We start from the raw sequence: 68,456 nt of genomic DNA on the forward strand, positions 1-68,456 counted from the left end.
TTCCGGGTGTACAGAACACCCCCCTGCACCAAGACCGGAAGTCTCCCTCTAAATCTGAGCAGCGGCAGCCACAGATGCACAGCTGCCGCCTGCTCATATCTGTGTGCGGCGAGAAGGACTCTGACTAGAGCGAGGGGCCCAGGGATGCGGGAGCCGGCTTTATTCCTCGCTCCCTCCCTCCCTCTGAATTCCCCTCACCTGCGGTGATTGTGTGCCCGGCTCCCCCATGAGTGTGTGCGCAGCGGAGCGGTAGGTCCTCTTACCGCAGATCAGGCGCACCGGCAACTAGCTTCCTGTGACGTCATGGTAAACAGGAAGCAGGAGACTCCAGTTGCCGATGCGCCTGATCTGCGGTAAGAGGACCTACCGCTCCGCTGCGCACACACTCATGGGGGAGCCGGGCACACAATCACCGCAGGTGAGGGGAATTCAGAGGGAGGGAGGGAGCGAGGAATAAAGCCGGCTCCCGCATCCCTTATTGGCGCCGCCACAATTTTTTTCTCTCTTCTCTTCCCAGGGCAATCTTCTCCCCACACAGGGGCACCTTCCTCCACCTATCTAGTCTATACTGGGGGCATATACCTATCTAACCTATACTGGGGGGCATATACCTATCTAATCTATACTGGGGGGCATATACCTATCTAATCTATACTGGGGGGCATTTACCTGTCTAATCTATACTGGGGGGCATATACCTGTCTAATCTATACTGGGGGGCATATATCTGTCTAATCTATACTGGGGGGCATATACCTGTCTAACCTATACTGGGGGGCATATACCTATCTAACCTATACTGGGGGGCATATACCTATCTAACCTATACTGGGGGCATATACCTATCTAACCTATACTGGGGGGCATATACCTGTCTAATCAATACTGGGGGGCATATACCTATCTAACCTATACTGGGGAGCATATACCTATCTAACCTATACTGGGGGGCATATACCTATCTAACCTATACTGGGGGGCATATACCTATCTAACCTATACTGGGGGGCATATACCTATCTAATCTATACTGGGGGGCATATACCTGTCTAATCTATACTGGGGGGCATATACCTATCTAACCTATACTGGGGGCATATACCTATCTAACCTATACTGGGGGGCATATACCTATCTAACCTATACTGGGGGGCATATACCTATCTAACCTATACTGGGGGGCATATACCTATCTAACCTATACTGGGGGGCATATACCTATCTAATCTATACTGGGGGGCATATACCTGTCTAATCTATACTGGGGGGCATATACCTATCTAACCTATACTGGGGGCATATACCTATCTAACCTATACTGGGGGGCATATACCTATCTAACCTATACTGGGGGGCATATACCTATCTAACCTATACTGGGGGGCATATACCTATCTAACCTATACTGGGGGCATATACCTATCTAACCTATACTGGGGGGCATATACCTATCTAACCTATACTGGGGGCATATACCTATCTAACCTATACTGGGGGCAACTATATGGGCTACCTATACTGGGGGGGGGACCTATAGCTGGCTACCTATACTGCGGGCACCTATACCTGTCTAAACGTTGGGGGCGCATTTTACGCCCTCACCCTGGGTGCAATTTAGCCTAGAAACTGCTAGTATTTGGCTCCACCCACACCATGTTTTGGCCACGCCCACACACCGCTTTCAGGAACCCCCCCCTTGGAAATCCTGGATTTGCCCCTGGCTAGAGTTGTTACTGGCAAGATGAGTATAGTAAGTAATGAAAGATCAAAGGACTACTGAATCTGTAATATGGAGGCGGCTTAGAGTGACAGAGCGGCCCCATAGGGAAGAAATGCCCATATTCTGGGCACAGTGAAGGTCAGTTCAATTACTTTACCCACTTAAAGTGAATGGGATGCGAAATCTAAATAAAAAATTCAGATACTCACCTAAGGAGACGGAGGCTCTGGGTCCCATAGAGCATTCCCTCTCCTCTCCCGGTCCCCGCTGTTGCGCTGGCTCCCTTGTAGCGGTATTTGACCAATTTGGTCAAATACCCAGGGATGAGCAGAAACTACGCCAGCGCGAATTTATGCATCGTAGTTCGCATCTACGCATTGTAGTTCGTAGGTGCCGTTTCAAATCTTCTTACGAATTTACGCGTAGCGAAATACCGCTATGCGTAGCATACGCCCACTATGCGTAGTTAAAATGTGCATTGCGTAGTGAACTACGAATGCGTTACTTGAGTCTAATTTTCCGCATGCGATTGTATGCTTACAAATTTACGCATTGGAAAGGGGAATGTACGCAAAGAAGAGTTCCCAAATTAATGCGTAAAATGTTCTGCATACGGGCATAAGCAACTGCATACAATTCGTTTCACACTACGCGTGCAATTATTTTAATACGTAGTTTACGAAATGCATACGAACCGAATATTTGATTTCAAAGCCGTAGGTTGGCGAAGCGTAATTGCGTAACACTACGCGTAGTTCCAGCGTAGCAAAGTTGGCTGACTATGACCATCCCTGCAAATACCGCTGTTTCCCCGCAGAAGGGAGGCTTCGGAAATGCTTTGGTGGCCCGAGTGCTCCCGAAGACAGGCCGCTCTACACTGCGCACGTGCGAGCGCCCTCTATGAGGCAATCGCACGTGCACAGTATTGATCCTCCTGTCTTCGGGAGGACTCGGCTCCCGAAGACTTCCGAAGTCCCTGCGGCGGCGGATGTGAACGAGGGAGCCAGCGCAGCACCGAGGGCACTGGGAGAGGAGAGGGATGGCTCATCAGGACTCGAGCCTTCCCTCTCCTTAGGTGAGTATCTGACTTTTTTATTTAGGTGTGGATTCCCAATGGCTTTAAAGTGTATCTGAGACAATGGGGATAAAATAATTTATACTTACCTGGAACTTCCTCAAGCCCCATGAACTCCGTGGGCTCTCTCGCCGTCATCCTAAGTGGCTCTGTTCATCTGCAATCCTTCCCATTAGTAATGCTTCAGTCATGTGCCGTGCATGGCCCCTCTTCGCGCTCCTGTCCCCAGGAGCATTTTGTGCCTGCACAGATAGTACTGAGCAGAAGCAGAATGCTCCCAGCAATGGAAGCGCAATGTGGACACGCACACGGGCAGGCCACGCATGTGCAGTGCAGCCCAACGGACTCGACTGAAGCCTTACTAATGGAAACCATTGCAGATGAAAGGAGCCTCTCTGGAGGAACAATGTAAGTATCATAACAAACTCTTGCTCTGTGTGCACTCGCCTTGCCTGCTCATCCTGACATTAGCACCCTGATAGCATCGGCACCCCCGTCCACCCCAATATAGATAGCCTGGTATAGGTGCTCCAAGGATAGGTAGTCAGGTGTAGGTGCCTTCAGTATAGCTAGCTAAGTATAGTTAGCCTGGTATAGGTGCTCCCAGTATAGGTAGCCAGGTATAGGTTCCTCCAGTATAGCTAGCAAGGTATAAGTGCCCCCAGTATAGGTAGCCTGGTATAGGTGCCCCAAGTTTACGTTACCAGGCAAAGGTGCTCCCAGTATAGCTAGCCAAGTATAGGTGCTCCCAGTATAGCTAGCCAAGTATAGGTGCTACCAGTATAGCTAGCCAAGTATAGGTGCCCCCAATATAAGTAGCCAGGTATAGGTGCCATAATATAGGTAGCCAGGAATATGTGCTCCCAGTATAGGCAGGGCTGCCATCAGAAATTTCTGGGCCCTATACTAGGCAAACCTACTGGACCCCCCTCACTCCTCTCCTCCCATATTTAAGGCGAAGCTCTTAAATTTAAGGTGATCATCGGCAATCGGCAAAGAGCCGAGACACATGTAATCCTATGGGATTACTCTAACTGCAGTGCTTGAGCAGCGCATGCAACATGCAAAAATCGCAGATGCGCTGCATGCAGCATTTTTTCAGTGGTTGTGATGTGATTCTCACTCACTGAAATGAGCTTAAGCATGGCAAATCACAAAAGATTGCAATTCAAAATTGGCCAGCCAAAACAAACACTGCCAGACTCACTGACAGTCTGTACATTCTGTGACAGACTTGCAGCTGGGGCCCGTATTTGTGGCATAGTTCGCTGGGCACCTAACTCACTCTTGCCCTCTACTGTAGTCCCACCTGTGATGCCCTGAAGGCGGCCTGTAGCCGGGTACAGGTGCCTCCAGTATAAGTAGCCAGGTGGGGGGGCACAAGCAGAGCGTGTTAAAATACTTACATTGCCAGGATCCATGCACAACATGTACTTACATCCTGGTCTTTTGGTACAGGGGGTGCCTTGGGGGGGGGGGGGGGGCTTTACTATGAGATGAAACGCAGGACCAGGAAATAAGTGCATGCAACGCTGGATCGTAACAAGCTCTTGCTCCATCCTCATATTAGCACTCTGATAGCAGCGGCACCACCGCCCACTAATGAAGCTTTTGGGGGTGCTAAAGCCCTAGCAAGCTTCCCACTGGTGCCACCACTGGCTTAAAATATATATCCATTTGCCATATATGGGGCAAACTCCATGTCGTGGCTACCAGGTTGGACAACCCACATAATCTGGAAAGCCAGTTTATGTACTGATTCCCTTCCAATTAAAATAAGCATGTGGCCTCTCTATATGGATCAGGGATGGTCGTAGTCAGCCAACTTCGCTACGCTGGAACTACGCGTATTTTTACGCAAATACGCTTCGCAATCTATGGCTGCAAAATCAGCTACTTCGCTACGTTAGCACACCGTAGACTACGCATTAAAATATGCAAGCTTCACGTAGTGCGTAGCGTAGTTGATGCGACCGCTTATGCCCTTATGCGGAAAAATGTCCGCAATAATCTGCTAACTATGTGCATATATAAACTAATATAAGCGTACATTCAATCATCCAATGCGGAATTGTATGCGTATAAAGGGCAATAAAATTTCTGCGCATGCGCAATGATCCATATAGATGCAGTTACCGCACGCGTAGTTGACTTCGCAATACATACGTCAACTATGCGTAGCGGGCGAAGCTTCGCATGGCGGGACTACGACTACGCGGAAATGCGTACGTGTAGTTCCTAAACTTCGCCTACGAACTACGATGCGTAGTTGCGTACTACGATGCGTAGATTTGCGCTGGCACAGTTTACGCGCAACCCTGATATGGATAGGCCATTTATTTTATTTTGGTGGAATTTTTACTATTATACTACCGCAGAACTTCAACAAAAGCAGGGGCGTAGCAATAGAGGTCGCAGCGGTCGCATGCGCGACTGGGCCCGGCTCCTGAAGAGGCGGGGGAGGGGCCCGGGGGGGCCCATGTCTTTTTGTAGTGGCCAGGACTGAGTGCGGCCCGTGCGCCGTGAGCGCTATTGGGAGGGGGGGGGGAGCCGCAGCCGTGGGGAGGGCAGCCCGACCTCTCCCTCCCTTCCTCTCCCCGGGCCCCCCCCTTCAGATGCAGAGTGACGCGCACGGAAGCGCTGTAGGCTGAAACTCACCTCCGTCCCTGCGTTTCAAGCGCCGCTGATCTCCTCTCGCTGTATAGATGTTGTTACACACTGCTTCCGGCTAAACAGGAAGCAGTGTGTAACAACATCTATACAGAGCGGGAGGAGACCAGCGGCGCAGGGACGGAGGTGAGTTCTGTCTACAGCGCTTCCGTGCGCCGCGCACTCTGCATCTGAAGGGGGGGGGGCCCGGGGAGAGGAAGGGAGGGAGAGGTCGGGCTGCTCTCCCCGCAGCTGCGGCTCCCCCCTTCATTATGGTGGGGGGGGGACCTACCTACCTACCTACCTACCTAATCCTGGGGGGCAGCTACCTACCTATCCTGGGGGGGGGCAGCTACCTAATCTAACCTATCCTGGGGGGTAGCTACCTACCTAACCTATCCTGGGGGGGCAGCTACCTACCTAACCTGTCCTGGGGGGGGCAGCTACCTACCTAACCTATCCTGGGGGGGCAGCTACCTACCTAACCTATCCTGGGGGGGCAGCTACCTACCTAACCTATCCTGGGGGGGCAGCTACCTACCTAACCTATCCTGGGGGGGCAGCTACCTACCTAACCTATCTGGGGGGGGGGCAGCTACCTAATCTAACCTATCCTGGGGGGCAGCTACCTAATCTAACCTATCCTGGGGGGCAGCTACCTAATCTATCCTGGGGGGCAGCTACCTACTCTAACCTATCCTGGCGGGCAGCTACCTACTCTAACCTATCCTGGGGGCAGCTACCTAATCTAACCTATCCTGGGGAAAGCTACCTAATCTATCCTGGGGGGCAGCTACCTAACCTATACTGGGGGGCACCTGCCTCATCTAACCTATACTGGGGGGCAGCTACCTAATCTAACCTATACTGGGGGGCACCTACCTATCTAACCTGGGGGCACTTACTTGTCTAACCTGTATTCGGGGCACCTAGCTAGCCTATACAGGTGGCAACTATACTTGCTACCTATATTGGAGGCACCTACCTAACTAACCTATACTGGGGGCACCTACCTATCTAACCTATGCTGGGGACAACTATTCTGGCTACCTATATTAGAGGCACCCACCTAGCTAACCTGTACTGGGGGCACCTATCTATCTAACCTATACCGGCGGCGCCTGCCTATCTAACCTATACTGGGGGCAACTATACTGGCTACTTATGCTGGAGGCACCTACCTGGCTAACCTATACCGGGGGCAACTATACTGGCTTACCTATGCCTGGCTACCTATACTGGGGGGACCTATAGCTGGCTATAGGGATTTGGATATGTGTGTGCGTCGGGTGTTGCCGGGGGAGGGGGGCTGTTGTTGCCGTGGGGGGGGGGGGGGCCCACATCCAGATTCCGCATCGGGGCCCAGAGGTTTGTAGCTACGCCACTGAACAAAAGTATTATAAAGCTTAAAAATGCAGCGTTCTCTGAAAAGCCATATATAAGTTTTGCTGCGCCTTGTAATGCATACTATACTACAAACTAGTAGCCACATGTTTCGGGTGTTGGTTTATTCAGAAGAAGTAGACATAATCCTTTTTAGTTTGCATTTCTACAATACTGTTTATTGATATGAAATCTGGTTAGCACAAGCCCTTTTTGGAATACATTTCTTGTGTAAACTGAGAACCCCTTGTATCTGGATATAATGATCGCTAGTGTATCACAATGGCGTATTCTATTTCCTCTGAACTTTTCGACTGTTGCACCACTTGTCCCATTGATGGAAACTCAACTTGTGTGTATACGATGCCATCTGACTTCTCAGTCTGGTTTTCCTAGAATGAACAAAAAAACGGTAAAACATCCTCATATTGATAACTTTGGGTAGCAGCCATTTACAGTTATAGGGTAGCCACGAGTGGAAACATTTGATTTGTACAAAAATGTTTTATTTTTTCTGGGAGAAACAATGACAATTATGTTGATTGGCAGTTTGGCACAGTTTGTACGCGGCTTTAGAAGTTGTGCTCAACATTCCGATTTTGTAAATTTCTGAATTTCAGTTTCCGTTTTAAATCGTTCGAAATATCAAATTTTATGTTAAGATTATTTTGGATTTATACAGCAGTATCAACTTCCGTGGCTCTGACAGTAAACATATAAAACACATAAAAAAGAGAAAGATCAAAAGGGTTCTCCCCTCCCAAGCACTTTTAAAGGATACCCGAGGTGACATGTGGCATAAAGAGCTAGACATGCGTATGTACAGTGCCAAGCACACAAATAACTGTGCTGTGTTCCTTTTTTTTTTATTTATCTGCCTGAAATAGTTAAACATCAGGTATGTAAGTGGCTTTTCCTGTCTGAGTCAGGACTAGGTCAGACTACAGTGAGACCCTCACTGATAAGGAATTACAACTATAAAACACTTTCCTAGGAAAAAATGGCTTCTGAGAGCAAGAAAAAATAAAAAGGGTCAATAGTTCATAGATTTTAGTTCATAGATCATAGATTATTTAGTTCATAGATTATAGTTCATAGATTTTAGATTACCAGTTACTTGATATATAGACCCAAGCAATTTTTGGCGCCACCAGGGGAGTGGTTAGTTTTGTGTGAGAGTAGGTCGGGTTAAGCTGTATTGTTGAATTACATAATGTATTTATTGTTAACCAAATTTGACAACGATATTTATCGTTATTAAGATTTTGTTATCCAGCAGTGCCATTTCGTTATCCATCCGGGCCCTTTGTTCCTCCTGGCGCCCTTTTTTCATGCACGCCTTTTAACACCACATAAATGTGCAATCATAATAATAGAAATAGGGTACAATTTACGTGAATATTTAGCCTTTACATTTAGTTTAAAAATACTTTTACTAGAAGAACATCACATCAGGTGGGCTTACCTTGATTTTGCTTTGTTCTACATTTGTATTATCATAAATAGGATAGGACTCTCTGTAATACATAAAGATAAAAAGGGCACTGAGTACACTGTATTATTCAAACTATAGATATGTGACAAAATGTAACCTTTGTTTAAACAACTTCTTTTTAGGAGAATATAATATGCATTGCTGTAAATTTTCTCTCTATAAAGTTGACAGTGATGTCTGAATGTTCGATCCAGCTTTATCCCTTCATTGTAAACAAACGTCTGCAAGGGGAGCTTGAGAGGCAGCGATTGCTCTTTGGTGTTTTCAGAAGCTGCCACACTATCAGCTGTGCAGCAGGTAGGTCAATTTCTACAACTGGCAGAAAAAAAAGATGACAACCACAAAAGATGACAGTTTCTGTAGCAAAAAAAAAAAAGAAAGAAATTATGAACTAGAGGGGAAAAAAGTTATTTAGGTATTATTTAGGTATGTAGAGAAAAGTTAAGCAAAAAGTTTTAACTAACCACCCAGTTGTGTAAATTATTGATGATTAGTAATTTTAGAGCTGTGCACATAGTTCAGTGCAGCAACAGAGTAGTCACTGGCCTCTTCCATCTTTCTGGATGCTTGAGCAGATATTTACTGTGGTGTTCATACTTCTGGCCTGTAGATGGCACTGTGATCCTGTATGACTGCATAAGATTGTCTGTACTGCTTTGGGTTGTTGGTTCCTGTCTTCTGCTAGCTAGGAACACGCTATGAAAATGCTGCTTTATTTAGAGAGCAGGTGAAACCTCTAAATAAACCTAGTTTCAGTTATCAGTAAATACTGAACGCAAGTTTATCTGTTACAAAAGCAGCCCATACACTGGCTTATTATGGAAAAATAGGTGCAAATGAATACTGATAGTAGAATATAGGTAATGTTATCAATATTCTACAATCCTCAGTAATATAACCCTCTGTACCCTAATTCTCACACATTTCCTTCCCTAAATACTCCTAACCCTAAAAGCTCGTACACATGCCTGACTTAAAGAGGAACTCCAGTGAAAGTAATGTAATAAAATAGTGCTTCATTTTTACATTTTGTATAAATGATTTAATCAGTGTTGGCTCATTGTGAAATCTTTCCTCTCCCTGATTTACATTCTGGTATTTATCACATGGCAACATTTTTACTGCTGGCAGGTGATGTCAGTGGAAGTAGCTGCTGCTTGCTTTTTTGGCAGTTGGAAACAGCTGTAAACAGCTGTTATTTCCCACAATGCAGCAAGGCTCCCACAGTGTGATTTCAGCACCATGGTCCTGACATCACACTGTGGAAGGGGTTTCACCACAATATCATACAGAGCCCCCTGATGATTCGTTTGTGAAAATGAAAAGATTTCTCATGGGAAAGGGGGTATCAGCTACTGATTGGGATGAAGTTCAATCCTTGGTTACAGTTTCTCTTTAAGACAGCTGAGGTAATCATTATCAAAGTGTGTATGGCAGCCAGCAACCTCCGACCCTCAACCCGCGCAAGATCCACCTGGGCGTATCCACTCACTCCCAGCAATACAGATCCACCGCCGAGCCCATTGATCACACTGATACCCCGCCCACCATGTGACCTCATGGCCCAATGGGCTGCTTGTTGCTTCTCAGTCATCCCCCCCCCCCTCACCCCACATAAGCAATACAGCACATCATCGGCTACACGCGTGTGAGCAGCCGGAGACAGTGATGTCACCTGAGGCTATCAAGTCCTCGATGGGCGACATCAGTTGGTAGTATGTACACAGATTAACCTCGCTAGAGTGTACTGCTACATACAATGTTTCACCCCACATAAGACGGGGTGATACCATATATTAAATTTTGCTCCAAAACATGTATTGGGGCTTATTTTCAGGGGGTGTCTTATTTTTTCCATGAACAACAATCTATGTGTATTCTTGAACAGGAAAAAAAAATATATTTATTTATTTAAATATAGTCATTTTATCACATTTTAGATCAGCAAAACTCCACAGCTACTATTTTGCTGTATGCAGTAATTAAAGTAGTATGCAACGCAGCATTTCTTCAGCATTTCCAACAAATCCGCCTGATTGTTAGAGATAGGGTTAGGGTGATGTGCATGAGCGTAACGTCACTCGCACATGCGCAGAAAGTGCCCGGCAACAGGAGCGTGATCTAGGACACGCACTGCCGGGCCAGCACAGGTGTACTACTCCGGGTCATAGCGACCCGGAAGTAGTACAAGGCCCACAGATTCTGAGATGTTCGCCGGCGAACGGTTCGGGAACCGTTCACAACATCTCTACTGATTGTCATCTGACATTGGTCTGTTGGACGACCATCAGGCATGTGTACCCATGTCAAACGACTAGACAACCAACCGATAAAAGGCAGTTTGCCAATTCAACCCGCAAATCAACTAACACGACTGTTGGGCTGATATTGTGTAGTTGGCCAGGTGTGTATAAGTCGTTTGAACGACATGCGCTTGTTTTGAATGCAGCCATATCGTGCAGTCTATCATTTCCACCAGCAGCAGCAGCCCGCAGCTCCGGCAGTGGCAGAGCAGGGCTACGGTAAAATGGCGTTCGAAGCCCTGCTCTGGAGACTTCAAGTCTGCACTGCAGGGCTTTGGGCACCATTTTCCCATAGCCCTGCTCTCAGCACGAGAGTTTCAGTTCAGGAAGTTGGGTTTGTTGCTGGCTGACTGCAGAGGATCGTGGGAGCTGCGCGCCGGATGGATGCTGGGAAAGGAGGTCTTCTGCAGGTGTGTAAATTATGTTTTTTTTTATTTATTAACAGTTGTATTTTCTAGGCAAATTTGCCACATGATTGAAGTGTTTTCTGTTCAAGTCTGCCACATGATTGAAGTGTTTTCTGGGCAAATCTGCCACATGATTAAACATATTTTCTGGTCAAATCTGCCGACGAGATTGAATGTGTTTCTGGGCAAATCTGCCACGATTGCACATATTTTCTGGTCAAATCTGCCACATGATTGAATGTGTTTTCTGGCCAAATCTGCCACATGATTGAACGTTTTTTATGGGCAAATCTGCTCACATTACGTGTATTTTCTTGAGAAAACCTGCACAATTATGTGAATTTTCTGGGGAAAGGGTCACCAAAACTTGGGCCCACTGTCTTTGCGTTGCACTTTTAAATTACAGTTAGCTCCACCCTCATCCGGTCATGACCACGCCCATTGTTTGCCATGCACAGGTTATAGGCACGCCCACTTTTTGCACACCGCAGGTCATCAGCTACCCCATAAGTTGGTCCAGCACCTGCATAGCACCCCCCCCCCAAAAAAAAAAAAATCCAAGAGCTGCCACTGCTTACAGGTGCTTAGATTAACTGAAAACAATGAACTCTACCTTGTGCTCTAATTGATTGTTATCTCTCTAGTCAATATGTGTAGCCACTGAGCACAAACTGTTCAGGTATTAATAGTAAGAACTCACGGTGGTCTGGAGGACTTTTCTCTCATTTCATTCCTGTGGCTTGGATCCACATTCCCGTACAAGTGATCCATCGCTATGTGTTCCTGAATCAACAGCAGAAAGACATCGCTTAGCATTACAGTATACGGTTCACATTTCTAAACACTACGAAACATCCTTACAGAAACAAAAGGGCCCTAATTCAATAACCACTCTCACAGGAGATGATTTTCTTCTTATCTACAAGCATCTTCTCAGAGGAAAAAGAACTAAAATGTAGGCAAGAAAGTAAATATCAGACTAAAGCCAATTTGGAACAGCTTGTCTTGAGGAGCAGAACAGAAATAACAGCATGGAATACAAACATCATAACCCATTGTTCATGCAAAAAGGAAGTTGCGCCTAACGGCCTATAACTAGGCATATAGCACTATGTAGCATTCCAGCCTAAATATATGACATAAGTAAGCATCGCCCAACTTCGAGACAAAGTCAGGACAATAGTAGTGATCTAGAGATGACCTAGAGAGATAGGCAAAGAGAAATAGAAAAAACAGAAAGATAAGGGGAAACAGAGAAAGTGAATAAAACAAAACAGAAAAGGAAAGAGAGAGAGAGAAAAAGAAGGGGACGGGGGCATTTTCCTGAGCCAAGTCATCATGCCAAAAAGATGAATACAGAACAACTACTCAATCAGACAGTATAGACCTTGATCCATTCATCCCAAATCTTGTTGAATTTAGCAGGACAGTTCCTGTTGAGGTACATAATTTTATATAATAGCAAGGCTTTATTGACCATGTATACACCACTGGTAACGCGTGCATGCCCTGTGTTGAGATAATGTAGTCCATTGGATTGCATTGGATCGGATGCACTTTAAATGTTGACTTACTATTGCAGTTTGACTTTCTGTGTTATAATGTCCCTGTTATGTTGCACCGCTATGCCCCACTGTGAAAGAGGCCCAACACTTCCCCCCCTGTGTTGGACTTAAATAAACTTCTACGGAATCGAATTTGTTAGTATGCTTACTGTACATTGAGTAGCCAAAGAATTAGAGACACCCCTTATTTGAAATTAAACGAGTCCAACAGTGACGCAGAGTGATGTAAAAACACAGAGCTGCTTATATAAGGAACACTCCGCTTCGGGCAACGTAATTATCACAGAAGTTAATGTCAAAATGGGTAAGAGGAAAGATTTAAGCGACGTTTATTGAGGGATGATCGTTGGTGCAAGAAAAGCTGGCATCCCGGAAATGGTGACTCTTTTAGGATTTTCTTGCCCAGCAGTATCTCGGGTGTTTAAAAAGTGGCAGTTGAGTAGAAAAAAACTTCAAGCTATTAGGACTACTAGCCGACCTGCGGCGTAGCATACGCCGCATAAGGGGGTGGAGGGCAGGAAGGGGGTATTGGGCACAGCGGCGGTCCCCCATGTGCGCTCCCCCTCCAGCTTAAGCTCAGCAGCACTCCCCCTGCAGCTTAAGCTCAGCAGAACCCCCCCTCACCTGGATCCCCCATGTGCACTCCACCTGCAGCTTAAGCTCAGCAGGACCCCCCCTTCATCACCTGGGTCCCCCATGTGCACTCCCCCTGCAGCTTAAGCTCAGCAGAACCCCCCCTCACCTGGGTCCCCCATGTGCACTCCCCCTGCAGCTTAAGCTCAGCAGGACCCCCCCTTCCTCATCTGGGTCCCCCATGTGCACTCCCCACTCCTGCTTAAGCTCAGCAGCAGCCGACACTATTAGTAAGAGACAGCGGGCGGGGATGACTCACCTCTTCCCCATTCCACTGTCATCACTTCCTGCAATGCCGCCACTGTATTGGTGTAATTTGCCTTCTTAAAACAGAAGGAAATCTGCAATAATTCAGCTATAAGTGAACATTTGTGGTTGCCCACAATGCACTGCTACTGAATATGCAAATTACCCCTTTTCACCCTTAGTAAGCCAAACATGGCAAAGATTGATACAGCTGTATGAGATAGGGCTTGGACCAGTACAACAGAGTAACCAAGCAGCTCAGGGTGACCCAAACCACTCGGAATGTATAGGGGGATAAAAGGGACCAAAAAGCCCTCCTACTAAAAAAAGCAAAGCTTGGTGTAATTTGCCTTCTTAAAAGAGAAGGAAATCTACAATAATTCAGCTATAAGTGAACATTTGTGGTTACCCACCATGCACTGCTACTGAATATGCAAATTACCCCTTTTCACCCTTAGTAAGCCAAGCAAGCATTCAGAACCACTAGTGTATAGCAAGCCTATAGCTTTAAATTTTACACAGTCATATCAAACCCACATGTGATAGCCTGTTTTGGACTTTTGGTCCTCATCAGTACATGGCAAGGATTGATATGGCTGTATGAGATAGGGCTTGGACCAGTACAACAGAGTAACCAAGCAGCTCAGGGTGACCCAAACTACTAAGAATGTATAGGGTGAAAAAAGGGACCAAAGAGCCCTCCTACTAAAAAAAGCAAAGCTTGGTGTAATTTGCCTTCTTAAAACAGAAGCAAATGTGCAATAATTCAACTATAATAAGTGAACATTTGTGGTTACCTACAATGCACTGCTACTGAATATGCAAATTATCCCTCGTCGCCCTTGGTTTGATATGGCACTACAACTTCTTCTTGCTTGGACCGGCCCTAGGGGCAGGGCGCTACTTCTTCTTGCTTGAAGGTTGAGGCACTTACTCTATCTATATATATAAAATCGGATGTGTGTGTGTGTGTGTGTGTGTGTGTGTATGTATGTGCCGCGATCACGCGAAAACGCCTTGGCCGATTTGAACAAAACTTGGTATACAGATCCCTTACTACCTGGGATGATATGTTCTGGGGGTCTCACGTCCCCCCTGCATACGTGGGTGGAGCTACAAACAGCAAATCAGATTTCACCGATTCAAGTCAATGGAAAAAATGTAAAAGGCTGCCATTCTCACAGTAATCAAGCCAGAGTCCCCACACATGGCACAGTTGGTCACTTGGTGACCGAGGTTACGAATCCAGGAAAAGTGGGAGGAGCATAACACAGCCAGTCAAATTTCAGCCATTCATTTTAAATGGGAAAATGTAAACTGCAGCCTATTAATCGCAGGGGTCTCAAACTTGGCACACTTGGTCACTGGGTGAATGCGATTAAGATTCAAGAAAGTAGGTGTAGCCTACAACAGCCAATCAAAATTCACCTATTGATTTTCAAGGGGAATATTTAAACTGCTGCCATTCTTACACTGTTAATGGCAGAGGCTTCAAACTTGCTACGGTTGGTCATTGGGTGACTGGGGTCCAAATTCATTAAAGGGGCGGGGCCACCTACAGCCAATCAGATTTCCTTGGTGGATAAACTGCTTCCATTCACACATTTTTGATGCCAGGAACCTGAAAGCTCACACACTTGGTCACTGGGTGACTGTGTGTCAAGGTTACAAAAAGTGGGCAGAGCTAAAAACAAATTTCACTGTAAAATATAAACTGCAGCCATTCTTACACTGTTAATGGCAGGGTTCTTAAACTTTGCACAGTTGGTCACTGGGTGAATGAGATTAAGATTTTGGAAGGTGGGTGGAGCCTACAACAGCCAATAAAAATTCACCTTTTGATTTTCAAAGGGAATATTTAAGCTGCTACCATTCTTATACTGTTAATAGCAAATGCCTCAACCTGATACAGTCAGTCATTGGGTGATTAGGGTTCTAATTCAGAAAGGGGCCGGAGCCACAAACAGCCATATTTGTTTATTTTTCAATGGGAATATACAAAGTATTGATACCAAGGACCCCAAAGCTGATAAACGTGATAACTGAGTGACTGTATGTCAAGGTTACAAAAAGTGGCCGGTGCCAACTACTAAATTTTTAACATGGCAGGGTTCCCAAACTTTACACAATTAGCCACTGGGTGACTGGGATGAATATTCAGAAATGTGGGTGGAGCCTACAACAGCCAATCAAAATTGACCTATTGATTTTCAAGGGGAATATTTACATTGCTACCATTCTTACACTGTTAATGGCAGAGGCCTCAAACCTGATACAGTCAGTCATTAGGTGACTGGGGTCCAAATTCACTAAAGGGGTGGAGACACAAACAGCTAATCAAATCTGTTAGGTTGATTTCAACCGTTCTCTTATTGGCAGGGTTCTCAAACGTGACACAGTTGGCCACTGGGTGACTGGGACTAATATTCAGGAAAGTGGGTGGAGCCTACAGCTCACCTTTTGATTTTCAAAGGGAATATTTACATTGCTGACATTCATACACTCTGGCAGAGGCCTCAAATATGGTACAGTCAGCCACTGGGAGACTGGGGTTTAAATTCTGAAGGGAGCGGGCCAAATACAGCCAATCAGATTTGTTTAATTTCAATGGTAAAATGCAACTTATTTATGCCAAGGACCCCAAAGCTCATAAACTTGGTCATTGAGTGACTGTACGTTAAGGTTAGAAATAGTGGGCGGAGCCAAAAACAACTTATTTTTTACATTGGAAAATATAAACTGCAGATTTTCTTACGCTGTTAATGGCAGGGTTCTCAAACTTCACACAGTTGGTCACTGGGTGACTGGGATTAATATTCAGAAAAGTAGGTGGAGACTTCAAGAGCCAATCAAAATTCGCCTATTGATTTTCAAGGGGAATATTGAAACTGCAGCCATTCTTACACTGCTAATGGCAGAGGCCTCAAACCTGCTACAGTCAGTCGTTAAGTGTCTGGGGTTCAAATTCAGTAAAGGGGCGGAGCCAAACACAGCCAATCAGATTTCTTTGCTGGATAAACTGCTTCCATTAGCAGAATTTTGATGCCACGAACCCAAAAGCTCACAAACTTGATCATTGATTGACTGTGTGTCAAGGTTACTAAAACTGGGTGAAGTCAAAAACAGATTTTTCTGGGAAATTGTAAACTGCAGCCTTTCTTCCCGGTTAATGGCAGGGTTCTAAAACTTTGCACAGCTGGTTACTGGGTGACTGAGATTAATATTCAGAAAAGTGGGTGGAGCCTAAAAATGCCAATCAAAAATCACATATCGCTTTTCAAGGAGAATATTAAAATAGCTGCCATTCTTGCACTGTTAATGGCACAAGCCTCAAACCTGGTACAGTTGGTCATTGGGTCACTGGGGTTCAATCAGATTTGTTTCATGTCATGGGAAAGTACAAATTATCGATGCCAAGGACCCCAAAGCTCACAAAATTGGTCATTGGGTGACTGTGTGTCCAGGTTACAAAAAGTAGGCGGAACCAAAACCACATTTCACTGGGAAAATATAAACTGCAGCCATTCTTACACTGTTAATGGCAGGGTTCTCAAACTTTGCCCAGATGGTTACTGGGTGACTGAGATTAATATTCAGGGAAGTGGGTGGAGCCAATAATAGCCAATCAAAATTCACCTGTTGATTTTCAAGGGGAATATTTAAATTGCTGCCATTTTTACACTGCTAATAGCAGATGCTTCAAACCTGCTGCAGTTGATCATTGGGTGACTGGGGTTCAAATGCTGGAGAGGGGGTGAAGCCACAAACAGCCAATCTGATTTGTTTCATTTCATGGGAATATACAAATGATTGATGCCAAGAACAACAAAGCTCACAAACTTGGTCATTGAGTGTTTGTGCGTTAGGGTTAGAAAGTGGGCGGAGCCAACACCAGTCAAATACATACACAGGCAACACCGGGTCATCAGTGGGTGGAGACAAATACAAATGGGAAAATGCAAACTGCAGCCATTCTTACACTGTTAATGGCAGGGTTCTCAAACTTTGCACAGTTAGTCACTGGGTGAATGGGATTAAGATTTTGGAAGGTGGGTGGAGCCTATAACAGCCAATCAAAGTTCACTTTTTGATTTTCAAAGGGAATATTTAAGCTGCTACCATTCTCTTATAAGATAGAAGAAAGTGGAACACCACTCAACTGCACAGTGTAGAGCAGTGCTGGACCAAAGGCAGCCAGGCCCGGATACTGAAGCAAGATTAGAAAAGATGTGGTCCGCAACAAGTTCTCTCCACAGTTACCGTAGTTTATTTAGGACGTATCCTTGCAGCAAATATAAAGTACATAAGCTATGAATGAGATTAAGATTTTGGAAGGTGGGTGGAGCCTATAACAGCCAATCAAAGTTTACCTTTTGATTTTCAAAGGGAATATTTAAGCTGCTACCATTCTCTTATACTGCTAATAGCAGATGCCTCAAACCTGGTACAATTGGTCACTGGGTGACTGGGGTTCAAATTCAGAAAGGGGGCGGAGCCACAAACAGCCAGATTTGTTTATTTTTCAATGGGAATATACAAAGTATTGATACCAAGGACCCCAAAGCTGATAAACTTGATAATCGAGTGACTGTATGTCAAGGTTACAAAAAGTGGGCAGTGCCAACAACTACATTTTTAACATGGCAGGGTTCCCAAACTGAATATTCAGAAATGTATGTGGAGCCTACAACAGCCAATCAAAATGTACCTATTGATTGTCAAGGGGAATATTTACATTGCTACCATCCTTACACTGTTAATGGCAGAGGCCTCAAACCTGATACAGTCAGTCATTAGGTGACTGGGGTCCAAATTCACTAAAGGGGTGGAGACACAAACAGCTAATCAAATCTGTTAGGTTGATTTCAGCCATTCTGTTATTGGCAGGGTTCTCAAACTGGGTGAGTGGGTGACCGCAAAACTCACATACTTGGTCATTGAATGTTTGTGTGTTAGGGCTAGAAAAAATTGGCGGAGCCAACACCAGCCAAATACATACCCGGGCAACGCCGGGCAATCAGCTAGTTATATATATAGATTCCGGTCGAAAAAGAGTGGTGAACGAGAGCGGTGAAAGGAGAGTTAGAGCTTAAGTCATCAAGCTGCACTGCTAAAGCAACACAGCTTAACCACTTAAGTACCAGCGGTCTCTGCCCTCTTAAAGACCAGAGACCGCTGGTACAGAAACGGCGCACATACACGCCGCAACCGCCGTCACCGCCGCATGTCGGGAACCTGGGCCACCCACTCTGCTGTCTCTTTGACGGTGGAGTTCCTGTGAGCCGGTCAGGAGCCGCTTTCATTGGCTCCTTACCCTGCCTATCAATGTAAGCCAATGGGAGCTGCTCACGTTGATAGACAGCGTCAGGAGCCAATGAAATCGGCTCCTGACCCACTCACAGGGCTCTGCTGTCATAGAGACAGGCAGAGAGAGTGAGCTGTGGTGAGAGACGGTGGGGATTCAGCAGGGAGATTGGCTGGAGCGACGTAAATGGCAATTGCGTTGCCAGTTGAAATCTACGCCCTGGCAGCCAGATAGCCATTAAAGCAGGGTGTAGATTTCAACTATTAAGGTCCTTAAAGGGAAGGTCCAAGCAAAATAAAAAAATGAGTTTCACTTACCTGGGGCTTCTACCAGCCCCATGCAGCCATCCTGTGCCCTCGTAGTCACTCACTGCTGCTCCAGTCCCCCGCTGGCAGCTTGCCGAGCTCGGAGGTCGGCGGGCTGCATTGCGTACATTTTTACGCATTCCCGCTAGTGCAGGAACATTACTACAAACATTTTACGCATTACTGGTTCAATGCGTAATTTTTACGCATTGAACCAGTAATGCGTAAAAATGTATGTGTTATTGTTCCTGCACTAGCGGGAATGCGTAAAAATGTATGCAATGCGGCCCGCCGACCTCCGAGGTCGGCAAGCTGCCAGCGGGGGACTGGAGCAGCAGTGAGTGACTAGGAGGGCACAGGATGGCTGCATGGGGCTGGTAGAAGCCCCAGGTAAGTGAAACTCATTTTTTTTATTTTGCTTAGACCTTCCCTTTAAGTAGTTAATGAGGGGAGCATGCTATGCTGCGGTAGTCCAGTGCAGCATGCACTGGTAACTTACATGCGCTCATTGTAACTAACTGCCACTCCGCTCATCTCGCCCGGGCCAGTAGCTGTATAGGATGTGGTCCCCGCACGTGATTGGCTCAATCGGCTGCCAGTCAATTGACAGGCAGCCTATTGGGCCAATCAAAGCACCAGGATCACATACTAGAAATTCACTTGACCAGCCGGGGCTCAGGGCGGGACGAGTAAAGCAGCCGTTAGTTACCAGCGCATGCTACGCTGCACAACCGCAGCATAGCGTGCGCTGAGCCTGCTCTCCTCTCATTAAGCTGCACTGCTTTAGCAGCGCAGCTTGATAAATCAAACCCATGGTCAGGCAGCAACAGAAGGGCGACAACACAACAAATTACAGCTGAAGTTAATGCTTGTGCATCACAAGGCAAATCCCAATGCACAACAAGACGAACTTTGCAAAGGATGGACTTTAGCAGCAGGAGACCATCAAGTGTGCCTTTGGCATCACAGAAAAATAGAAAATGATTCCTGTTGTGGGCCCTTCCCACCATGCTCAATCAGTCTCAAATTGGTTTGAGGAACATCAATCAGAGTTTCACCTGCTTCCATGGCCAGCTCAGTCCCTGTCCTCAATCCTATTGAGCATTTGTGGAATGAAGTCAAAAGATGACTTCAAAGCTTGGAAATGCCACCATCTAATCTGATCCAATTTACAGCTGCCATTATGTCAGCATGGGCCAACATTCCACGGCAATGGTTGAGTCTATGCCAAGAAGAATATTGGCTGTGATTAGAGATAAATCTTGACCAACTCATTATTAGAGGGTGTTTCTAATTTTTTGGCCACGTGTATATTTAAAATGTCTTATAATGGGGCTCTGCCAGTAATATCATATGCTTGCTGCTTGCATTACATATTTTACCCTCTTATGAGGTGTGGACATGCCCCATCTGTTGGCTACAGTACTATATAAACCTGTTACGCTGCCCTTATACTGTTAGCAAATTATGCAGTCATTTCTAAACTCTATGACAGTAAGTAACATGCTTTGAAACCTTTCCCACGGTTTCTACATTTAAAAAATTGTTCTCACACTCATCATCAGCCCTGTTCTAAATGATAATTATACCTTCAAAAATAGTACAGACTAGCATCTATAATGTAAAGAAACAGCAGTGACACCGCATTCTAGAAAGTCCACTAAGTTTAAATAAATACCTGTTCAGTCTGCTCAACACGTGTTTCTTCAAACAAAGTTGTCTTCGTTTTCCTTCTAGAGTAAAAATAGGTAATAGTGTATTATTTATTCATTTTTATTTTACTTATATTTTTTTCTTCATCATTCATGTTTTTTTGCCACTTGGCAAAATTTACCAACAGCACCACTTGCTGGTCAATGACAGTACTGCAGAGCACTAAACTACATGAAACTGGCTAAAGTGGAGTCCTTTGGTAAAACGTGGATACATTATTTACTTTTGGACAACTCTGGATGTAGAACTATAGTATAAGCTATGTTCTATGAAAATTGTGACTGCAGAATCTTGCTTTTCACAACACAATTTGGTTTGAAGAAAATACTCAATCACACCTACCGCTCAGTTATGAATTGAATAAGTATGTGTACGTTTCCATTTACAGTGTATTTGTTTTTGAACAGTATTTTATTTATTTTATTTAGATTTGAAGAGGCCTTTCATTTGAGTTTGATTAGCGTTCCATGTGCATAACATTTTGTTTTGACCTCCGACTGAATTAAAAACAATCAGAAAAAAAAAGAGTTCAATTGCAGAACAATAGGACATTCTGTGATTGGAAAACCGGTCCCCAATGCAAAGCAAATCAAACACAATTCAAATACAGGTTGTGGGCATTGAAAAATGAAAAAAATAAATAAATTAATTCCTGCTTCTCATCATTACGTACCTCTTAAATAAGTAGAAAATAATAATAAGTCCAGTTAAAATCACAAGTCCAACTGCAACTCCAATTATAATATTCAGGAGTGTGTCTTTGTTGTCAGCTGTAATTAATTGTGAAAAAGGCAGGTTAGTGAAGCAACTTATACAGACACTGAACATTTTAATATAAATAGGAAATCATATAAGGAATGTTTTGAATAGACTGATATAAGACAAATAAATCACTGATCATGAATGTTTTATCACTAGTTCTGAGTCTGACAACCCTGGTAGTCTGGGACATGCCCTCCTCTTAAGCTCATCACACACTATACAATCTTGGTTGTACAGATTTACCAAATCTATGTAGTATAAGGGCCGGCAGATTGAAAATACCTTGAATGATTGATTGGGTAAGCTCTTATACTACATGAAAGTGGTAAGATTGAACAACCAAGATTGTGTGGTGTGTGTTGAACATATTGCTGGGTACACATGGAGCGTTCACACACTCGATTCCCCGCTCGATTCCCGTTGTTTCCTGGCCGCTCGATTATTTCCGACATGTCCGATTCCCGTTTCGATGTATCATTAGGTCGATTTGACATGCTTTACATGTGACTCGACCTAACAATCATCGAAATCGCTTGGAAATGCTTGGAAATAATCGAGCGGCCGGGAATCGAGTGGGGTATCGAGTGCGGGAACGCACCGTGTGTACCCAGCATAAGACTCTACCAGGGACATATGGTGCTTTCCCACATTGTCAAAAGGGAAAAGGAAGAGTATCACTGCAATTGTGGGACTACTTGATAATTTTTTAATATGACATTCCAATCACTTTATTAAAGAAAAACTATCTTTAAGAATGAAACAAATCAGATACTTACCTTGGGAGGGGGAAGCCCGTGGATCCTAATGAGGCTCCCCCTGTCCTCCTTTGCCATCTCGTTCCAGCACTGGCACCCTGAGAAAAAGATACACAATAACAAGTGCAGCAGCTGGTCGGCGCATGCTCACTAGCGGCTCTCTCCTTGGGCTCTGGCGGAAATAGCTGAGTCCAATCTGGTCCACTATACTGTGCACTGTGCGGATACAGTATGAGGCATCTGCGCCTGTGCAATAGAGCTGATCCAATCAGGATTTGCTATTTCCGCTGGAGACTGAGTGTGAGAAACTGCTACTGCACCTGTGTAAGGGGGGCACTGCTACTGTGCCTGCGCAAGGCTCCAGATAAGCGCTGACATGAGGACTTTTGGGGGTCCCAACACAGGTAAATGGCTTAACAGAAGGAGAGGGAAGCCTCTTAAGGATCCAGAGGCTTCCTCCTCCCGAGGTGAGTACCTCCGAGGGGCACTGCAGAAGCTCTTCTAAGGTTGGTCAGTGTTCCCAAGAATATTAGGATAAATATAAGGACTACTGTAGGGGGGGTCGGGGGAAAAAGATTTGAACTTTCGAATGGTCTCCCGCAGACATCCTGTGCCCGCGCAGCCACTCACCGATGCTCCGGGCCCCGCCTGCAGTTCACTTCTGGAATTTCAAACTTTAAAGTCAGAAAACCACTGCGCCTGTGCGGCCGCGTCCTTGCTCCCGCTGACATCACCAGGAGTGTATTGTGCAGGCCCAGTATGGTCTGTGTCTGCGCAGTAGCTCCTAGTGACATCAGCGGGAGCGAGGACACAGCCATGCAGGCACAGTGGTTTTCCGACTTTAAAGTCTGAAATTCCAGAAGTGAACCGGAGGCGGGGCCGGAGCATTGGGGAGTGGCTGCGCTGGCACAGGATGTCTGCTGGGGAAAATTAGAAGCCCCGGGTAAGTTCAACTCATTTTCCCCCGACCCCTTTACAGTATACCTTTAAAGTGTACCAGAGCTGATAAAATATAAAGGTTTCAAACATACCTGGGGCTTCCTCCAGCCCCATGCGCATGGATCACTCCCACGCCGACATCCTCAGTCTTCTGCCTCTTCGGTCCCGGGTCCCGTAACTTCAACCAGTCATGGCCAGTCTGCGCAAAAGAAGTGCCCCTCTACGTATCTCTCTAGCTGCATGGGGCTGGAGGGAGCCCCAGTTATGTATAAAACTTTTAAGAAGTGAACCGGAGGCGGGGCCGGAGTATCGGTGAGTGGCTGCGCGGCCACAGGGCGTCTGCGGGGGACCATTAGAAGCCCCGGGTAAGTTAAACTCATTTTGCCCCAACCCCCCTACAGTAGTCCTTTAAAGGACAACTGAAGCAAGAGGGATATGGAGGCTGCCATATTTATTTCCATCTAAACACTACCAGTTGCTTGGCTGTCCTGCTGCTCCTCTGCCTCTAATACTTTTAACCATAGACCCTGAACAAGCATGCAGCAGATCAGGTGTTTCTGACATTAATGTCAGATCTGGCCAGTATAGCTGCATGCTTGTTTCTGGTGTTATTCAGACTCTACTGCAGCGAAATAGACCAGCAGGGCTGCCAGGCAACTGATATTGATTAAAAGGAAATAAATATGGCAGCCTCCGTATACCTCTCACTTCAGTTCCCCTTTAAGAAAAATTTTAGAGATAGGGAACAGCTAAACAACTCAACCTACACATCAAGTCTGAGTGTTGGCAGCTATGATAAGAAGTGGTATATATCTATTTGCACTATGCACTATGGGTAGCGGGGCTGCTGAGGTAATACGACTGTGAGTTATGCAGGCCTACTGCTAATTTGATGTACAGTGTTTCACTTTAGGCTGGATTTAAGCCCTTTATCAGTGCAAAGTCTGAAGGTGAATATTGAGCTTGAGAGCTGCCTTAGCTTCTTCCTGACTGAGCTCATTTCTGACAACTGGCATTCATACAATTGTCAAATAACAAAGATGCTATCCGGAATACATCAGTCAATACTAATAACTTTTAAGGTGGCCACTAACTGTCTAATTTAAAGCAAAAAATTGTTTGAGCGATCAGAAATTCTGATCGGATTGGTTGTAAATAATCTCCATTGATGGGCACAATCGATTACAAATGATTATAAAAATAGTTGTCTGATTGGATTTTCATCAAATCAAAATTGGGATTTTCTTGTTGGTTGTGATAGGAAGTAAAGATTGGTTCGTCGATGGGTGTAGTGAACGATTTTTCTTCCGATCAGAATTTTCTGATCGCTCAAACGATTTATCACTAGAAATTGGATCGTTAGTGCCCATCTTTAGTATTTTTAGCACTTCTGAGATCATCTGCAACCAACAGTAAAGCACACCTGAACTGAAAGGGGTATGGAGGCTACCATTATATTTATTTCCTTTTAAACAATACCAGTTGCCTGGCTGCCCTGCTGATCATGTGCCTCTAATACTTTTAGCCATAGACCCTGAACAAGCAAGCAGATCAGATGTTTCTGGCTGAAGTCTGATTGGATTAGCTGCACGTTTGTTTCTGGTGTGATTCAAACACTACTGCAGCAAAAGAGACCAGCAGGACTTCTAGACAACTGGTATTGTTTAAAAAGAAATACATAAGACAGCCTCCATATCCCTCTCAGTTCAGAGGTGTCTTTTAAGCTCAGGCAGGATATAGATCTTTCTGCTTCACACTCGGAGAAGGTTTGGAAAGACAATACAATTACATAACAAAACAAATGGCCATTTTAGGGATGTGAGATGTCAACATTAGATCAATTTCCAAGTAGACATTCGGATTACTACAGTATATTGTACAAGCTTATTCTGAAACTATGGTTCACTTTAACCAGTTCACCCCCAAGGGTTTTTACCCTAACAGACCAGAGCAATTGTCACCTGTCAGCGTTCCTCCCTTTTATTCCCTAATAACTTTATTACTACTTATCACAAGAAAATGATCTATACCTCGGTTTTTTTCACCACCAATTAGGCTTTCTGTGGGTAGTACATTTTGCTAAGAATTTTTTTATTCTAAATGCGTTTTAATGGGAAAAATACAAAAATAATGGAAAAAAATCATTATTTCTCAGTTTTCATCCATTATAGTTTTAATGAAACATTCTCCCTTGGATAAAACCAACACATTTTATTTGCCCAGTTGTCCCGATTATTAAACATTTTGAATTATGTCCCTATCACAATGTTTGGCAACAATATATTATTTTGAAATATAGGTGTTATTTTTCTGGGTTTTTTTGTTCTGGCCATAATTACAAGCCCCTACGTAATAAATTAAAATTCATTTTCCCTTATAAAATATAGATTAAAAAAGCTGAGTCCCTAAGGCAACTATTTATTTATTTATTTTAAGCTGATTTTTTACAAGTGTTTTTTTTTTTTTTTTGGTGGGGGGAAGGTTGGAAGTGTAATTGTATTAATTTTTATTAATAATGTGTATGTACTTGTATATGTATGTGTTTGAATGTGTAATATACTTTTTGCCCACAAGATGGCGCTAGTGAACACTCTCTGTAGCAGGTGTTCACTTTTTTTTTTTTTTTACGCTTTATTGAACTGTAACAGTTTTCTGTTTTATGAATGGAGGAGGCCGCTGTTCGCGGTCACGTCCATTCACTTCAGGCAGTGCGATTGGGTAGAGGACCGCTCGGTCCTCTTCCCCAATCAGTTAGCAAGGGATCCCGACGGTAATAGCGGCGGCGTGCGGAGCGGCGGCGGGAACGCGCAACGTATTAAAACGTCATGTTGCCATTAATAGGCTAAAGCATGATGTTTTAATACGTTACAATGTCATTAAATGGTTAAAGGATATCCGAGGTGAAAATAAACTGATGAGTTAAACAATTGTATCTATTCTCCATCTCCTAAAAATGACTTTTTTAGATATCCTACAGTTTTATATTTAAATCTGTTTTTTAAGTTTTAACTGTTTCATTGTCTCTGCTCAATGACACCTTCATTGTAGTATGCCAGAACACAAATCTATGAACTAATGACCTTTCTTATCTCTTTTCTGCTCTCAGAAGTCATTTACTGACAGGGAAGTGTTTTATGGCTGCAGTTACTTTAACTCTTTCAAGCAGAGAAAGAAAAAAATGAACACGGCATTGTAAATACACATCTATCTTATCATGTCATATGTCACCTCGGTTGTCCTTTAAGAATACAGAATGCATTATCAACAAAAATACATTTCTAGTTCATCCTAAAGTACTTGCTGCTTGCATTATTTATATACTGTTATATTTTGTATTATATTATAATATATATATATTTTACTTTTACAGGACTATTGATGGATTATTCATTGCTTCTAGCCTTTATAGGGGTTACTTAGGCTCTATGCAGTGCCATTAATATGTGCTTTAAGCAATAATGAATAACCACACAGGAGACAGCTCTTATTCCTTATATAGTTGTGTGGTTGAATATCCTTCCTGCAGGATTCCATCAGTGGCTTCAACTCTTTTTCCTGCTTGCTGACCCATCCCTAAGCAACACAAATAGAATTCTGCAAGTAATGGGCTCAGCTATGATGCAGGTGTTTCATAGGCAGAATTACTGGTAGGTATTTGAGTGTGTGGTGACTTTAATCCGAGTTTTTTATTATTATTAATCTTTATTTAATACGTGCTAACATATTATGCAGGGCTCTGCAATTCAATTTCGAACAATATAACATGTGGAATTACAGTGTTAAACAATGGTACACAGGTTGCAAGGTAGGGATAAATACCAGTCACTGAGTCCATATGGGGAGGGAGAAGAGCATGTGGGAAAGAGGGCTCTGCCAAATAGGCTTACAATCTAGGGGTGAAAGGACACATTAAAGGAGTTATCAGGGAAAAAACGAAAAATTAGCTTTACTCACCTGGGGCTTTCTCCAGCCCCTTGCAGCCGACTGTCTCACACTGTCACCTCTGCTCCCGATGTCCCGCTCTCGTTGATCAGTATTCAGGCCTTACTGCAGCTCCGCTGTCAATCATGGCCACGTGGGCCACGCCGAACTGCGCAGGTGGTAGTAGTTCTGCGCCTGCGCAGCTCGCCGCGGCCCACGTGGCCATGATTGACAGCAGCGCTTCACGCAGCAGCAGTAAGGCCGACCCTGTGGCCAGCCTGAATACCGATCAACGAGAGCGGGACAGCGGAGGTGACAGCATGGGACAGTTGGCTGCAAGGGGCTGGAAAAAGCCCCAGGTGAGTAAAGCTAATTTTTCATTTTTTCCCTGATAACTCCTTTAAGGGAAGAGGAGTGTCAATTCTATCGGGTGATTGGGGCTATGAAGACAGATGAGTGTTTAAGGCCTGTTTAAATGGTGGGGGCAAGCCTAATGGGGGAAGGGGGTGAGTTCCATATAGTAGGGACTGCTCTGGAGAACTCCTGGAGCCTTGCAAGTGAGCAAGAAATGAGAGTGGTGGACATACGTAGAGTGATGGAAGAATGGAGAGAATTGGTTAAGGAAACTAGTGCACAAAAGAAGGGCAACACTTCTTTTGCGCAGACTGGCTGCAACTGACTGAAGTTACGGGACCCGGTACCGAAGAGGAAGAAGACTGAGGATGGCTGCGTGGGAGTGATCCGTGCACATGAGGCTGGAGGAAGCCCCAAGTATATTTAAAACTTTTATATTTTATCAGCTCTGATACACTTTAAGCTGTATTTAATTCATGTTTTCTCCTAGGAGATAATTTTCAATCTTCTGTTTAAAATAACCTTTTAGCACCCTGGTGGCTTGAAATGCATTTAAAGGGCCATTATGGCCATTATGGTGAAAAATTTTAAAATTTAAAATATGTGCAAACATAAACAAATAAGAGCAGAGCAGAGGGCTGATTTTTTTTTTAAGCCTTTAGAAAAAAACCCTAGCAGTTTTGTCAAAGGTGTGTGTGTGTTGGGGGGGGGGGGGGGGGGTAACTATTGATACAGTAGAGTCCTAGTTATCTGGAACTCAACTAGCCAGCAATCTCAACCATCCAACCAGCACAGATTGATGGCAGTACTCACGATGGTGAAGGTCAACTTCTTATGCTGTTTGTCAGCTCTGCTGTGCTTAAAGAGACTCCGTAACAGAAATTGCATCCTGTTTTTTATCATCCTACAAGTTCCAAAAGCTATTCTAATGTGTTCTGGCTTACTGCAGCACTTTCTGCTATCACTATCTCTGTAATAAATCAACTTATCTCTCTCTTGTCAGACTTGTCAGCCTGTGTCTGGAAGGCTGCCAAGTTCTTCAGTGTTGTGGTTCTGGTATGCACTCCCCCCTTCAAGCCCCTCTCTGCACACTGCCTGTGTATTATTTAGATTAGGGCAGCTTCTCTCTTCTCTCTTATCTTTTACAAGCTGGATAAATCCTCCTCTGAGCTGGCTGGGCTTTCACATACTAAGGAATTACATACAGGCAGAGCTGTCTGCACTCTGCAGGAAGAAACAGCCTGACACTTCAGTGGAAGATAGCTGCAGGGGGAAAGAAACACACAAATGATCTCTTGAGATTCAAAAGGAAGGGTGTATACAGCCTGCTTGTGTATGAATGTATTTTCTATGTGTGGACATACTGTACATCAACCTACTTCCTGTTTTGGTGGCCATTTTGTTTGTTTATAAACAAACTTTTTAAAACTGTTTTTAACCACTTTTAATGCGGCGAGGAGCGGCGAAATTGTGACAGAGGGTAATAGGAGATGTCCCCTAACGCACTGGTATGTTTACTTTTGTGCGATTTTAACAATACAGATTCTCTTTAAAGTGGATCCGAGGTAAACTTTTACTCATTGCATAATTGTGTTCCTTTCATATAGTTCATACTCTAATTCCCTATAAACTAAACAAGCCTCACCCACAGCTCCTTTTGTGCCTTGGCGAGGTAGCAAGGGCTTATGGGAGCTCAGTCTGGGCAGGAGGAGGCGAAGGTTACTAGCCATTGATTTCAGAGGCAGAGGGGAGGAGGGAGGAGGAGAGGGGACTGAATTTACACACAGGCAAGCTGATAGCATCTCCAGCCCTCAGCCTGTGACAATGTGACAAACAGAACATTTTTTTTTAATAAATGTGTCTGTTTTTTTTTTTTTTTAATCTAATCCCTCCCCCCCCACCCCCCATCCTCTATGAGGGCCAATCACTCTTGTGCCTCCCCAGGGGACAGCCAAGTGACATGGCTGTCCCCAGTACAGCACACTGCTGTAGATCGCAGCGCTGTACAATGTCAATAGATGGAGGTTTCGTCTGCTAGCAGCGATCATGGCGCTCTATCATTCAAGTAGGGATGTGCGCGCATCGGCGTGCGCGATCCTCTGCAAACCAGGCTCGTTGGACTTAACGCCAATTGGTGTTACGCGGTCCTGGGGGAGCCACCGTGTTCACACCAATAGGCGTGACGCGGTCGTTAGGTAGTGCAAGCATGCAAGAAAATACCGAAAATAATTTTGATAGTACTTTTTATTTACTTTTCTGTACTTTTTCAGTTGAAAAGTGCTGGAAAGTTATTTTAAATAGAAGATAATAAATGATCTACCAGGAGAAAACTCAGGAGAAAAAGTGAATAGCATATGGGCATGGGTCTCAAGCAACCAGAAAGCACACACCAGTTGATGTGCATCAGTTGATACCCCGGTGCAGGATAACTGAGACTCAGTTTTTCAAAATGTTACAATACAAACTTAGCATTTGTGGTCAGAGCCGGGACAAGGTCCTCCAGCACACAAGGCTGAGACTCCAAAATGCGCCCCTCCATCCCTCCCGCCTCAGCCATCACACACTGATTGCTATTAGACTAAGAATCACCCCAGGGCCCCCAACACCTTACTCTCTAGTTATCTGGCTTGCAGTCACTGCCATGTATCCCCTTTTCTTATTTCTCTTTGCTTCAAACATAACAGGGGAATGATAGCTGAGTGAGTTGTGCGCCCCCTCCTACACTGCGCCCTGAGGCTGGAGCCTATTTCACCTCTGCCTCGGCCCAGACCCGTTTGTGGTTGCGCACACCTCAGGTCCTCTTTTAATACCTTAAAACTGAAATAAGGTGTGCTTTCTTTTTCTGATTGTATAATTTGACTTATAATTATTTTTCCAGAAAAGAGAGTTTTTCCGCCGTACACACTTCCTCCCCAAGCAATACTACACAAGATTAACATTTTGATAGTACTCACGTTGCTCAGTGAACTGAAACATGGCCGAGCTCCCAGATCCTATCAGGTTTGCTACAGTACAGACATACTTCTCTGTAGTCACATTCTTCACAGTGATGGTGTCTCCATGCTCTTCTAATAGTTGCCTTTCTTGGCCAATCTTGTACCAGCTGTACTGAGTTACCGGAGGATTGGCTAGAGCAAGACAGCGTAATGTGACCTCCTCCTCTCCATCTTCTGTCTGCTTATTGCCAACTACTGAAATGGTTGTGTTCTTTGGTCTGTCTGTAAAAATTACAAATAGTAGTTAATAATTAGAGATGGCCCGAACCTCCGATTTTTCACTACCATGAGTGAGTGTAATAGCCAGCGCTGCCTGCCTTTTATAAGAGGGGGAGTGGCTCCAGGAGAGAGTGTAGGCTGATTGGCTACAATGTGCCTGCTGACTGTGATGTAGAGGGTCAAAGTTGACCCTAATGGTGCACTATGGGGGCAAACCAAACTTCCGGAAAAGTTTGCGTTCCATGGCGAACGCGAACCACCGGAAGTTTGCCTGGAACCGTTCGCTGGCGAACCGTTTGGGCCATCTCTATTAATAATGAACGATAGATGGATAGATAGATAGATAGATAGATAGATAGATAGAGTGCAGAACATCACTAGGGTTTGTGTCAACCGGTTTGGAAACTCATAGTATCACCCCTCTCTTACCCTATGAACCTCCAATCTCACCAGGCAAAACAAAACCAATAATACTTTTTATTGTAATAAATAAGGTCTATATTTACATTACTTCACTCTTCCTTAGCCTGGAACTTGGCCGGTGGTGACACTTGGCACTAGCTGATGCTAAGAGCAGCAATTAGTAATGTTACCTAACTAATATTTGCTTGCCTTACACTAGTGCTTTTCTCCCATATGACCCAAAGTGCATCTGATGATCAGTGATCTTGGGTGGAATATATGCAGCAGCATTAGAGATGGTCAGTGAGGTGCTTATCATTTAGGCTTGTGTTTATATTTCATACAAAATGGTACGAAGCTTAAAACTTAGCCAATCAGGTTCCTTAGCTGGAAACAATGTGGGTGCAATCTTGCACTATCGGGGCGAACCAGGCCTGTGCATGATCTCCTGCAACTCTCCCAACCTGGCTGTCATGCTACCTTTTGTGTGAAGAGAGGAAGAACAGAAGAGACGGCAGTTGTGGAACACAGTGACTTTCATTCTTCAATGCAAACAACCATTGCATTTATTTAATAAAAAATCTTTAAAAGCATATCATGTGACCTGATGAAGGCGTGAACACGCTGAAATGCGTTGTGACGACACTGGCATGCTAGAAACTGCGTGTCAGCCTGCTGCCCTCCTCCAGTAGGGACCAGAGTGACCACACCAGGCATTGTTCTTGACGTTTTGGGCACAGCCCTAGATATGCTTTTAAAGAATTTTTACCAAGTAAGTTCAATGGTTGTTTACATTGTAAAATAAAAGTATTTCATAATTGGAGCTTTCTCTCTTCACAATCAGGTGTCTTCCCTGCCAATTCTGATTGGCAATTTTCACTTTTAAAGGGATACTCTAGGGGGTCAGGGGAAAATGAGTTGAACTTACCTGGGGCTTCTAATGGTCCCCCGCAGACATCCTGCGCCCGCGCAGCCACTCACCAATGCTCCGGCCCCGCCTCCGGCTCGCATCTGGAATTTCAGACTTTAAAGTCTGAAAACCACTGCGCCTGCGTTGCCGTGTCCTCGCTCCCGCTGACGTCACCAGGAGTGTACTGCGCAGGCACAGACCATACTGGGCTTGTGCTATACACTCCTGGTGACATCAGCAGGAGCGAGGACACGGCAACGCAGGCACAGTGGTTTTCAGGCTTTAAAGTCTGAAATTCCAGAAGTGAACTGGAGGCGGAGCCGGAGCATCGATGAGTGGCTGCGTGGGTACAGGATGTCTGCGGGGGGCCATTAGAAGCCCCAGGTAAGTTCAACTCATTTTCCCCTGACCCCCCTACAGTATCCCTTTAAGTATACTGTATAACAACTTCTCAATTGTCAGCAGCACTGCTTCTGGATATACAGCTCCCCCCTTCACCGGGTTTCTTCCGTAGGAGAAGACTTCTAACAGTCAATGCTTCAAAGCAATGCTAACAGGTAAGCAGCAGTGTGCAGAGATGTAATGGGTATTAAAAGCGTCCTCCTCAGGTGAAAAAGCACAAGAAAGCTATGTGAAGAGGGAAGGACTTTTCTGTGCTAGATCAAGAAGTTTTAAATCAGGATGATACCATTTATAGGCTAACTAAAAAGAATAAGAATAAGCGAGCTTTCGGCTTTGCAGCCTTGGTCGGGCCTAACTCCTGTTTTTAAGCCCGACGAAGGCTTCAAAGCCGAAAGCTTGCTTATTCTTATTCTTTTTAGTTAGCCAATAAAGGGTATCATCATGATTTAAAACTTCTTGCTTTTACTGATGGCTAACACGGTACAATACCCTTCTGCTACGTCTCTGCTAGATGATAGATAAGATAGATAGACCTTTCCCTTCCTCCTGATACATGAGATCTCATCAGATTTAAGCGTTAATTTATACTATGGTGTTTGTGAAATCACTTTTTACCCTGGAGGAACCCTGAAAATAACTTTTGGATCTCAAGGAACTCCTGCAAACAATTTTTTGAACTTGAGGAACCCCTGCATTTATTTTGCAGTAGGCATGGTCTTAAAAAGAGATGAGGTTGTTTATTTCACTACTCCTTATTACTCTGCCTCTTATTATACTGTCTATTAATGCTTTTTTTTAATGTGCTCATTATTATTCTGACCCCCAATTTAGTATTTCTTTTTACAGTACCCCCTATTACAATGTGCTCTGTTATCCTTCCACCACGATGGGGGAAAATGCCACGGAACCCCTTACTTACTCAAGGAACACCGAGGTTCCAGGTAAACCCTGGTTGAGAAAGCCTGTTCTAGGTGGAGGTGTCTGTGCGTTTATGTGAGCTGTCGATCATTTTAGTTTCTACACCTAAAGAAGGAAGTTAGTCCATAATTTGTGCCCCCGCCCCATGCATTAAACGCCGGTGCATCCGTGCAGTTGTGGGAGGTGGTGCAGTAGTGGGTGGTGGCTTAGTGCAGCGTCACTGTGTGTTGGATTACTGTGGTTTACTGAGGGCAGCTTAGTGTGGGCAGAGCAGGCTTTCATGTGGGCGGAGTGAGCTTTGGCTTAGTGCGGCGTCACTGTGCGATGACGTTCACATTGTGGGCGGTGGTTGTGGGTGGCGGCTTAGTGCAGCAGTTGTGTGTGCATGCAGGTACAGCTGTGTCAGTTGTGCGCATATACTAACAAAATTGATGTTTACTTACATTTTATATTGAGCAGTACATTTTCAGCAGATGTTTTCTTATTTGGAAAAACAGCGCTACATGTCACTGTTGTGTTATGGTCCGTGTAATGAGGAGTGTATGACATCATTATGGATTCCATATGTAATTTTCCTTTATACCCAGCTTTGCTCCTCTCCGTAGTCAGATGACCGGGAATGTTCCATGTAATAGTCGGGGGGCTGGAGGCACAAGTGTGACTTATAGCACAGGTGATAGTGACGCTCTTCCCTTCTTCCAGATCTCCTACTCCTGATATTGATGGCTTTGGTGGCTCATCCAAGGCTAGAAATATAAACATTTAGTTACAGAAAATAGCAATGTAATAATTGTGCTATAGTAAGGATTTCATATTTAACAGCAATTACACCAACATCTTCCGCTCAGCCTTCTGTAGATGTGATCTGTGCCTCCACTTTGGGCTAAAATTACGTGAGTTGTAGTAATGCATTATTTCTTTAGAAATCCGATTTCCATTTTCTTGTTTTTTGCATTCTCTGATTGGCCAAATACTTCCTAGTTGACTCTGCCTTCTCTGATTGGTCCCAATGCTTCCCAGTTCGGTGATTAATGGGCTGAAAATTACCAAGTTGCGGTAATGCGGTATTGCCGTAGAAATCTCATTTCCAATTGGAAATGCAAAAATTTAATTTCCACGGAATCCAAATTGCATCCCTATTAGGAAGTCTTGGCTAAGGTCCCCTTACTGAATAGACGCTGGCTTACTGATTAGGAAGATTTGATACCCTAGTCTCCTGTGTCAAAGATAGATTTCTAAAAGAAAACCTGTATTAAAAAAGTGCCCCTGCGGGTACTTACCTCGGGAGGATTTATTCAGGGATTTATTTATTTTCAAAAGCACTTAGTGAATGGCAATTGCTCTGTCCAACTGCCAAAAAGCTGTGTAGCGAGCAGGGAAGCTGGGCAGCATCATTTTTTAAATACTTTTTTAGGGAATATCTTTATAAAGAATAAAAGCCTTGCTGAGAATCCCCTTATCACGCTGGTGTGTGACGAGACAACGTACAGATAATTACACAATTATAGTACAATGTGTAGTCTAGACCGGTAAGAACTTGTGCACAAGTTTTAGTGATATCGAGGTACAAAGTCGTTAAGGTAAATTGTAGTCAATTCGAGCAGGGTCATACACGTGTATCAGATGTCAGTCGTATTGCAAGGATCAGACAGTAACAGAGACAGGGACAGGCCGAGTCGGTAACGTAAATCAGATGGCAGCGGTACAGAAGGACTAGACTAGAGCGAGGTCAGGAAACAAGCAAGAGGTCGTTACACAGGTAAATATATACAATAAGATGTTACTTCAATAATATCAGGAGGATATTATGAATGAATTACAATAATAATAATCAATACAAATATAACAAACGACTGACTAACTGAAGTACATATATATTGTGCGTCTACCCAATATATTAATGTAGCTCAGAATAGCTAGCTAGGCCAAGAACCAGCGAACTTATTAGTATTAAGGCCAACGATAGACTGAAAGCTCTGGCCTTATATACGAAATCCCAATTCCCCAGAACCACTCCCGAGTGATGTCACCTATTGACATCACTGCTGATGTCAGCTAGACCCTCCTTCTAAGCCTATAAAGACAGCTCTGAGCTGCGCGCGTCCTGCCAGAAACAACCAGCTGACCCACATCTGTATGGGAGCCGGGGATGCCAACATTCTGACTCTAGTCTACAGGGAAGCCGGGGATGCCTTTGATCGAAGAGGAAGCTGCCTCCAGCTGCTCCAAACTATTAGAGCAGCCTGCAGAGACACCCCACCCCCCCAAGGGGTGGACTCTGGACACTCCCCACCTGGCTTACCAGGATGTTGACAATGGAATTCCTGAAATAATTCATTGGCACCCAGAATCTTTCCTCAGAGCCATATCCCTTCCAATCCACCAAATACTGTAAAGAACCAAAAACTTTTCTAGAGTCCAGAATTCTCTCAATTTTCTCCCATTTTACTGAAGCGGTCGACTACGACCCAAATTACCCTTTTTCCTCGAGAGGAGGGCAAATCTACCACAAAATCCATCGAGAGATGGGACCAAGGTCTCGATGGAATGGGTAGTGGCATAAGATGATCCTGGGGGGCAGCCCGGGATACCTTACTTCTGGCACAGGTAGGACAAGCTGCTACAAAAGCCTTACAATCCTTGCTGATAGAAGGCCACCATACATGACGGGATAAAAGATCGAGAGTTCTAACCTCTCCCGGGTGTCCTGCCAATTTTGAGTCATGGAACACTTGAAGTATTTGAAGTCGTAAATGCAATGGAACAAATTCAACACCAGGGGGTTTCTCAGGAGGACTATCCTGTTGGAAGGGTTGTAATGTCTCATACAAATCTGAAAATTCTTGTGTGTGGGTGACAGCCAATACACATCGTGTGGGCACAATACTTTTAGGAGGAACGTCCTGAGACGTTTCAGATTCAAAGGTTCTAGATAATGCACCTGCTTTTGCATTCTTGGACCCAGGTTTTTATGTGATTACAAAGTTGAAATGAGAAAAGAATAGTGCCCATCGTGCCTGCCTGGGGTTAAGTCTTTTAGCCCCCTCCATATATTCCAGATTCTTATGATCTGTATAAACTGTGATTGGATCATTTGCTCCCTCTAACCAGTGCCTCCACTCCTCAAATGCCATTTTAACAGCCAGCAGTTCACGATTACCAATATCGTAATTACCGTGCTCTGCAGCTACTACATAGTAGACACGGCAAAATAGAAAAAAAATGATAACTCTCTTCAAGCATCGGCTCTTCTGCCGCTCGGCTCACTCGTGTTCGGCTCTCTTCACCCGGACATTTCAAAAACCCGGGAGGACGGCCTGGACAGGTTGAAAAAAGTGGACCTGTCCAGGCAAAAGAGGATGCCTGGTCAGCCTGAATAAAATGTGTATTATTTATGTTGGTAATCTCAGTTTGTGTCTGCTGCTGATTGTGCGAAATATAAACATATACTGGCATTTAACCTAATGATATATAGTATGATCTGATCATATTATATTACCTCTTATTGATATCGTGGTGGGAGCAAATGACTTTGTTTTCTGGAGATCAACAGAATTGATGTCACTGTTTATTCCTGGATAATAGTTTTCCCATTCAGTCACATTATTAATCCGTAACGAGCAGTCATTTTTCATGTTTCCTGGAAGAAATGTCCGTCCTCTGTACTCAGCTATCACATCATCGGGGGTTTTGTTGTTGAAAATTTGCGGCTTGCTACCCACACGCTTGTACAAATACCAGAAGAAGTTGAAGTCTTTTGCCCCCTCTGGGTGGGTGAATGTACAGGGGATCTCAACACAGGAACCCCTCACAGCATCAATAGCTGCCGGGAAGTGAAAACTCCAGTCATTGCATGAGTTGTCTTCATAACAGCCTGAGAAAAACAAAATATATATATCTATATAAAATGTATCAATTCTTAAGGGACTATAGCATAGCTGAATATTGGTACTAAAAGATAAACATACCTTAATATTGTTAAGAACCATAAACTATACATTGAGTGCTGTACCTGTGCTTAAAGGACAACTATTGCAAAAAATTGCAAAATGTTAAATACATACATATAAATGTACATTATCAGAGTAAATTACCATACTTTATTTACTATGATACTGTCACTTACAGTAGCTAGTAAAAATATGACAGATCTTTCAGGTTTTGGACTAGTCTATTGCCTCATGGGTATTACCAGTAATTTCTTTAGTTACAAAAAGCACTTTCTGAATGGATGTTACTCAGTCCAACTACCAAAATAGTGTGCGCAACTGAGTAGAGAAGCTGGCTGGCTTTTTTGTATAGATCCTTTTCAGGGAGTGCTTTTGTAAAGAATAAAATAATACTGAGAATGCCCCATGAGAAGATGAATTAGTATAAAATCTGTCAGATCTGCCATATTTTTGCTACCTACTCAGGGCCCGGATTTACCATAAGGCACTGTAGGCACGTGCCTTCAGGCACCTGATGATAGAAAGGCGGCTCACTCCTTTCCCCGAGTGCCCGCATCCCTCCTTCCCTATGCAGTGTCCTGAGCTGAGTGTAAATGAGAGGTTACTCACCTGGCTCTCTGCATTCCATTACTGATGAGATCCCCCTTCAGCTGGGGCAACTTAATAGTGAGGGTACCTCTGGCTTCCTAATGCTAAGGGAAACCAGTAGTTATCTATGACGGGCAATAGAAATAAGAGAGAATTGACAGCTGGGACAGCCAGCACACTTGCGGTGCAGGTGGGGGGTTGGGGGGGGGGTTTGTAGGTTTATGGAGGGCGAAGTCTAAGGTGCCAGGACATCTGTGCCTATAGGCTCTGGTGTTGTAAATCCGGGCCAGTGCCTACCGCAAGTGACAGCAACATAGAAAATAAAGTGATTTATAACTCAATTTACTCCAAGAGAAATGTAAGTTTCATATGTATGCTTTTTACATTTTTAGTCGTCCTTTAATTTTTTCTACTTCTTTTTTTTTTTTTTACTAAAATCTTTGTAATAGAGAACAGAAGAGTTAAAGGGAACTTTGTGTTTGCTTGTTTGGTACTATTACTCTATTTAAAACCTCTCTGCATGGCCGGGTGGGTTAAACTATGTTGCCAGGTGTAGTTTTGAGTAGTAACTGCTCCTCTAGGATAAACCATCACTGTGCTCTCCAGTGATTGGCTGTAATAGCTGTGCTGAAATGTGTAACTGCAGATACACAATTGTCCTGAATACAGCTGCTGGAGATAAAGGCATATTTAAATAGCTAAGAGGGTTAACTGTGAATGGGGAAGTGACAGAAAGATGGAGAGCAGCATGGTGCACAGCGGGGTGAGGCAGCAACATACAGGTGACACTCGAAAAAATTTGAATATGGTGCAAAAGTCCATTTATTTCAGTCATTTAACTTAAAAGGTGAAACTAATCTATGAAATAGGAACCCATTGCAGGTGTTTTGGATTAATTAGCTGATAAGAAACACTTTGAGCCTAGAATATTGAACATTTTCACAATATTCTAATAGTCTGAGATTTTGATTCTGCGGCTCTCGTAAGCTGTAAGCCATAATCATCAAAATTATAACAAATAAAGGCTTGACATATCTTGCTTTACATGTAAAGAGTCTATTTCATAGATTAGCTTCACCTTTTAAAGAGAGTCTGAAGCAATTTAGAATATCTGCTTTTGTTCACCAGGCAGCTTCAGGATTCCCCCGGGGCAAATTCCCTGGGGCAAAATTCTGATTCTGCTTCCTGGTAGAGGCAGAGCTTTGTGCAGTAGCTCTGCCTCCAGTTCAGTCAATCTCCACGGATCTCCACCTCTCCCCGCCCCTCTCAGTCTTCTTTCACTTAGAGGGGCGGGGAGAGGGGGAGATTGACTGGACTGGAAGCAGAGCTACTGCACAAAGCCCTGCCTCCCCCGGGCAGCAAAATCTGCGACTTGGAAAGTCATGGAAATTTGCCCCGATATTTCATCGGGATAAAGACCTTGTCCTGCCGCCGGGATACGGCGAATCAGTTTGGATTGTAATGCTGAAGCTGCCTGCTGAATAAAAACAGGTATTCTAAATCGCTTCAGTCTCTCTTTAAGCTGAATACTGAAATAAATGGACTTTTGTACAGTATTCTCATTTTTTGAGTTCCACTTGTAGGTAAATCTACCCTCTCAGCCGCGGCCCACACTCCAAAACAGGTTTTTCTTTTTTCAAAACAGTTCTCACGCATCCCTACTGGAGACTTGCAAACATTTTGCCTCATTTAGAGGGTGCCAGTATAATGATGTGAGAGAGGAACTTTTGATGACGCTGTCTGCTAGGCACCTCCCCTCTTCCTGCACATCAGTTACCCTGCATACGCCACACTTTATACAGGTTGTCAAGTTTGCTTGCCTCCTGCAACTTGCGCCACAAATGCTACACACACCTCTCCAGGCATAAAGCAATGAGCACATGATATAGAGTGGATGGGCTTTGAATCATAGTTTGCTCTTTTTTTTTATTACATGCAATGAGGATATCGTAGAAATAAAATGATGATGACATTATGGACCAACTTTATTAATGTATTTGAATTATTTAATTACTTTATTATTAGTCATTTCCAGCGTATGGATGATGTAATGGAGTTAATTATGGATACGTCATACCTTTTTATATATATATTTTTTATACACAAAAAAATAAAAGTCAAATCAGCAAGATAAAATATTTTACAATTATATCTGCCATTTTCTTTCTGCTTCATTGACTTGTAAGCTTTGATTGCTGAGTACTAAAGTCAAATCCATGACTTTAGTACCCGAGCCTGAGACACCAAAGTGTGCCCCCCCACCACAGCCATGGCACACTGATTGCTATTAGACTAAGAGGTGCCCCAGGGCCCCCAACAGCTTCATCTCTAGTTATCTAGCTGTATCCCCTTTTCTTATTTCTCTCTGCTTCAAACACAATAGGGGAATGATAGCTGAGTGAGTTGTGTGCCTCCTCCTACACTGCGCCCTGAGGCTGGAGCCTCTCTTGCCTCGGCCTCGGCCAGGCCCTGAGGCCGTGTCCACACTTGTCAGTTTTTTGGCCTTGTTCACATCATAAATCACAATCGCTGACACCAGCGTTTTGCGGTTTTGTGTGTGATTTTTTTTTTTAGCGCCTCCTACGTGTTGCAATTTTTTATAAAGCGCTGTTCTAAGCGCTTTTGCTGAGCGATTCTGTTTTTTCACTTCCTGACATCAGTCAGGAAGTGAACTCTTTCACCTGCAAAAGAATAAATACAATGTATTTATTCTTAAAACTGCTCAGGAAATTGTTATACCAAGCGCTTTTTCAAGCAATTTCCCTATACCTGTCATTGTAGGCAAATCGCCCCAGAAATGGTACAGGCGGTGCTTTGGTGAGCGGATCGGAATCGACCTGCTCAGATGTGGACACTCTCATAGGGAATCATTGCACAAACGCTTTTGGGGCGATTTTCAAAATTACGGGCGCTTAAAAAATCCCAAAAGCGCCCTTAGTGTGAACAGGCCCTTTCTGTGCATTTTCTGCACAGGAAAACTGAGAACTAATGTTTAATCAATGGGCTAGTTCGCACTTCAATGTGTTTTTCACATGCAGAAAAACAATTGACAGCAATGCAGCCAGGGACGGATCTAGGGGGGGGGCGAGCGGGTATCTTGCCCCAGGCGCAGTTTGTTGAATTCTTAAAGAGGCGGCAAAATGAATGGCAGTTTAGGCGCCAAAACCTGACCTTTAGGCGCCAAAACCTGACCTTGCCCCAGGCGCAACTTGGTCTTGCTCCGTCCCTGAATGCAGCACTGTCTTACAACTCATGCAGAAAAATGTATGCAGAAAACTGATAGACAAGTGTGGATCCAGCCTAAAGATTCAACAGGCCAGCAGCCTTGACTTCTGCAAGGTTATAGTCTTCATTTCTCGAGCGGAAAAGCAACTTAACATGTTTTAGCTACTTTCAGACAACTTTATGCAGGAGAACGCCAAAAGGATAAAAGGAAAAAAAATAAACCACCTTCACAGAGGTGCCTGGCTCTTCTACTGACCACATATGTTATTGCTCCATTGTTATTGCCTGATGAAGCGGGATCAAACCTGCGAAACGCATTGCATATTTGGAGTTCATAAATAAAATATATTGACTGTCTTTACTACAGTCGTTGTGTGTCTACTTGGAGGAGGTAAGTCCACCACTACCTCCTCTATTTACCAAGAATTTGGTTTTTAAGCTCATTTAGCTTCCTTTTATCCTTTTGGCGCCTCTGTTCTCCTGCATAATATTGAGTCCACCCTGGGTGGAGGGTTGAACCCCCTTTTTTCTCATCTACAGAGAGCGACTTCTTATTCCTGAGTGGGGTCAGGAAAATCTCCCCACCTGCCTTTACAGTGGTTGCCTAATGGTAACCCTGGTTTGTGAGTATTAATATTTACTCTATCTAGTAACCATTTACCAGTACATATTACACTATTGAGGCTCTTGGTGTTCCTTGTTTTTACTTTCAGGCAACTGTAGTTGAAATCTATGCCCTGTTTGTGTTGCCTAAACCTGCCAGTGTGTAGATTTCAACTTCTGCATTCTGCACGCCCTATGGACCCGTCGCTACCGCCGATTGTGCTGTTTTCCCGCAGCTGCAGCTCATTCACTGTATGACAGCAGAGCTCCGTGAGCCAGTCAGGAGCTGATTTCATTTGCTCCTGAATCACTGTGAGCCAATTAAATTGGCTCCTGACCAGCTCACAGAGCTCTGCTGTCATTCTGACAGCAGGGCAAGTGAGCTGCAACGGCGGTAGAGCAGGGCAATCAGCGGTAGTGGTGGGTCCTTGCAGCATGACATGGATGGTAAGCCCAGTTTTTGTATCAGCTGTCCCTGTTCCTTAAGGGGCCAGAGCCCAGAGACTGTTCTGACCATTCTGTGTGCTGAAAAAAAAAACTTTATTTATTATGTATCGAATTAAAAACTGTATGGCCTTACCTGTGACTTTAACCTGGACAGACTGACCATGATTAAGGTCGAAGGAATTTATTTTGTCACTTATTCCTGGATAGAACGTTGCCGTCTTTGTCACATCTCTGATCCTCAGTGTGCAGCTGTCTGTTCCATTAGGTACAAGAGATGTCCGTCCTTCATATTCAATGAGAACTTGAGAGGAGTCTTTATTATTGTAGACCTGGGGGTAACTAGTGGCTCTGTAGGTATACCAAATAATGTGGACCACCTCACTGTGGTTAACAGGAGCAGTGAATGTGCAGGGAATTTCCACATCAGAATTCTTCAGTACTGAAATGGATGATGGAAATGTAAATGTCCACTTTTTTTCTCCAGAGTCTGAGGAAATTACTGTGGGAAAAAAAGCAAAGAAAATGTGTCTCTGTGTATTGTTTACAGGAGGAAGTAGAAAGGAATGTTTCCTCTAGAACTAAAAAACCCGGGCAACAGAAAGTGACCTTATGGCATGCAGCAGCACCTTACTCTATCTTCTGTGACAACAAAACTTACTGTAGTCCCATAGGCTTGGGCCACTTAAAGTGGATCAGAGATAAACTTTTACTCATTGCATACTTGTGTTCCTATCCTATAGTTTATAGGGCATTCCTCAAGCCAAATACAAATTGTTTTTTGTTTTAATACTCTAATTCCCTATAAACTAAACAAGCCTCGCCCACAGCTTCTCCAGTGCCTGGGCACTCTGAGATCCATGTAGCAAGGGCTTATGGGAGCTCAGTCTGGGCAGGAGGCGGAGGAGGTGTTTCTAGCCAGAGATTTCAGAGGCAGAGGGGAGGAGGGAGGAGGAGAGGGGAGTGAAGTTTTCACAGGCTGAGGGTTGGAGATACAGATCAGCTTGCCTGTGTTTAATGAAGACAAGCAGATAATGGCTGCTGTCATTGTATCACAGGAAGAACTAAACTTTAGATAGGATATATAGACAAGTTACTTGTTATAGTTATTTTTAATCTCGGATCCGCTTTAAACTAACACTGTACTTTAAACTTTAAGTATTCTCCCCAGTGGTTCTCCTTAAAGGGAACCTTAACTGTAAAAAAAAATGAGTTTCACTTACCTGGGGCATCTACCAGCCCCCTGCAGCCATCCTGTGCCTTCGCAGTCACTCATGGCTCCTGTGGTCCCCCGCTGCCAGCTAGTTTCGTTTTTGCCGACTGGGAGTCGGCCAGCCGCCATGCGTACGTTTTTACGCATCCCTGCTGGTGCAAGAAGCTATTGCGGACATCAACAAGTACATTTTTACGCGTTACGGGCGTAATGCGTAAAATTTTACGCATTATGCCCGTAATGCTTAAAAATGGCCGTTGTTAAAATCGCGAACAATTCCGCGTGAAAATCCGCATGAAACCGTCAACGAATCCGCAACCGTATGCGGATTCGTTGACGCGTTTTCCGCGAGCAAATCGTGCCGCACAAGTGGAAACGTACCCTTAAGCAGCACAAGTATTGCAACAAAAACAGTAAACATTAGGAGGATGACCCTGCCCTTGCGAGTTTTCAATCTAAAGGGTATTGAGAGGACATACAAGGTAAGGAGAGGTGGGGGGGGGGGGGGTGCATGTGAAAAGATATGTATTTAGGGGCTATAAAATGTTATACGCTTTTCTGAACAGGTGTGTTTTAATAGTGTGTTTAAAGATTTCCAGGTTTGCAGCATGACATACAGGCTGTGGAAGAGAGTTCCAGATGAGGGATGATACTCGTGTGAAGTCCTGGATGCGAGCAGCATGAGAGGAGGTGATCGGCTTAGAGGCCAGAATAATTTCTTGGGAGAAGCAAAGGGACAGTATCTAGAGATTAGCTAGGAGCTATATGGAGGGGACAACTTGTAAGGAGCTTTGTGTGTTAGAGTCAGGAGTTTATACTGGATCCACTGGGTAATAGGCAGTCAGTGGCAGGAACGACACAGTGGGGCTGCATCAAATGAGCGGGTGGAGAGGTGAATGAGGTAGGCAGCTGAGTTTACAAGGGATTGGAGAGGTGCCAGCCTGCTCTTTGGTAGACCACAGAGCAGGGTGTTGCAGTAGTCTAGCTGGGAGATGATTAAGGCGTGTACAAGCATTGCCAGTACACACCCCATCACCATTACATCAGGAATGGGTAGATTTGCCCAATGGGACATGGCAGGGGGTAGTTTGCCACAACAATGAAAGACATAAACAATAACAGTAGTAGCAGGGGTATACTGCTTTGGAACTTTATATTAACTGCATTGTCAGTGTCGTTAGGTGGTTTAAGGCAGTGCTGGTCGTAATGGAAAAATCTACGCTTACGGATCATTACGCGTAATTTTACGCTATTACGCATTACGCAATTACGGTTACGGCGTAAGAAATTATCTACGGTTCATCACTGTAATTACGCGTTAACTTACGCAGTTACGCGTAAGGATACCGTAATGTAGGCGCTTACACTACGATGTTACGCGTAGTGCCGTAATACCCATTAATGCGTATTTTTTGACGCATACGGACGATGTGTACGCAATAGCCGTCAATGTGACAGCTATTGCGTACACATTATTCGTATGCGTCTAAACGTACGCTTATATACTAAAGGGCGGGAGAAGATACTATTGGTTGCTTAGGATGTTGACTGATTGGCTACTCTTAGAAAAGGGGAGTTTTTATGTTAGTAATTACGCGTAAAATTACGCGTAAGTCTTCATAAAATTACGCATACCTAGCAATTACGGTAGACTGTGTAATTACGATACCACTTAACTTACGCGTAAGACCGTAAGTTACGCGTAGCGCTTACGCATAAATTTACATTGAATTACGATACGTAATTACGCTCATGCGTAATTTCGGCCCAGCACTGGTTTAAGGTGCTCCATCCAGGTTGCTCGCATTCAATTTCTCCCCAATCATGAATAAAATAATTGAAAGCTCAGAAAAATTGATTGGAACTGTACATCAAGTAATTGACAATCCATCACACATAATACAATTCTTGATAAAGTTGGTCTAAAATTTCCAACATGTCCAATCTCCAAAAAACGAAAAATGGTAAATTAGTTTGGATTTATCAATCGTAAACCAAGAAAAGCTCACATTTTTTTGGAAAAAACGATCAAAATTATTGAATTGGTGAAAAATTGGATCTTTTAATTGTATGGTGTTTGGCCACCTTTAGGAATGATGTCATTAGAGAAGGGAGGGCAGAGATAACTGTACGTAAATTTGTAAGTACACCAGGGCCGTTTTTAGGCATAGGCATTCCAGGCCACTGCCTGGTGTGTCATTGGTCCTGGGGGCACCATGCCCCTGATTAAGCCCTACCCCCAGAACTAAGCCACGCGTCCCAAATTAGACCATGCCCCCAAATGTGTTTGTACCTCCTTCTGTCCCCCTCTGTGCCTCCTTCTGTCCCTTTGTGCCTCCTTCTTTCTCCTTGTGCCACCTTCAGTCCCCCTGTGCCACCTCTGCCCCCCTGTGTGTCCAAGATTGGCAAGATTTGTTGGGGGCAAGCATAAACCGGGCCCCTAGTCTCTCTCCAGGCCCTAGGCACCTGCTTAAGTTGCCTTGTGGATGATCCTGCTCTGTGTGCATCTCACTGTGCCTCCTTCTGTACTCCTTTGTTTCTCCCCGTTTGTCCCCCTTTGTGCCTCCCTCTGGGGGGGGGGGGGGGGGGGGGGTGTATGGATGATATTGTGGTAAAACCCCTCCCACAGTGTGATGTCATACCCATGATTCTGAAAGTTTGCGGTCTGTGGACCTTGTTGCATTGTGGGAAATAAATGGCTTTTTCCAACTGCCAAGCAAGCAGTATCTCCCTCTGTGCATAGAACTCTCAGTAATGAACATTCCGTACAGATCACCTGACAAAACTAATGATGTCACCATCAGTGATACATTTCAGAATGTAAATCAGGAAGAGGAAAGATTTTACAGTGGGCAAACACTGACTAGATAATCTATAAATTAATGAGTATTGTAAAAAAATAAGCAATTTTATTCATAATGTTATTTTCACTACAATTCCTGTTTCACCTTTTGCTGTTTCAGGACATAAATTCTATGTCCTGCATATTAAAACACCCACCTGCCGCTGCACGGTCACTTGCATGCATGTGCGTGCCCTCGCGCGTATGTGATCGTGCATGCTTCTGCGGCTGCACGTGCACGCTCGTACACATGCACAGTCTTGAGAACGATTGCTGCTAGCTACAGCAACAATCATTCAATAAAGTTAGGGGGAAAAAAAGGTTGTACAAAGTTAAAAAAAAAAAAAAAACAACAACAATCATTTAAAGTGACATGGTCCCAAAAAAATAAAACATGTTGGTTTTTTTTTTAAATCCCCATTTAATTTTTAACCCCAGCCTACCCTTTTAACCCATTATTATCCCCTGCAATACCTATACTTGTTTATAAAAGTTTAATGACTGCTGCCTGTAGCGATCGAATGCAGTCGCTAGAGTGAAAGTTTCGGGCCCCAATGCTCTACAGATGTAATGCTCTGCCGTTGCCTAGTGATGCATCTGTACAGCTTTATGCCCTCTGACCTGTCACCCTAGCACACGCATTTGATTGCCACAGACATGCAGGTTGGGGACAACGGTCCACCATATGCTCAACTAGAAGTAAAATATGGCATATGGGGTATCATTTTAATTGGAAAGGGCCAAATAATTCATTTTATATGTTTTATAGCTGTGGCACGTGTCATGTGAAAATTAGGAAGTGTAAAATAAAAAAATTGGTATTTTCTGCATTTACGCCTAATTTTTCCCCATAAGATAACCATGAATTAAAACTGATTTGGGAGAAAGATATTACCTAAAGAAAGCCTAGATTGTACTAAAAAAAACATATACACTAAAATGGCATAAGTAATTAAAAAGTTACAGCTGTATCACAACAACACAGCTAAATTGTCAAAAATGTCTGGAACCTTAAGGTGTAAAAACCATGGAAAGTGAACCAGTTGAACACAGCTTTTGCAACAATAAACCTACATGTTAGCCACCAAAAATGGCCATTTTGCTACACACTTCATAAATACAAAACGTACAATTGAAATGTGCCACTTCCTCGTCAAGTCAGTATCAAAATAAATTAAACAGGAAGAAAAACTGTTACATGATGATGTGTTCATGACCATCCAGTCAGAAACCTACAGCAGATGTAGCTAAAAAATTGATATGATAAATCGATCATCTCTTATATACGGGATATTGTTTTTTTCCTGTGCTTCTCTTTTTCTAAAAGTGGTGGGGCGGGGGGGGGGGGGGGGCATTCCCCATGGATGGTGCAGTAGGAGCTGGGACAAGGCCCTCAAGCACCCAAGGCTGAGGCACCAAAGTGCGTCCCTCCATCCCTCCCACCCCAGCCGTCACACACTGATTGCTTAAAGGATACCCGAAGTGACATGTGACATGATGAGATAGACATGTGTAGGTACAGTGCCTAGCACACAAATAACTGTGCTGTGTTCCTTTTTTTCTTTCTCTGCCTGAAAGAGTTAAATATCAGGTATGTAAGTGGCTGACTCAGTCCTGACTCAGACAGGAAGTGACTACAGTGTGACCCTCACTGATAAGAAATTCCAACTATACAACACTTTCCTAGCAGAAAATGGCTTCTGAGAGCAGGAAAGAGATAAAAAGGGTCAATAGTTCGTAAATGTTATTTTTGGCATACTTCAATGAATGTGTCATTGAGCAAAAACAATAAAACAGTTACAACTTAAAAAGTAGATTTCAACATAAAATAAAGCTGTGGGATATCTTAAAAAGTCATTTTTTAGGAGAAGGAATATAGATACAATCGTTTATTTCATTAGTTTATTCATTTGTCCTTTAATCTCTAGTTATCTGGCTTGCAGTCACTGCTTAGTATCCCCTTTTCTTATTTCTCTTTGCTTCAAACACAATAGGGGAAGGATAGCTGAGTGAGTTGTGCGCCCCCTCCTATATTGCGCCCTGAGGCTGGAGCCTCTCCTGCCTCTGCCTCAGCACGGCCCTGGGTGCATTTGGATCAGTTGAATTGGGCACTGTGCTTCTCTGTTTGGGATCAGTATTATTTCTTGTGCTGGATAAGACAGGTGGTTGTGAGCAAAGCTTCAGTGAATGTATCTACTATTAGAAACCTTAAACCTTCAGCAGAAAGTATTTATATATGTAATGTAAAGGATACTTGTGTTAGTTTTAGCAACCAGAACAACAGAGTAAACTTGGATTCACCTGCAAGTGTGAATTCAGTAAAAATCTAGGTGCTGGTCTAGTTGAGCAGTGATGTTTGGATGTACCCCCGATCAAGAATTCAAGTAAATCCGGCCACGGCAGAATCGAAATCCGGATACGCCCTGATCGTGATCCGGATTTGAAATGGAACTCCAAAATTGGACTTTTTAGCCGTGATTACATGTAGAATCCGTGATCACAGATTAGGCTTTAATGGTAATAGCAAAGCCCCCATACATGCTACAATCCCCAAAATTGCATGGATTATAAAGGTGATCAGTGGCTACAATGTAAAAAAAATACAAATTAAAAAAGAACTTTCAGTTTTTGAGAAAATTATTTTTAAAGTTTCAAAGGAAAAAATGTATTTGTGATTAAAAACTCGCCAAAGTGCTCCAAATTTAGCGGTTAATAGCAAAGCCTCCTTACACGCTAGAAACACAAAATTTGCCAAAAATGTTAAGAAGAACAGTGGAAATAAGAGAAAAAAAAATTCAAAAAGACATTATAGTTTTTGAGAAAATCAGTTTTCAAAGGAAAAAAGTATACATGTAAATGTGGTAAATACATTAATTGTCATTTACCGCATTTAAATGTATACTTTTTTCCTTTGAAACTTTAAAATCGATTTTCTCAAACACTGTAAGGTCTTTTTTGAAAAAAAAAATGCTTTCCCTCTTGTTTTCACTTTTCTCCTTAAAGCGGAATATAACCCTGCATTTCAACTTTGCTCTAAAACATAATTTACAGCATATTATATGCAACCAGCAATTTTTTTTTAACTAGACCAGCATTGGAAGGGTTACACACAGAGCTTTAAAGTTCAGTGGAGAGAAATGCAGATGCATCCGAAGTTTAGATAGATACATTTAAGTAAACACAATGTAACAAGTGAGGAATGTGACTCGCTCTCTCTCTGTGTCCGGAAGTTGCTGCACAGTCAGAGTGTGTGTCACATTCCACACTTGTTTTATAGTGTTTACTTAAGTGTATCTATTTAAACTTTGGATGCGTCTGCATTTCTCTCCATGGAACTTTAAAGCTCTGTGTGTAACCCTTCCAATGCTGGTCTAGTAAAAAAAAATGCTGGTTGCATATAATATGCTGTAAATAATGTTTTAGAGCAAAGTTGAAATGCAGGGTTATATTCTGCTTTAACATATCCAATTTGGTGTTTCTACCAAGTAAGGGGGCTTTGCTATTAACCGCTATGTCGGTGAGTTTTCAGGTAATAATCACGGTCGTGATCACGGCTAAATCGGTGATCACGAGCTGGATTTGGACCACGATCACGGGTGCATTCGGAACTGAATCCGTGATCGAGAGGCAATCAGAAATTCGGAATCCAACCTCGTGATCAGGAAAAAACAGCTTGTGTTTACTGGTTACCCATGATGATCACGAGGTCGTGGAGAGCAACACTGCCCAGCAAAGCTTTCTGATTGTGGAAATGTGGCCTTGGCCAATAATTTGCAAGAAATAGGGGTTTAGGGGGAAACCGTAAGGGTAGGAACACCCTAGGCAGAATCGCATATGCATTTTCCATAGCACATAGTGGAAAACGCATACGTGATTCTGCAAAGTAATCTCTTGCCCATTTAATTAAGGAAGTAATGTACTTTTTATTTTTATGTTTTACATACATTGTACATTTCAAGATTTTCGCGACAGCGGTCCTTTAAATAACAGATTGTGATATTGTGATAGTCATCTCGTGAACAAACATTCATTCTGTTGGTTACCTTGTAGAAGACATATAATAATATATCCTGTCAAGCAAGTGGGCAATGGCTTCATTATATTCTGTTTCCTTCTTCTTTTCTTGCTAGTTCTTACATTCACATCTGTGACATTTCCTATAAAAAGAGGTAATAATATCTTACCTGCAGCTGAACACCACGTGTGTAGAGTGGTTTACGTGAAGAAGAGTGATTTGGAAAGAGCAACCATAACACCTCGCCCCACAACTTCTGTTTTTCAAAATAAGGTCATTTTCAAGACTAGGACATATGATTTAATCTGCAAGCATAATCATAGCTACGTTGGGCTTGATTCATTAAGCTTTGCTGCTAAAGCAGCACAACTTAAAGGGAACCAGAGGCCCCAGAAAGAAGATTTTATACATACCTGGGGCTTCCTCCTGCCCCATACGTACGGATCGCTCCCACGCCGCCCTCCTCCGCTTCCTGTATCCGGCGGTACCGGGTCCCGTAGTTTCGGCCAGTCGGCGGCAGCACGCCGACAATTGTCCGCATCACAGGGGCTCCCGACATACCCGTACGCGTGCAGCTGCATACTGCGCAGCCGCACGCGTAAGGGTATGGAGGGAGCCCCTGCTCAAGCGGACATTTGGCCGCGTCCGCCGGAAGTGACGGGACCCGGTACCGGCGATCCAGGAAGCGGAGGATGGCGGCGTGGGAGTGATGCAGGCTTATGGGGCTGGCAGAAGAGCCAGGTATGTATAAAATCTTTTTTTCTTTTTAGGATTCCGGCGTCTCTGGTTCCCTTTAAGTTGAACAACGTGAGTTAAAAATGCCCGAGCGTATGCTACGCGTGGTAGTGCTGCGTAGAGTGCGCTCCTAAGTTACACCCGCTCCCTTCAAAGTGCCTGCGGCTCCGAGCATGAGATGTCACGCTGCCTAAATACACGTTGATTCAGCCAAAATGCTGCCTATCATGTATGTAGGGCCTTTCTGTAAGCCTACCTAAACCACCTGACGGTTCTGGATTGGGCAATGGTCTTGTCACCCGAACAGGCGAACCACCACCACATTTCCAACGCCCATCGGCGTAAGTCGGTCAGTAGGGAGTAGCACAGCTTAATGTGAGGAGCGCGAGTTGTGCACACGCTACGTGCAGTAAGTGCAGCATAGCGTGCACTGGTAATTTACTTGCGCTCTTTGCTAATAACGGCTGCTCCATTCATCCCGCGGGTCCAGGGCATGTACATACTTACCTTTCTGACTCCAGCGCAGGCGCAGTAGCGGCTCTCCGCTTGAAATAGGCGGAAATAGCCGATCCCAGTCAAGTCCGCACAACTTCTCACTTACAAGTCACCTGCATCTGCGCAGTAGAGCAGACCCGACTGGGATCGGCTATTTCCGCATATTTCCAAGCGTAGAGCCACAACAGCGCCCCCGCTGGAGCCAAAAAAGGCAAATATCGCACAGCCTGACAAATTGGAGGGGCAGTGAAAGAACCCTGTGGGACGGAGAAGGACGAGGGGGGGGGGGGGGAAGCCTCATTAGGGTCCAGAAGGCATTTTTTTTTAGTACAGAGACTCTTTAACCACTTGAGGACCGCAGTGTTAAAGACCAGGCCATTTTTCCCAAAAAAGGCCACTGCAGCTTTACGGCCAAGCTCCAGGGCCAAACAACACAGCACACAAGTTATTTCCCCCCCCCCCCTTTTCCGCCACCAACATAGCTCTCTGTTGGTGGGGTCTGACCGCACCCCCAGTGGTTTTTTTTTTTTTTAGTAAATATTTATTTCTTTATTTCTCTATTAAATTTTACTATATTTGTTTATTTTTGTGCCTGTCCCTCCCTCCCTCCCCCTGCCTATAACAGTGGATAACCCCTGAGCCACTGGAGGGGACAGCTGTGTCACATGGCTGTCCTCAGTACAGCACTGCCTTTGATCGCAACGATGTACAGGTTTATTAGACAGCAGTTTCGCTGTCTAACAGTCTCCCAGCGGCGATTGCCACTGGGAGACTGATGGCCCCAAGGACCTTAGGCTGATCAGCGTTAGGCAGTCCTGGGGCTGCCGCCGCGGCCAAGCTCATCAGCGTGAAGTGGCCGGCAGGAGGTTAAGCTGCTCTGCTATCAACCCCTATGTGTGATGACAGTTTCTATGGTAGATATATTTACAGCAGAGTAATGTTACCCAAAGACTTCCTCATGTGCCACCAACAATGTATTGAGATCTTCTGCCAGTCTAGCAGAAATACATGAATACCACATATGCATTTCCTTTCACAATGTTTATCTATTAAAGCCAAAGTAATGTCTCTAAAGACAATAAAAGAGGTTTAAAAGAATAGATGCATGTGAGATAATGAGAGTAAAACGAGCACTTACCGGGATTCAGCAGTAAAATGCCACTTCATTAACTCCAGGAAGAAATGCAGCCTTATCTTGAAAGAAGCACATTATAGAGAAGTGGTGGTTAATGTGCCAGTGTGGTTTGTCCTGTATTTCCCCAGGAAGAGCAACTTCTAATTTCAACACTGCTGAACTCTGTGAGCATTCCTCTTATCTGGGAAGCTATCACTGAATGCATAAATGTACAGTGTTTTCACACTGTGGATCTTGAAAGTAGAATGATACTGTTATATTTCAAGCATTGCTAAAGCCTTGTACACACAATAAATGGTTTGTGGCCAAGGCAGTTAATCGGGGCAGCCTCTGCTGAAAATCTAGCATGTGTATGGCAACCACTGACCCTCACCAATATGCCACCGAGGCATCATCTCGGCCGAGAACAGGAAGAGGGTATCGTTCTCCTCCTAGCCCCTCACTTATCACATGCCATCCCTCCTACCCACTCCATAGCAACAGTACACATCCCAAGAAGTCTGAAAAGCAGCAATACCTGAGGCTGAACTTCAATGCCTGGGACAAAAGATGGATGACCTGACCAAGCTGCAGACCATCATCCTCTAAAGGAGGCCATATACTTTTTCGATATTTTACATCGATATCTGCCTGATCTTTTGATCAAATCTTTTAGAAATCAATGCTGAAAATGATTCTTTATCTGCTCACGGAGCTCTGCTGTCATACCGACAGCAGGGCAAGTGGGCTGCAGCGGCAGGAGGGCGGAGCAATTGGTGCGACGCAGTCATTGAAATCTACGCCATGGCAGGGATAACAGGTCCCAAACACGACACATATTTCAATCCAGGGGCAAAACCAGGATTTTCAAAGGGGGGGGGGGGTAGTGGAAATTCCTGAAAGGTCTCCCTCAGCCACGCACTATACAGTATAATAATATGGTATGAAATCATGCTGGGTACACATAATGCAATTACCCGTCCAACCAACCAACCGACAACGGGATCGATCACTAGCAGTTTGGATATAGATAATAATGAGGACAGCTGACATTGGTAATGAAGGGAAAAGTGAAGCATTCACACAGCAGGGCACAGGGCTGTGCTCATACCTGACTCTGTTAAGTTCCACCTGAGCTGCCTGCTCCATGCTCTGTACGCATGCTTCTGTTAGCACCGAATAGTGAATCAGGCCCTAGGCACCCACATCTCTGAACGCCATTTTTGATGTGTGCTTAGTGCTTACCTGACACCCCTTTATCTTGTGGGTGCTCCAGGTGATGGTCTGGAATACCAGTGCACTGAAAGGACCCTACCAATACACAGAGGTTGTTTTTTAGACAGTAGAGTAAATTATTATTCAGTCTTAGAGGAGTGTCCATACATTTTCATTTGACTGTGTTTATAATGCCCAATGAACAAATGTTTACAGCCTTACTTTCAATACAGAGGATGCGTTATTTCAGCCAAGCATCTAAGAAGTTCCATTATGCAGAGAGAGCTTCACGTTAGTCTGAAGCAAATATTAAAAAAAGATACTTACCTAAGGAAAGGGAAGACTCTGGGTCTTAATGAGCCTTCCCGTTCCTCTCATGGTCCCCACGTTCCAGCGCTGGATCCCCGGTTCAAATATCCCACCGCGGAAGTCTTCGGATACCCATGTGCTCTTGAAGATGGCTGGCTCCGTACTGCGCATGCACAAGCATGTGAGACAGCAAGCTCGTGCATGTTCAGTATGGAGCAGAATGTATTCAGGTGCACTTGGGCTCCTGAAGACTTTTGAAGCCTCGGGCAGTAGCAGGGATCAGTCTCTGACTGATAGGTTTGAGACTGCTAATAGGGAATCCAGCGCAGGAACAACAGGACCAGGAGAAGAACGGGAAGGTTCTTTAGGACCTTCCTACTCCTTAAAATAGTAAAGTAAAGAGTAAGTAAAATACTTCCGGTATGCGCGCTGCTATTGGAGCCGAGCTGCTCTCCTTTCTTCACAGCGGCACTGTGGGATGCCGCTGATCTGAGGTCTGGACTGGAAGGTAGAGGCGAGGCGAGTGGAATCCGGGACTTATTGCAGGAGGCGGCCACCTCTTGTTTCAAGGAGGCAAAGCAGTGGCCAGGGAGGAAGGGGAGGCGGGATGCCGTCTGACACAGGATGCTGCCCGAGGAAGTGACGCCTCCTGGCATCATGGGCGATCCAGGCTTGTATCTTCTTAGTGTATATGGTATAGCCACAGATGGATTAAAATGTTATGGGGCCCTAAGCAAGGTAGTAGATTTAGTGCCTCCTTGTGGTCCTTTTGGTAAGCTGTAGTGTAGAGAGGTCAGAGAGGGTGGCAGGTGGGCCCCTTGACACCCACTAGGTCAAAAGAACCTGCCTAGGTTACCTGGTGGTGGACTATCCTGCTCTGGATAAAGCTTGTCATGACACCAGTGACAAAACTACAGAATACAACAAGAAACTAAACAAAAGGCCTGCAAAATCCTAATAAGCAATTCCTTTCTCAAACATGACCACAACATCCTCTTCTTTCAGCCGTTGCTCCTCCCATTGCAGTTCTATTCAAATTGATAACAGATGATCATAATCAGCTAATCAAGATTATGCAAAATTTTGCGTATATTTTCGCAATTACACCTATACGTAATTACAAATTTTCAATTCAATTGATTTTGTATAATCATTTGTAATTCTGTGTGAATTTTTGTGTAATTTTCGTGCAATTTCATGCTGATTTTGACACGTTTTGAGTAGCAATACATGCTATCGTCACCAAATAGCTACATAAGTTAAAGGATACCCGAGATGAAAATAAACTAATGAAATAAATGATTGTATCTATCTTCCTTCTCCTAAAAAATGACTTTTTAAGATATTCCACAGTTTTATTTTATGTTTAACCACTTCAGCCTACAGGGTTGAGATTTTTTTGCATCTGAGCAACTTTCACCTCCCATTCATTTGCCAATAACTTTATCACTACTCAGCACAATGAATGGATCTATATCTTGTTTTTTTCCGCCACCAATTAGGTTTTCTGTGGGTGATACATTTTGCTGAAAATTAATTTATTCTAAATCAATTTTAACAGGAATATTAAGAAAGAAATGGAAAAAAATCATTATTTCTCAGCTTTTGGCCATTATAGTTTGAAATTCATAAATGCCACCGTAAATAAAACCCATGTATTTTATTTGCCAATTTGTCCTGCTTATTACACCATTTAAATTATGTCCCTATCACATTGTATGGCGCCGATATTTTATTTGGAAGTAAAGGTGCAATTTTTCAATTTACATCCATCACTATTTACAAGCCCATAATTTTTAAAAAAAATATATGAATATACTCCTTTGACATGCATATTTATAAAGTTCAGACCCTTAGGTAACTATTTATGTTTGTTTTTGTTTTTTTTTATTATTGTAAAAAAAAAAAATTTTAATTAAAAATTGTATGTGGGTAATTTTTGGTGTGGGAGGTAAACAGGTAATTTTTAATGTAAAAGTGTATATGTGTAATGTAAAATGTATGTGGGTGTAGTTTTACTATTTGGCCACAAGATGGCCACAGTCAAAAAGTCCTGGGAGCGATCAGTGAAAGGGATTTATAATCCCTTTGTAATGATCCGCTCAGCTGCCTGCGCAGGCAGCTTTTTGACCACTGTTCAGGTCTGCATTCTGCAGGTCTCTGGAAGAGAGACCTTTTGTCATTTTTGCAGCTTGCTGCTGCTGAGGGATTTGCATACGTTTGTCATGCAAATTGCCTAGCCACATCCTTTGTAGGCTTGCTCTATATATACCATGTGATTCCACAGTACGTTGCTGGTCATAAGGGTTTGTCCTGTGAAACACTCCTGGAGTGTCAGCCATGCTTATTGTTTGAAGATTAGCTTAGAGTAATTCCTGGGACTGCACTAGGCATCCTTGCTAGAGCAGTTAGGATTGTATTATTTGTATTGCCTGTTCTGTCTGTCTGTCGTGCTTGGATCACACTAGCCTCTAGCAGTAGCGGCTGTGGATCCTTCTGGTCTGCAACTCTGTTGCATTACTTGGATCGCACTTACTCTGGCGGAAAGAGCAGTGGATCCAGCTCGCTCTGTTTCTATACTTGGATCGCACTTGCTCTGACGGAAAGAGCAGTGGATCGTATCTCTCACTTATTCCTGTTTTTGTGTATCTGTCTTGTCTGCTACGAACACTTGCTGAAGGCTCGGTGAGGTAACCGTTAAGCAAGCGCTCGCGTCCTCTGTTTCATGTTTGTCTGTCGGTGGTTAGTTAGGCATGCTTGTCTCTGTTGTGCTTAACACACGGAGACCGCGCATAAACGCGTGCACTGTTGCGAATGAGTGCGGTGTTCGCGTTTAGTTAGCGTTTGTTATTTTCCTTATCTTCTCATTGTATGATTGCTGTGCCTTTGCTACTCTCGTGCTCTGTCTTGCTTTAACCTTGTGTCACCTCTGGCAATCGCCTTTCTCGCGATTGCGTTCCTACTTCGTATCTGCTGTTGTGTGTGCACTTTCGCGGGTTGGCGACTAGATTGGTGCACACACATACAATCTGTCCCTGTGCTCCTTCTCATTCGCAATCGCTTCTCTTGCGATTGTGTTCTCGCTTGGTTTCCTCTGTTGTGTGTCCACCGTCGCAGGTTGGCGGCTAGATTGGTGGACATACATATATTCCTCATCTGTGCTTATTCGGTCTTGTGTCACTGTTAGCAATCGCCATCTCTGGCGATTGCCTTCTCACCTGGTCTTCATGGTTGTGTGTTCATCGTCGCAGGGTGGCGACTAGATTGGTGGACACACATACCCTCTGTCGCTTTGATCTCTCTCTGTCAGGGCCATCTTGCCCTGCATTTCTTCCCTTCGTACAATTCCTGTCTTATGTCTGTGGCAGGGCAGAGGAGCTGTTCCTCTGCACTCCACAGCTCCACCTGCCGACAGGAATTTCCCTCTACAGGTGCGTTGCACCTTTTGCTGGGTTCCCTCAAATTATACGCTTGTAGAGGATTTCCGCAGTGTCAGCGCACGTCCTGTGCGCTGATCACGGAGAGAATTCCACAATCGTTACAGCCTTTCATTGATCGATGGGCTAACGGCCGGTAGCGGGAGCGCGCACGGGGGGGGGGGGGGTGCGCGGGAGCACGCGTGACCCGCGGGAGTGCGCGCAGCCTAACTGGACGAGAAATTTCGTCCAGTTAGGCTGAAGTGGTTAAATCTACTTTTTAAGTTTTAACTGTTTTATTGTTTCTGCTCATGACATATTCATTGAAGCATGCCAGAGCTAAAATCGATGAACTAAGACCCTTTGTATCTCTTTCCTGCTCTCAGAAGCCATTTTCTGCTAGGAAAGTGTTATAGAGTTGGAATTTCTTATCAGTGAGGATCACACTGTAGTCACTTCCTGTCTGAGTCAAGACTGAGTCAGCCACTTACAAACCTGTTATTTAACTCTTTCAAGCAGAGAAAAAAAAAGGAACACATCATAGTTATTTGTGTGCTAGGCACTGTACATACACATGTCTATCTCATCATGTCACATGTCACCTCGGGTATCCTTTAAGAAGAATAGTGGGTACGAGTCAAAACATTTTTTTTCCAAAAGACCTTCGAAAATCGATTTTAAAAATTCAAAGAAAAATGTTTTTTAAAGTCAGAAAAAAAGACAGTTAAAAAAACATTTTTCTATACACTTTTAAAATCAATTTTCCTCAAACAACGTCTTTTTTTTTAATAAAATTCTCTTTTTTGACTTGTACCCACTATTTTCATAAATATGTTGCAAATTTGGTGGCAATAGAAGGTATGGGGGCTTTTTTTTTAAAGGATACCCGAACTGACATGTGACATAATGAGATAGACATGTGTATGTACAGTGCCTAGCACACAAATAACTATACTGTGTTCCTTTTTTTCTTTCTCTGCCTGAAAGAGTTACATATCAGGTATGCAAGTGGCTGACATAGTCCTGACTCAGACAGGAAGTGACTACAGTGTGACCTTCACTGATAAGAAATTCCAACTATAAAACACTTTCCTAGCAGAAAATGGCTTCTGAGAGCAAGAAAGAGATAAAAAAGGTGAATTTCTTATCAATGAGGGTCACACTGTAGTCACTTCCTGTCTGAGTCAGGACTGAGTCAGCCACTTACATACCTGATATTTAACTCTTTCAGGCAGAGAAAGAAAAAAAGGAACACGGCATAGTTATTTGTGTGCTAGGCACTGTAACTACACATGTCTATCTCATTATGTCACATGTCAGTTCGGGCATCCTTTAACCACTAAATTAGGCACAAAATGATACAAAAATTGTGCAAAAAAAATTACACGAAATTACGAATGATCACAATTACATAAGAAACGAATTATGATTTCCGCAAAGTTTTTAATTATGATTATGATGCGTAATTGCAAATTATCATGCGTAATTATGCATAGACCTAATTTCTGCACATCACTAGTCAGTAAAGGCAACTTTCTATTATCATGATGCTCTGCAGTCACAGAAGTGGCTGAGAGGTGGGCATGAAACAGTCATATATACCAAAGGGATGGCTGCACTTTTTTTTCCCCTTCTAATTACAGATGGTAATCCTCTTTGTGGACCGATATGACTAAGGCCCCCTGCACACTGCATGCAATTCCGATTCCGATTTTTAATCATTTTTTTACATGCGATTCTGATTTTTAATTGTTACTGCATGCTGCATTTTTTCTGCATTTTTTGGTTGATAGCATTCAGTGAAAATCAGAATTGCAAATTAGAATTGAAATAGGTATAGGAATCGGAATCGCAAATCAGATGTGCAGTGTGCAGGGAGCCTTAGGGCTCGTTTCCATGCAGTGCTGCGTGACATTCCCGGGGGGCGGGGCTTGCGATCCCATTCATTATACTGAATGGGATTGCAGGCTGAAGCGCCCAGAAATGCAGGCAGCCATGCGCTGCAATTCAAAAGTGAATCGCAGAGCATGAATGGAAACATCAGCAAGTGCAGTCTATGCACTCTCTGATGTCCCTGCGATCGCATTTCCATAAGCGTGCCTGAAAGCACGCTATATGGTAACAAGCTCTTAGGTGAAGAAGTTTTTTTGTAGAAAAGCGGAGTCCAGATTCGCTAAATCATTTAGTCTCTCTGCTTTTTGACAGTCTAAGTAACTCAGGTTCTTAACTTCCCTTTTCCTATTGATTAGGGTCATTGTGTTTGAGGAAGTGTCTGGGTGTATTTCACAGGTCGGAAACCTCAGCCGTGTGACTGAATGTGATAACAATCACAGATTTCCTAACAGAAGCCTTAACATTTTTTGTGGGGGAGGATGAGTGATGCATTTATTTTACTTTAACTGCTTCGGGACCACAGGCTCGAATACCCCCCAAACCCCCCCTCCCCAAGTGACCAGGCTATTTTTTACATGTAACTTTGCTTTAACAGCTTGCTGCAGGGCCATACAACTTAGCACACAAATGGATCTCCCCCCTTTTCTTGAACCCCCCCCTCCCCCCGAGATCCAATCAGCGTGATCCCTCTCATAGGTATCAGCCTATGAGAGGATCACTTTATGTTCCTCCCCTGGGGACAGCTCAGTGGCAGAGCCCATCCAGCGCTGCTGTAGATCGCCACGCTGTACAAGTGATTACGTTTTATTTATTTGTTGTTTATTTGTATTATTTGTTTTTTGTTTATTTACAGGTTGTTTACTGTAACTGAGTGGAGATGCGCGCACATCAGCACGCACGTTCCCCGCTAATCTCCACTCACCACTCTTGATGCCTTTCAGCGTTCGGCGGTCCTGGGGCTGCCACCTTCCCAACGCCCATCGGCATTAGGCGGTCAGGGAGGGGTTAAAGAGTAGCTACATTCTAAATTGAAGTTTGCTTTAAACCTAATAAGTTGCCAAAATATATAAAATCACACATAATTAAGTGTGATTTTCTCACCCCCAGGGTCCGTATTCCATATATGGACCCCCACGCCCAGTGTGAAATTGGGCCAGGGCGATTTTTTTCTTTCCAAACCTTAGATGCAAAGGATGCTGGGGGTTTGATGTACTAACTCCACCCCAGGCCCGGACTGGCCAGGGGGGAAGGGGGCAATCTCCCACCAGGTCGCCTTTCATTCAGTGATTTAGGGCCGGTCAGGTGCCTGGTGTATTGAGGTTTGTTGTTGTAAGGCAATGTGAAACACTCGGCTAGCTGATTAAAGTGTAATTAGAGGGCAGGCAAGCTGGTCAATATACACAGCATGATGCAGAGCTTGCCTGGAGGGTCCGTGGGAAAATATCTGTCTGGTCTCTCTCCTATGTTATAATGACTGCATGTGTGGATAAGGTGTTAAACAAGTTGAAAAGTTTTTGACGGTCCCTAGACTCCAGGAGGGCTGCTTTCTGACTTGTGTGAGAGACTGGACAGGAGTTCTATTACAGGCAAGTAGCCTCTGTGTGATGTGGGACAGCAATACAAATAAAATAAGCTCTCTGCTCCATCTCAGGCTATTCTCAATTTCTCTGCACTCCTCCTCTCTTTGGGCTAGTGCAATGTTAAAATCGCAATAGCAATGGCTCACAACGCTGCTGTGAGAACACCCTCAAAGGGTAACATTAGCCAAGCGCTTTTCAAATCACTGTCAATTTTAAAAATACTCAGAAGCCCTATTGGTTGGCACCAGACCTCCCTCATTCACCTTTGTTTCCCTCTTCCCCTAGAGCTGGCTGTGTCTTCTTGTCATACAGGAAAGCTAAATAAAAGTGCAATCCTGGTGAGGCAAATTTATTATTATTTAGTATTTATATAGCGCCGCCATCTTCCGCAGTGAGGGATTAGTAGAGATGGTGGTGAAGGGGAGGACATAAGTGTATGTGTGTGTGTGTGTGGGTGGGGGGGGGGGATGAGCTTTGGGGAATTAAAGTGGCCATACATCTGTTGACTTGACAGCCGATCGGCCAACCATTTTGATATTATCGAATCTGATAAAAATTTTGGGTGGAAATTGGTTGAATGTATCTATCTGAGATGTTGGGAAATCTCGGTTGTCAGGTGTGATAATTACGGCATGCGATAACTACAAATGATAGACACGACGTACACCCCGGCCGTTGTCCCTCAAAATGTATTATGTGCATGCCCCCCCCCCCCCCCCCCCCCGTGCCTGTACTTTACCTGTCACACTGTCCCTAGAGTGTTCTTTCTGTATTTCCCCATTGGCGCTCCACGTGACTACTGGCATATACGATGTGGGGTGCGTGTGTGACGTCATTTGGGCTGGGGCTGCCATGATAATGGGCCTCTAGTTTGTGTTTCCCCCCAAGCCAAAAGGTCCCAGTCCTCCCCTGCTCTCACTACATCTGTGTGACTGCACATTGTATTATACCAGCAGTCAGTACCTTTCACTGCATCTGTGTGACTGCACATTGTATTATACCAGCAGTCAGTACCTTTCACTGCATCTGTGTGACTGCACATTGTATTATACCAGCAGGTAGTGTATATCTTTCACTGTATCTGTGTGACTGCATATTGTATTATACCAGCAGTCAGTACCTTTCACTACAACTGTGTGACTGCACATTGTATTATACCAGCAGTCAGTACCTTTCACTGCATCTGTGTGACTGCACATTGTATTATACCAGCAGTCAGTGTATACCTTTCACTGCATCTGTGTGACTGCACATTGTATTATACCAGCAGTGAGTACCTTTTAATGCATCTGTGTGACTGCACATTGTATTAGTCAAGTCAGTGCATACCTTTCACTTCATCCCGCCCAATATGAACAAGACAACAGGCAGAGCCAGAGGCAGGCCACCCGGCAGGTCTGTTTTAGGTCGTGCTGACGTGATTTCGTGCGGCCCTCAACCAAACTACAGTGTTTTCAGAAGACAAGTGCCATCAACTTCCAAGATTGTCAGGATGTAGCTGACTATTTAACACAGAACACCTCATCTTCCTCAGCTTTCGCACGGAACGGTGACATATCTTTCTCCTCCTGCTCTGATTCTGGCACTCCACTTAACACTCAGCTGGCAGCCACCACTGCTACTACTAGCACCACATCCGTTCCATTTGACAGTTCGCAGGAGTTATTTGGTGGGGGATTTACTGATTCACAGCAATTATTGTTACAAGATGAAAGCGCTAAGCATGTTACACCACCTCATATGTCTGAGTTAGGCGTCACTATGGACATAAGGTGTGAGGATGATGAAGTACCTGTTGTTAGTGCAGTTTTGGAGGTGTCTGATACAAGCGAAGCTGTGGAGGATGATTATGATGATGATGATACTGCCATGGATGTCACGTGGGTTCCCAATAAACAAGATGAACAGGAAGACAGTTCAGAGAGGGAGTCACAGAGGAGTAGGAGGAGATGAGTTGCTGAAAGAAGCATGGGGGAGCTCGTCAGAAACATGACATGTATCGCCACCTATGGACAGCCAGCCAACATGCCCTTCAAGGTCAGCTGCTGCCGCCACCACCAAGTGCCATCATCCCAGGGCTCAGTGGTGTGGACATTTTTTTGTGCCTCTGCCTCAGATGACAGTGAAGCCATCTGTACTCTCTGCCACCAAAAATTTAGTTGTGGAAAGACCAATACCCGTGTAGGGACAACTGCCTTATGAAGGCACATGATGAAAAAGCACAAACAGCAATGGGATGACCACCTGAGGAAAAGCAGCACACAAACGCAAAGCCACCCTCCACCTCCTCTTCCTCTTTCAGGTGCAGCATCTTCGGCCGCTTTATCCATTGCACCTTCACAGCCACCCTCCTCCACTCCATCTCTCACCTTGAGCGCTTCCTGCTCCTCTGCCCACAGCAACCAGGTGTCTGTTAAGGAAATCTTTAAAGCGGAAGAAGCCAATGTCTGCCAGTCAAGACCTTGCCCGGCGTCTGACAGCTGGCTTGGCAGAACTGTTAGCTTGCCAGCTGTTACCATACCAGCTGGTGGACTCTGAGGCCTTCCAAAAATTTGTGGCCATTGGGACACCGCAGTGGAAGATACCAGGCCGCAATTATTTTTCTAAAAAGGCGATACCCAAACTGTACCTTGATGTTCAAAGTGGTGTCATCTCTGGCACACAATGTTGGGTCAAGAGTCCATCTGACCACGGATGCTTGGTCTGCAATGCACGGTCAGGGCAGGTACATTACTTATACAGCACATTGGGTCAACCTGGTGACCGCTGGCAAGCTGGGAGTATGTGGCTGTGCAGCGGATCTAGTTGTGACACCTCCACATCTTGCAGGCAGGCCTGCTGCCACCTCCTCTCCTTCTCCTCCTACTCCTCCTGCTACATCCTCTTCACTGTCATCCTCCTCCTCGCCTGAGTGGCAGTGCCACTCTACTGGTGCTGCGATCTCCTCTCCAACTACACACCCCCAGCTTCCCAGGGCCTATTCTGCATGCCAGGTAGGACAGTGTCACGCCATCTTCGACATGTCTTGCCTCAAGGCCGAGAGTCACACTGGAGCAGCTCTCCTGGCTGCTCTGAACAAACAGGTGGATCAGTGGCTGACCCCGCACCAACTGGAGATCGGCAAAGTGGTGTGTGACAACGGCAGCAATCTCTTGTCGGCTTTGAGTTTGGGAAAGTTGACACGTGCTTAATCTAATAATCCAAAGATTTGTGTGTAAGTACCCAGGCTTACAGGAGGTCCTGAAGTAGTCCAGGAAGGTGTGTGGGCATTTCAGGCTTTCCTACATGGCCATGGCACGCTTGGCTGATATTCAGCAGAGAAACAACTTGCCGGTGAGTCGCTTGATTTGCGATAGCCCGACTCACTGGAATTCAAAGCTCCTCATGTTTGACTGCCTGCTACAACAGGAGAAAGCCGTCAGTGACTATCTGTACAGCTACGCTCAAAGGTCATGCTCTGGGGAGCTGGGCATTTTCTGGCCGGAGTACTGGACACTCATGCGTAATGCCTGTAGGCTCATGCGTCCGTTTGAGGAGGTTACAAACCTGGTGAGTCGCAGTGAAGGCGCCATCAGCGACTTGATCCCATATGCTTTCTTCCTGGAGCGTGCCATTCATAGAGTAGTGGATGAAGCTGTGGAGGAGCGTGAACAGAAAGAGGAGGAAGAGTTGTTGGAAACATCATGACCAGAACCAGATTTGTCATCAACACCTGCAGCAGCACAGAGGAGGGGGGAGTCAGAGGAGGAGTTGTCTGGGGAAGAGGAGTCAGAGGAGGAAGGTGGTGTTGTTTTTTTTTGAGGAGGAGGTGGAAGAACAACCGCAGCAGGTGTCGCAGGGGGCTTGTGCTGCTCACCTTTCCAGTGGTATTGTTCGTGGCTGGCGGGTGGAGGAGAACTTACCTGGCAACACTGAGGAAGAGCAAGAGGAGATGGCTAGTAGGTCGGCATCCGACTTTGTGCAGATGGGGTCTTTCATGCTGTTCAGCCTGTTGAGGGACCCCTGTATAAAAAAACTCAAGGGGAATGACCTGTACTGGGTGGCAATGCTACTAGACCCTCTGTATAAGCACAAAGTGGAAGAGTGGAAGAGATGTTACCAAATTACCAGAAGGCAGAAAGGATGCAGCACTTGCACACCAAGCTGGCAAGTATGCTTTACAGTGCGTTTAAGGGTGATGTCACAGCACGACGGAATAAAGATGCCACTGCCAGTAATCTTCCTCCTCCTCTAATGTCCATGCAGGCAAGGACAGGATGCTCTAGCGATCTCATGGTGATGTCGGACATGCAGACATTCTTTAGTCCAATGCCTCACCTTAGCCCTTCCGGATCCACCCTCCACCAATGCCTTGACTGGCAGGTAGCCGACTACCTGGCCTTAAGTGCGGATATAGACACTCTGAGCAGTGATGAACCCCCTGGACTACTGGGTGCACATGCTTGACCTGTGGCCAGAGCTGTCACAATTTACCATCCAACTTTTGTCCTGCCCTGCCTCAAGCGTCCTGTCAGAAAGGACCTTCAGCGCAGCTGGAGGCATTGTCAGTGAGAAGAGAAGTCAAAAAAGTGTTCAGTACCTCGCCTTTATTAAAATGAATAAGGCATGGATCCCAGAGGGCTACTGTCTACCCGAAGACTAAGTCAGTCCCCACACACAGCATCTCTGCCTGCATGCTGTGTGACTACCTGCCCGAAGACTAAGTCAGTCCCCACACAGCATCTCTGCCTGCTGGCCACTGCTGCCTGCCCCAAAACTAAGTCGGTCCCCACAAAGCATCTCTGCCTGCAGACCGCTTGACTGCCTTCTCTGCCACCACCAACAGGGTCTAGGACGCCAGGTGGATTCCTGAATTTAATTTTTCTGGTGCGTGTACATGCCTAATTTTTCTGGCTGCACTGCGGCTGCAACAACAATACAAAAGGCATGTACATGTGTCAATTCCTCTTTGTGTTTGTTACCTTGCCGCGGTGAAGGGGCTTGCGTATCCCAATGAAGCAATGACCTATATGAGTGTGTTGGGGGGCACACCCAAGATGATAAGGTTGTTGCTTCATTGTGGACAGACCAAATTTGATCAGCTGGACAGTCACTGTTGTTCTGCCATTGAGCTACCTCAGCCTGACCATATGGGCTTAAAAAACGCTATCACCTGCACTCTTGCCATCGTGCGCACCAGTCCAGCATGGCCATCACTACACAAACAGCTGTTTGCTGTGCGTTACACAGTGAGTTTGGTCTGTCAGTTTGAAGCAGTACACTACTTACACTACCTGCTGATCCACGTATATACACGCAAGATGTTTTCAAGCACTTTATGCCTCCAATTTAGGAATGCAATGTGATTTCTGCCCTTTCGGGATTATAACCCAAATCTGTAATTTTCCCCGGGACTTTTGGCATGTATCCCACTCTGCCATGCCCCCCTCCAGGTGTTAGACCCCTTGAAACATCTTTTCCATCACTTTTTTGGGCAGAAACAGTGTTTGTAGTTTTTCAAGTTCGCCTGCCCATTGAAGTCTATTGCGGTTCGCGCGAACTCAAACTTTTGCGGAAGTTCGCGTTCCAGGTTCACAAACCCAAAATCGGAGATTCGAGCCATCTCTATTTATTTAGTCATCTTCTGAATTTCTTTGAGAAACTTGCAGTTTATAGCAGTGGCAGTATGTGGTTTAGGAACAGGTCTGTGTCTGACCTCCTGATTAGATGAGAATTTAAAAGGTTTTCATCTGACAGCAGCTACCAGTGGGATGTTTGCACAGATAAAAAATAACTCTACACTACACAGGACTACATATCATTTGTGCATAACATGCAGGACTTTAATCTCTGATGATGTATCTTCTTTCTCCTCTCAAAAAACCCTTTTCTATGAACACATATCAACATCACAATCTTGAGAGTGTCATTGTATCAACTGGGATTGATATGCCCTGGTGTGATGCACTGCCACTGACTCATTGTATTTCAATGTTTTCACTTTGCTTCTTAAAGCGGTATCGTCACCATAAAAATCAAATTTCAACAGCAACTGGTCTGAGTGTATTAAGTGATAAAGATGCTAATCCTGCATTCAAAATGTTTTCTGCTGTTATGATTTGGAGTTATCATATACCTTAGGAGCACTGGCTCTGTAGTAGTCGTGCCAAAGAATTGCATGCTGGGGGTTCTTTTTATCTATAATATATTCCTCCTCTTCCCTTTATTTCTCTGTCTGCTGCTTATCTGAAACCTGATCCCCTTCTCACTTGTGTTTACAAGCAAGACTGAGGTGATTCAGAGATTGGAGGAGACAAGAAAAAAAGTAAAGGGCAGAAATGACATCACGAGTTAGGCCTCGTTCACATCTGCTGCGCTGAAAAACGTGTTAAAGCGCATGGTAAAAAACGCATGCGCTTGTGCGCGCTTTAGTCCACGTTTCTGTGCGTTGCGCTGTGCTTCTTTAAAGCACGTTTTGCTTACTGTAGCAGCAGCAGTTGTCAATAAAACTTTGTTTTTGTATGTAAATGTATTTTTTTCTCCAATTAGGGGTAAAAAACGCATGCGCTTCTATGCGCTTGTACGCGCTTCTATGCGCTAAAAAAGCGGACCCATTCACTTGCATTGCTGTGCGCTTTACAGCTCAACGCACAGAAATGCCTGCAACACTACGTTTCTGTAACGCTGCTCAGCGCAGCGCATAGATGTGAACCAGCTACATTTAGTTACATGGGAAAGTAAATACCTTGCTGATCGCACAGGGCAGTGGAAAGCGCACAGAAACGGCCCTGATGTGAACGAGGCCTTAGCCTTTACTGTGGGCAAAAGACATGGCCCCCACCAGGAACAGAATTCTCATCATTTACTATATAACATTCACTGAAATCAAAATGTGGACAGTACAATACATGTGTTATGTAAGTAGATCAAGTATTTATCTACTTATATATGTGTTTTTTTCCCTGGAATAGTATGGCTGATTCTACTGCTTTAAACTTTATATAGCCCCTGACAAAGTCCCTTTCTTAGGAGAAAACATGTTGGTTGATGTGAGCGTGATTTCACAATGAGTTAATTAGCAAGTGTTGTAGCAGGGTTTAAGCTTTAGATCAATGTACACTCCCCCCTTTTTAATAGCTCAGTTGGGATTAAACATATAATATACACTTTTGCGGAGCTGCTATATTGTTTGCAAACATTAGAACTACATATTATAGATAGCACCAATGATTGAATCTTTTTCTCCTTATTAATAAAAGTACTTGGATCATCTTCCTACATGTTCCAAAATGTATCTCCAACTTCCGCAGCAATTTTGTTGACTATACTATGTTCAGCGGCTTTGTAATGAGTTTGGTATAAAAACAAGACCACCAATAGACTTAAATGGAAAAGAAGTCATGTTCAAATCTAAAGTGATTTTCAAGCCCCAATTTGTAATGTACCAATAATAGACTAAGAAT

The 68,456-nt window shown here is 44.3% G+C and overlaps 1 protein-coding gene across 3 annotated transcripts; it reads right to left on the reverse strand.

Moving 5' to 3' along the window:
- Positions 1-6,970: 6,970 nt before the first annotated feature.
- Positions 6,971-53,877, reverse strand: LOC137522956 (sialic acid-binding Ig-like lectin 6). Of its 3 annotated transcripts, none has more exons than XM_068243119.1 (12): positions 53,847-53,864; positions 52,626-52,681; positions 50,286-50,399; positions 42,324-42,629; positions 36,877-37,251; positions 33,821-34,123; positions 30,485-30,748; positions 21,473-21,569; positions 20,765-20,819; positions 11,733-11,815; positions 8,293-8,344; positions 6,971-7,219 (listed from the first exon to the last, which is right to left on the reverse strand). In XM_068243119.1, exons 3-12 carry the CDS (start codon positions 50,338-50,340, stop codon positions 7,097-7,099), a joined length of 1,713 nt encoding a protein of 570 aa, XP_068099220.1. In that variant the 5' UTR covers positions 50,341-50,399; positions 52,626-52,681; positions 53,847-53,864; the 3' UTR covers positions 6,971-7,096. The 3 variants fall into 3 exon arrangements, 2 of the variants coding, with proteins under 2 accessions (XP_068099220.1, XP_068099219.1); XM_068243118.1 differs by having other exon boundaries at positions 42,324-42,689; XR_011022488.1 differs by lacking the exons at positions 6,971-7,219; positions 21,473-21,569 and having other exon boundaries at positions 8,329-8,344; positions 42,324-42,689; positions 53,847-53,877.
- Positions 53,878-68,456: the final 14,579 nt, after the last annotated feature.

This window comes from Hyperolius riggenbachi, chromosome 6 (assembly GCF_040937935.1).
Source record: "Hyperolius riggenbachi isolate aHypRig1 chromosome 6, aHypRig1.pri, whole genome shotgun sequence".
In the NCBI taxonomy this organism is placed as follows: Eukaryota; Metazoa; Chordata; class Amphibia; order Anura; family Hyperoliidae; genus Hyperolius; species Hyperolius riggenbachi.

Excerpts from the sequence above, each read along its gene's own strand:
- LOC137522956 (XM_068243118.1), bottom strand. The coding sequence starts at position 50,340 with ATGAAGCCATTGCCCACTTGCTTGACAGGATATATTATTATATGTCTT. Across the intron at positions 30,749-33,820 it reads TGTACTGCTCAATATAAAAT|ACAGACCAAAGAACACAACC; the intron begins GTAAGTAAACAT and ends TAATTTTTACAG. Across the intron at positions 20,820-21,472 it reads ATTTTCTACTTATTTAAGAG|AAGGAAAACGAAGACAACTT; the intron begins GTACGTAATGAT and ends TTTTTACTCTAG.